Source organism: Pseudorasbora parva, chromosome 16, assembly GCF_024679245.1.
Source record: "Pseudorasbora parva isolate DD20220531a chromosome 16, ASM2467924v1, whole genome shotgun sequence".
Taxonomy (NCBI): domain Eukaryota; kingdom Metazoa; phylum Chordata; class Actinopteri; order Cypriniformes; family Gobionidae; genus Pseudorasbora; species Pseudorasbora parva.
The window spans coordinates 37,034,448-37,106,536 of NC_090187.1; the positions used below are offsets into that span (position 1 = coordinate 37,034,448).

The window sequence follows — 72,089 nt, forward strand, 5'->3', positions numbered from 1 at the left end:
GACACATTTGGCTGTTAACTTTTAAATGCATCATTATATTTAAACTGCAAACACGAAGAGATTCTCTGCATTAAAGACCCACACATGGCAAATCAATGTGCTACCACGTTTCTCTCCGATACGGTAGGAAATTAAACTGAATGTGGAGGATTTGAACTGTGTGATGATTGACAGAGCAGTTTAAATGGTGATGGGATGCATGTAACAAAGCGACAGGGTCCGTTAAAGATGACCAAGTAGTATGTCCCGAAGCTTGCATACTTTTCTGCTACACACTCAAAAGTATATACTTTTTCTTCACCAAAAGAGTACATACTTTTAGGACATAGTATAAGTAGGCAAATTGGGACGCAGCAAAAGAGTCGGAAGAGTGACAGTGAGTAAGTAGGTCAAGTGCATAATGATAAATACCTGTGTCTGATTGCAGTGATTGGCATGGAGAGACAGTGTTTAAGCCAGCAGTGAACAGGCAATGAAAGAGAGAGACAACCATTACCCTGGGACTCGGAGTGAGACAGAGACGCAGAAAGGACCTGCCCAAACCGTTGACTGAACTTTTGAGAGTGATATGATTTATGTTTTGTGCGATGTGCACACCGTTTTTGTATTGATTCAAGGAGAATGAACTGTACTTACGAATCCCAGAACACCGACCCCTTGCGTTCTTCCTCCTTACTAACAAGAACGCTTACTACAACCACCTACCCTGCTGAGGATGACATCATCACCTCACTCTGGACCCAGAGCCCAGCCAGCCGACAGCCACACACCGCACTGAGCCAACGCCAGATCCCACCGCAAACGGAGAGCTTGAGCATGCCGCAATGCCTCAGCCAGGTAAGAGAACACCATATTAACTCCACAGACTATAGATACTTTTAAGCGTGGTCTTAAAACCCACCTTTTTAGCAGAGCTTTTAATTGACTTGCTACTTGTTTAATTTATTTTATTTTATTTTTCGGTTTTATTTATTTATTGTTTTTGATTGTTTTTTTGTTTTTTTTAATTCTGTAGCACTTTGAGATTTTGTTTAATATAAAGTGCATTATAAATAAAATTTATTATTATTATTATTATATTAACTTATTTTTTAAAGGGGGGGTGAAACACTCAGTTTCAGTCAATCTCATGTCAATCTTGAGTACCTATAGAGTAGTATTGCATCCTTCATATCTCCGAAAAGTCTTTAGTTTTATTATGTTTATAAAAGAAATATAGACTGTACCGAGTCTTTCCGGAAAAAACAGAGCGCCTGGAGGCGTATCGTGTGGGCGGAGCTAAAGAATGACGAGCGCACACAAAGCGGTGACGTCCTCAAGCTTGGAGAAACCCATGGCTATCGATTCTCAGCTAATACAGATATGATCCAGAATCAAATTCGGAGGGTAAAATATAAATTGAACAGGAGAAACAGTAACAGCAGGACGTCCGTCTCTGTGGTATGTACTGTATTTAGTGACCTGTCAACATTTATGTGTGTTTACTCGCAGTTTATGAGGACATGATTCGGTTTATGGACTATTGTATGCGACTAAACATTAGCAGTAGCAAGCAAAACGGTTTTGCATGTCAGACTAGTGTAACGTTATACAAAGAACAACAATAGACTAACCGTTAGTGCATTTGAATGACGAAGCACACGATCGTGTCGTTTACTGATGGTTTACTCACGCGACGATAGCCAACAGCACAGACATTTGAAGCAGTTTTACTCACCGGCTGCTTCCAAAGCAGGACCGAACCTTTATCGCTGGGATCGCTCCGTCAAAAACACACTTCTTTGGTATGATTTGGTAAAGTCCTGTGACAGCAGTGGCCGTGGAAATCCACTTTGCGACGCGACTGAAGCGATGTTGTGAAGCTTCCCGTCATTTCTGCGTTCAAATCGGTTCAAATGCAGCGCTGCCTTCCCGGAATGCTGTGCTGAAGCGTTGAAGTCGCTTGATGTCACTCATATACTCATATTCATATAAGTGAATGAGCTATTTACTTATCCGAAGGACAAGAACATGAACATGCCTAATGTCGAGGTCTGTAATGAATGGTGTTACAAAAAGTTCCAATAATTATCAGTAGAATTTTCAAATAAAAACCAATTTCTGTTGAAAAAATGATTTTTTCCACAAAAATCTCTTTCCCCCCCCAAAAGTCTGGAAAATGAGGGCTCGTCTTATATTCGGGTATATACGGTAACTCTTTAGCACCCTCTCACTCCCATTAAGCATTGCAAATGACATAGTTTCCCTGCACTCTAAAAAATAAATACAATTTTATATATACTATATATGTATGTATGTATGCATACACTCACGTAAAGGATTATTAGGAACACCATACTAGTACTGTGTTTGACCCCCATTCACCTTCAGAACTGCCTTAATTCTGCGTGGCATTGATTCAACAAGGTGCTGAAAGCATTCTTTAGAAATGTTGGCCCATATTGATAGGATAGCATCTTGCAGTTGATGGAGATTTGTGGGATGCACATCCAGGGCACGAAGCTCCCATTCCTCCACATCCCAAAGATGCTCTATTGGGTTGAGATCTGGTGACTGTGGGGGCATTTTGGTACAGGGAACTCATCGTCATGTTCAAGAAACCAATTTGAAATTATTTGAGCTTTGTGACATGGTGCATTATCCTGCTGGAAGTAGCCATCAGAGCATGGGTACGTGGTGGTCATAAAGGGATGGACATGGTCAGAAACAATGCTCAGGTAGGCCGTGGCATTTAAACGATGCCCAGTTGGCACTAAGGGGCCTAAAGTGTGCCAATAAAACATCCCCCACACCATTACACCACCACCAGCCTGCACAGTGGTAACAAGGCATGATGGATCCATGCTCTCATTCTGTTTACGCCAAATTCTGACTCTACCATCTGAATGTCTCAACAGAAATCGAGACTCATCAGACCAGGCAACATTTTTCCAGTCTTCAACAGTCAAATTTTGGTGAGCTTGTGCAAATTGTAGCCTCTTTTTCCTATTTGTAGTGGAGATGAGTGGTACCCGGTTGGGTCTTCAGCTGTTGTACCTCCTCTGCCTCAAATTTTTTGCGTGTTGTGGCTTCACAAATGCTTTGCTGCATACCTAGGTTGTAACAAGTGGTTATTTTAGACAAAGTTGCTCTTCTATCAGCCTTAATCAGTCGGCCCATTCTCCTCTGATCTCTAGCATCAGCAAGGCATTTTTGCCCACATGACTGCCACATACTTGATGTTTTTCCCTTTTCACACCGTTCTTTGTAAACGCTAGAAATGGTTGTGCGTGACAATCCCAGTAAGTGATCAGATTGTGAAATACTCAGACCGGCCCGTCTGGCACCAACAACAATGCCATGCTCAAAATTGCTTAAATCACCTTTCTTTCCCATTCTGACATTCAGTTTAGAGTTCAGGAGATTGTCTTGACCAGGACCACACTCCTAAATGCATTGAAGCAACTGCTATGTGATTGGTTGATTAGATAATTGCATTAATGAGAACTTGAACAGGTGAACAGGCAGGGGATTCAAAAGCAAGTGAACAATTATCTTTATTGATAATGAAAGAGTAGTAATGAGTAGGGTTTGAATGGTATTACTACACTTACCGATACTGCTTATCGGTCCGGTGCTTTAACGGTATTCTTATCGGTACTTTTTGAGATATATATATATACACACAATTAACAAATATACACAGCCTACACAGTGCTTTCATTTCAGGAAGAGATTTCTAGTAATCAAATGTAAAATAACACTGCATAGTTTATCATAGATAGCATAAATTAATGCTTATTAAAGCTGAAGTTAATCATTCAAGAGCTATGAGTGATTTTTCTCTTTGCATTTGGTTGTTTAATTCGCAGTAATTCGTCAGCATGTTTATTTGCACTTCTGCCTCTTTAAGACAGACGTGCAGATCTATAGGCGACTGATAATAGGCATCGATGCACTACATTTTCTCCCAACTATATCCATAATAACTATGTCCATTTTAGACACAAACTGTGTTTAAGAGACTCTCCAAGCCGGTCATTTTGATATAGATGTTTGTGTACATTTGATCGTTTAGACGCGAGTGTGAAACCGAAAGTGTAATTTGCTCGTCTCGTTGCGGGCTGTTTTGGAGCGCGCGCCGACTTGGGAACGATCTCTTGTGAAGATCCATGCGTATTCCCTCAGATGAGATGTAACCTAGGAAAGGAACAGACTGTGCATGAAAATCGCATTTCTCCGCCTTGACAAAAACCCCATTCACTAGCAACCTCTGGAGCACTCATCTAACGTGCTGAAGGTGTTCCTGGAGAGATGACGGAAATATCAGTATGTAAATCTATAGCACAGTCGTAGGGAGGGTGCGGAGGTAAAAAGCAGCCGGGACTTACTGAACACTTCCTTCAGGTCAAGGTACTCGGCGGGCACGTTAGACAAATTCACCGGCTCCTCCTGTAAAACAACACTAGACACAGACGAACAGGCACAGACAAGACAAGAGGTATAACACTCATTACTCCATGCCAGGATCGCACTCTGTTCCCAGTCCACCTGTGGACAGTGCCTCACCAGCCAGGGGTGACCCAACACCATGGGAACCTGTGGAGAGTCCATGACAAAGAACGAGATAAGAAAAAGATACTGTGGGATTACCGGAGATGGTGAGTGATGCGGGGTAGTTCTTGGCCGTTGAGTGCGTTGACCGAAATCTGGCTATTGAGTGACGTGAGAGGTATCCCCAGCTGGTGAACGATCTCAGCGTCGATGAAGTTTCTCTCAGCCCCGGAGTCCAAAAGTGCCTGACAGTGGTGAGATTGGGTTGCCCACTGGAGTCTAACCGGAAGGAGAGTTGATGATGAGGACTTCTTCATGGAGATCCCACCCTATAGTAGCCTCATACTTACTACCGGGCTCGATCTTTTACTGGGCACTCATTCAGAAAATGATCATTTTCATAGCTGGACTGTTTTGCTCGTGTACTATCGAGTTGTCATGAGAACGGTTTGTGTTTTGTGAAGAGGTGACTTTTTCATTGAATATTCAACCTGGATTGGTAACACACAAATTCTGCCATTGTCATTGCCTGGGTTATGGAGATATATAGGCTCAAATAAAAAATAAAATAAAAAAAATATTAAGAATATATTTTTAAATGTATAAAAATATTATGTGAATATACAACTTATAACCACAGCTAAAGTGACGCCACAAGTGTGATCATGCTTCATTTCAAATCTGAGAAAAACTATAAATTTTATGAAACATTTTTTAAGACTATTTTATGGAAGTTTTTAGAGAAGGTGTTATCAGCAATCATAGCCTTTATTGTGGCATGATGCTTGCCCATTAACAGCACTTTACAGTAATCCACACATTATCAGAAGTTTTCTAAAAACAAACAAACAACCTAAAAACACATCAATAGATAAAGCTCCTGGTCCAACAGTAGCATTAGAGCTACAGTTAACATAAAGCTACATAACAATTTAAATTATTAAAATGAAACTTTCACTCAAAATATCACTTTAGATCACCATCAAGTGTTTGTATTAGCTTCCTGTCATGATATAATGGGGATTTCATTCATATGATGATGTTAAAACATGTTATATTTAGCATTTTATATGGAGCTAATGGCTACACCTGCTTAGTATTTATTATGTAAACATTCTTGGATATATCATGATATTATTGATATAAAAAAGCAAAAATCATTAAAAAAATCCCTCAAAACCTTCATGCCATAGTTATTGTGTGTTTATTAGCTTCTTAGTTCATGCATAGAAATTAAGAATCGGTTCATTCTTCATAGACAGAAAGAGGAAGTGTACACACAAAAGAGTGTCATGCAGAGAGCAGGACTGAGTCACGTAAGATGATTGCCAGCTCTAGAGGACTAATGAACGTGTGATAACTAATATCTGATGCAAATCTGGAAGCGGAGAGACAGCGAGAGCTTTCTACATTGTTTCAGCTGTAAAGATTGGATAATTCAGTGAGAAATGAATAGAAATGTTATTCTGTATGACAAAATATTATGCAAACGTGATAAATCAATATTTCTACAAATATGCACACGTTTGAACTAAGAGCTGAACTAAACACTGTTCATTGCAGCTGTATGGACACAACTGAACTGCAGAAAGAATTCATTTGCGTGTGATACTCAGTTCCTAATTCATGTTGATAAGTATAAAAGCATGTATGAAATGCAGTCGGATGAATATTAAAATTAGTTAAATATCCATCAATCAACAGTAAACCACACAAGAACAGCAACGAGGAAACGGGGAGACTTTAAAACATATTTTTGGCTGGAAGTAAATAATCCAATGATATTTTTTTACTTATTTCTTTCTGATACATTTTTGAAAATTTGCTGTGGATATTGCATAGAGAAAAGGATCCAGACAGCAGTTTAGCAAAGCCAGAGCCTTGCTTGTATCACCATAAACTCTACGGAAGGACTTGAGTTGGTCATGAACATCTGGATGAGAAGTTTTAGTCAGAGTTGTAACTATATCAATCACATTGATGATGTGCACAGGAGTCCAAAACAGAAAGAAAGCCACAACGATGCTGACCACAAGTCTCTTCTTATAAGTCTTAACGTTTGCCCCCTGATTTCTGGGTTTCTGGTCCTGTGGAGCTCTAGTCAAGCCTTTGTGCAACCACAGATAACATGTTAACATGATCAAAAATGGAATGACGAATGCCAACAGGATCTCAAGAAGCAAAACAGACACTTCTACAGACCGTGACTTCATTGTCCTCTGACATCTTTGGAATCCATCCTGGTTTTTGAGTCCTTGAGTGAAAATTATTGGCAGGGCAAAAACAAAGGCTAGAATCCAGATGCCAATCATCTGAAGGCGCCTGTGCCGTCTTTCCAGTCTGTGCAGTAGCTTCCTGTTAGTGACCCTTGACTTGATGACATTGTGATAGCGGTGCACACTCATGGAGGTGACCGTCAGGACACCAACATACAGACTCCAGTGACCCAAGAAGAACAGGATCCTACAAGACCAAATGTCAAGTTTCCATCCAAACAGTATTCCACACAGCACGACAGGAGCCAAGCAAAGGGTCAACGCATCAGAGACAGCAAGGTTTAGCATTAGACTTAAGGTAAAGCTCACATTTTTGTTCCAATCACGAGCAATGCTGATGATTACTGCGATGTTGCTTGGCAAACCCACCAAACAGCACAAACCCAAAACAACAGCAGGAGCAATCTGTTTTGAACCCACAGCAGTGCTGTTAGATGTAGAATTCAAGCTTGCGTTGAGCTCCATCATCAAGTGCTTTTGTCTTGAAAAGGCTGAGTCCTAGCTATGACTGTTGAAGAACACTGGCAATGTTGACTCCTCCCACTTCTTTAAAATAAAACCACAGCTTTGCTTTCATGTCAAACAAGCCAAAATAAATAAATAAAATAAATTTCCCCTTTAATTAAAATAAAAGATAGAGAGACAAAAATATGACTCTACACCTTCATAGGGTTTTTAGGGTCCATTCTGACCCCATTTGATGTTTCCCTCATTCCATTTTTCCTGCTTAATTTAAGTGGCATGAGATTTTGTGACTTTTGTTACATTATCTATCCAAACACAAAATATTTATACACAGAAATGAATGCCTGCTACTAGAGCACAAATGCAATGTGGAATACACATGCTCACTCACACACAGATAGGTGACTGCCACAGACAGAATTTATAGAGAAGTAGGCAAATAAAATCAGCCACAACAAATGCAAATATGAAGGGGTGAGACCTAACGCATATGCACGCACACACGCACACACACACACACACACACACACACACACACACACACACACACACACACACACACACACACACACACACACACACAGGGAGAGAGGTTTGTTACACTATATTAGTGAGGACATTACATAGACTTCCATTGATTTTTATATCAGGTTACATTTTCTATCCCCTAACTCAACCTCTATCCCTAAACCTACCCATCCCAAAAACATGTGCAAAACAACAGATTTAAATAAAAATATGTTTTGTCCGATTTATAAGCCTTTTTAACTAGTGAGGACCAGTCAAATGTCCTCACTAGTGAGTTATTTTCATATTTTACTATATAAGGCCCCGTCCACACGGAGATGCGTTTAGCTGTATACGTATACATTTTTTACCGTATCAGCGTTTCGTCCACACGGATCCGGCGTTTTAGAAGCATGCATCCGATATTTTTCGAAACCGGGTCCCAAAGCGGATAAATCTGAAAACGCTCATCTTCCGTCTTCGTGTGTACAGCGAATCCGTATATTTTCTGAAACGGTGATGTCATCACACTACGTCCAGCACGGTGAAGAGGTAAGGGATACAACTACGGGCACTGGGCATGCGCACATCAATATCGCGTCATTTAATTAACGTATCTGCATACCTGTAAGGGTATGTTTTGGGTTGGGGTAGGTGTAGGCATTAATAAAACACATCTGTTAAGTAGCAAATGTATTTATTGTTATTTTATTTCTCTTTTATTTTGCCTCACCTCCGACCACTGCCTAGCCACAACTCTTCTTCTCCGTTTTAGTGTATTTCTGTGGCAGAATTACAGCGCCACACACTGGCCTGGCATGAAAACTACATCGTTTTAGTCCGTTTTTGTAATCTCGTGTGGACGCAGATATTTCTTGAAACGAGGAAAAAAAAAGATCGGATTGGGAAAGCGCTGGCTTCGTGTGGACAGGGCCTAAGTGAGGACATTTGTGCCCTCACATCAGGGTGCGAACTACGGGGGAGCTAGGGGGAGCTCGGCTCCCCTAAATAAGACATGGGCTCCCCTGAAAACGTGATTTGTGAAATTTTGGGGGGTCTCAAAAATATTGACACTGTGTTATTTTGAGGTGCAATTTCAGTTTTCTGTAATGTGATCATCGTGGATTATTATATGTAAAATTTCTAAAAATATATAATTAATTCATGCATGACGGCAATTTAAATCTAATTGACTTCAATAAAGATAACTATGCATGCTGTTCTTGTCATGACCATCAAGGTGTGGTGGCACTGCGGTGCTAATTCCACTCATGTTAAGTGCATGTCAACGCAAAGATTCGTAGAAAAAACAAAAACGAACATCCACTTCTTGATCTTGGATTTCTGGAAGAACAGCAAATGAAGCTGACCCCAAGCCTCTGTGGTCGATTCTGCGATAAGGCATGTTATCCCCAATTATGTGTAGCGGCTGGGTTGATATAGGTCTGCGCGACTATCAATGTCCTAGTAAGACTAGCGTTAGTTAAATGGAGGAATTATGGTTTTCTTCTGTAGCCTGACGAGTAACTTCAACCGTTCATGTGAACTCAAAGACAGCCGGATGCTTTGTTTATAGACTATTTGTGGGCTTTTTGACCTATCAATTCTTGGTTTTTTTCTTCCTTCATTAAAATCAAAGATGTTCTTCAATAATTGTAAATTGTATATTAAGAGTCTCCGCAATGCATTAAGCAATAGATTGACCCGTTTGTCTGTGTGTGAAGGAATATACACGTCCTCTCTTCCACGCGCCCCCCCCCCCCCCACACACACACCCCGAAAAGTGGGCTCCCCCAAAGGCCACGGTATAGTTCGAACACTGCCTCACATGTATTGCTAAACAAGGAACACACACACACACACACACACACACACAAAAACAGATACTTTCGCACTTTCGCGGTGTTAAGATTTATAAAATATTCTACTCAAGTAAAAGTACTATTACTTTAAAACAATTTTACTTAAGAACAAGTAAAAAAATATACTCTATACCGGTCTAAAAAAATACTCAAATAAAAGTAAAAAGTAGTTAATTTAAAATGTACTTTCAAGTCAGAGTAAAAGTTACTGAAATACTTTTTTAACAATGTGGGTGGGGGACTCTCCCATGTAGGGTTGTTATAAAATGAGATTTTCACGATATGATAAACAACTCAAAAAAGTTTTACAGTATTAAACAATTATTTGATAAATAAACTGTATTTTTTAATTGTTATTATCATCCAGAGGTGGACAAAGTACACAACTCTATTACTTGAGTAAAAGTAAAAGTACTACTGGTCAAATATTACTCTGTTACAAGTGAAAGTTGTAAAAACAGATTTTTACTCAAGTAAAAGTAGAAACGACTTTAGACCTAGATGGAAATGTAGTGGAGTAAAAAGTTCGATATTTGTCTTTCAAATGTAGTGACGTAAAAGTCATAAGTTTCCAGAAAAAATAATACTCCAGTAAGTAAAGTACAGATACTCAAAAAGTGTACTTAAGTACAGTACTCAAGTAAATGTACTTAGTTACTGTCCACCTCTGTTATCATCAGCTAAAATGGCTATTAAATTAATAAAAATTATGATCAGCTCTGTAAATGTTCATCTCTTCATGTCTAAATTAATGTTTGTGAGACATTGAAAAAAACACCACGAGCATCACGCGTACTTGAGGGGTGGGCAACAGTTTTAGTCTGAGGGCCACAGTTACTTTGGCAAAGTAAACGGAGGGCCACACAGGACAATTGCAGTTAGACATAGCTACATGATTAAATCGTACAAAATTATTAAATGCAGATATGTATAAGGCTACAGTTACTTTGACTTTTGCCAGCCTAATTCAAGGCCTGATAAATATTTTTTGCTAGGTCTGTCTGACATAGACTACTTTAAGGTTACAATAACTGGATTTACTACACTACCCCCTGCATATTTTTCAACTCTCATTCAAACCAGCTGTTGCTATTCAAGATCGAAAACTATTAACAAAACTGCAAATGTATGTATGCAGATCACATTAACATACAGGCAATCTGGCTTGGAATTATCAAATTTAATTGGGGATACCTTCATCACTAAATGAAAAAAAACATATTCAGCTTATTTCACTTGTTATTATTCCTTTATTGTAATTTCTTTTTTTTTTTTAACAAATGTTGTTTAAAACTTTTATGAAATGGAACACAATTTAACTGCAGGTCAACTTCATCACACGTATGCTTGCTTAAGGTTTAAAGAACAACATGGAATGGTTCTATGCGTCTCACAAAATTTAAATTTGATTTAGCTGTATCATCATCCCCACGTGAAATTGTTAAGGGGGCTTAACTTTATACCATCAATGATCAATACACACTGATAACTATCTTAATAAAAAGATAAGCCAGCGTCCTTTATTATGCATTACTTTCACGCTTAATTTTATTATTCTAACTGACTCCCGAGTGAGTTTTTTCAAGGCAATTCCTAGTTTAGATTGTTCCTCCTTAATGTTTCCATGGCAATGTGTCATATTTGTCACATGACACCGCACCGACAATAACACTGTATTGCAGATGCATCGCATTTATTCCCAGAGAATCCGGGTCATCAGTTTCTCCTGAAATACATGCAAGAAAGTGGCCAATAAACTGTGACAAGAATAGAGTAAAATTCCACTATGTTTGTTTGATATAATATTACTTTCGGAAAAAATATATTTGAATAGATTCTTATTGCTGCTTCCACAGCCATCAGTGTGTATTTTACTCCAAATGTATTGTTTTACTCGTGCTTATGTGTATTGAAAACTGTCTGAAACCTAAAATAAATTTTTAGTGTGAAATTAGTCATTATGAGTGTGAAAAAAAAACTGCATAGTTGTGATTAGTCATTATGAGTGTGAAAAAAAAACTGCATAGTTGTGATATATGACAGCGCTGAGGCTAAGCTTGTCCGTCTCTGGCTCAGTGCCAACCAACGAGCAAAAGCACAGTTTGAATCCGGCATGCGACATCACTGAACATTCTAAATACCATGCGGGACCGTACTCTCAGGGGCACAGAAGTAAAAATCCCATATATGCGATAGCGATCAACAGCTTAAACGTTTAATTTGTAATCCTGAGTACAAAAATTAAACTTTCAACCAAATTGCCAGCACAGAGCACATCGCGGGGGCCGGATTGAAGCACTATGCGGGCCGGATCCGGCCCCCGGGCCGTATATTGCCCATGTATGTAGTAGACGAAACAGTGCTGCTCATTCACACAGAGACAGAACAAGCAGATAATATTTATATAGCAGTATTTTGCACTTTAATATTCACCATGTTGCGATTTGCTTTATTGTACAGCGATTGATTGTACTCTCGATGTATTAATTATTATTTTAATTTTCAGTAATTTTAATTTTCCTGACTGGATTCCCTCTGCAACACAGAAATCATTATAAACATACCTTTATCTGCACAGATGGATGTGTTCTCAACTTTGACTTTGCATTTACATTTTTTTGCAAAGTGGATATCCAGGACAACCACACATAACTTAGAGTTAGACAGTAGACATAGAGAGTATTTCCATACTAGCCATGGGTTCACAATGGTGTTTCGCTTTAAACTGGGTCTGCATCTTTAGCGTGTTGTCCGGGGAGGGCTCCGGGGTCAGAAATTTTGCCCGAACCCAGAGTTAGGTTTAATTATTTGAGCCTGCTCTACCTGTGTTTAATTAGATTTAATTGTCTGCACGTGCTTCTCCCGAAATGAGTTTATAAAACTTCAATTGTATGTATGTATTTATTTATTTGACAGGGACAATGCAGAAAAAAACATTGCTACAATTTCATGCTGCCAATGCTCCACATATAGGCTTATAGCCAAAGGCTAATTTGCAGCCCCAGTCCCTGGTTAGGCTTTTAAAACAACAAGAAAACATCACACACACACACACACAAAAGAAAATGAAAAAAAAAAAAAAAAAGAACAAAAAAAAAAAAAAAAAAAAAGAAAACTAAGACTGTGTATGACCATCAATGTTCACAAACCTGCTTTTGTTTGAACCACTTTTTTAGATTTATTTGAAAGAGTTTTAACTCTGTTTGCATTTTTAGTTCAACTGGCAGGCTGTTCCAAAGCAGTGTACCTTGAACTGAAAATGTGGATTGTGCAAATGTGGTTTTCCTTTTCGGTATTGTGCAATTCTGATTAGTTGTACCTCTTGTAGTCATTCCCTTACTGCGTTGTTTTGTTATTAATTGGCATATGATAGCTGGAGCAAGATTGTTTATACACCTAAAAACCATTTTAATAAGAGAAAAATTAATGAAATGTTCAAAGCTAAGCAAATTATACTTTTGTAAAATGCTACAATGATGCCATCTGACTGGTTTCTTGTCCAATATTTTTAATGTTCGTTTATATAAAGATCTAACAGGTTTAATAGTCGACTGAGAAACCTGACTCCAGACGGTCACACAATAAGATAAATGGGAGAATACCATTGCATGCATATATAACTTGGCTGCTTTTAGGGGTATATACGGCCTAATCATATAAAAACAATTCAGATTTGTTCTGATGGTTCTACACAACCTTTTTACATGCACATCAAATTTTAATTGAGAATCTAAAATAACACCTAAATATTTAAAATCATTAACTCTCTCTATTGCCTTTTGATTGATCTTAACTATAAAACCGTTCATTTCCTTCCTTCTAATTGAAAAACACATTGAAACAGTTTTTGAACAATTCAAGGTCAAACAGTTGTTTTGCAGCCACTGTGACACACCAGTCATTTCATTTGTTAATATATCTGCAGCTAAGCGAGGAGTCTGTGCTGATACACAAATGACTGTGTCATCTGCATATAACTGACATTTAGTTTCTGTACAACAATTTGGAAAATCATTAACATACAAGGAAAACAACAGCGGACCTAAAATTGACCCTTGAGGGAGACCCATCTCATTGTTTTGTAAAGATGATTTTAAATTATTTATCGTAACACACTGATCTCGAGATTCTAAATATGATCTAAACCAACTAATTGCCTGCTCAGAGAAACTAAACATATTTAATTTATGAATGAGTATTTCATGATTCACAGTATCAAATGCCTTTTTAAGGTCTAAAAATACTGCGCCAACCACATTACCAGTATCTAAAGCTCCCTTAATGAATTCCGTGAGATGGCAATTTGCCATTTCTGTTGAATATTTAGGCCTAAAACCAAACTGATTAGAGTGAAGTAGACCATTTTTTTCTAGATAGTTGGTAAGTTGTTCAGCTACCAACTTTTCCAGAATTTTAGAAATTACCGGGAGTATAGAAATTGGTCTATAATTCTGAACCTCATCCACCGATCCTGCCTTTAAAATTGGGGTTATAATAGAAGTTTTCCAGTCTGAGGGGAATTTACTTTCTCTAATAGATGAATTTATCAAATGGACCAATGGCTTTAGCAAACAAGCACTATATTTTTTAACAAGTTCTGTATCCATTCCAAATATATCCTTAGCTCTTGAATTGTTCAATTGATTAATAATTTGGAGAATCTTATCTTCATCAACCTCGGTGATACGAAAGGATGAAGGTGTATCTTTAATTGCATATTGAGGCAATTGTACAGGTTCAAAACATATAGCAAGTTCTTCCACAGACTGGATAAAATATCTATTAAATTCATTAGCAATTTCGGTGCTATCAGTACTACGTCTTCCATTTATATTCAGCTCCAACAATGGTTTTCTATTCATCCCTTCTCGTTTAGAAAGTTTGTTAATACACTTCCAAAGCGATGAGCTATTCCCCCCTGATTCTGCAATAAGTTGCTCAAAATATGCAGTTTTCGCCTTTCTCATTTCACTAACTACTTTATTTCTTAAAGATTTAAAGATTAGAATATCTGTCTGTGTTTTTGTAAGCAATGACTTTTTCAAAGCAGAATCTCTCTTTTTCATTAATTGATGGATGTCTGAATTTAGCCAAAGTAAGGATGCACTATTTTGTCTATATTTTAACGGTTGTGTATACTTTTGAATAATTTTTTCAATGGTTCTCATCACAATTTCGCAGTTTTTGTCCAGGTCACTAACTTGTAATGCATCATTCCAATTAATATTTTTTATATCATTTTCAAATTTTGTCATTTTACTCTTGGGGATGCCTACTGCTCCTGGTTTAAAAGTTTGACGAAAAGTATTTTGCAAACGTTTCTTTGTCAGTTTTCTAACAACCAGGATCATGTTATGATCGGACAAACCTGTCAGCAGATTATATATTTTTATTACCCGTTCAGGTTTATTTGTAAATGCAAGATCAATAAGAGTTTTACTTGTTTTTGTTATCCTTGTTGGGCCTTTTATTAACTGATTAAATTTATGTTTTGCTGTAATTGATTTCAACTTTTGCTTACTATGTTTGTCAGCCCAATTTATGTTAAAATCTCCAATTATAATCGTTTCAATACGACAATTTAAAAACTTTAACACTTCCTCTAACTTATAATAAAAAGAAGAATCATGTGAGGGTGGATTATACAAAATCACAACATTAAAATTCATTTTTGGGGACATTATGACATTTAACACCAAACATTCTAATCCAGCAATATGTAGTTCCACCTCAGCGCATTTAAAAATTTCCTTAATATAAATCAAAACTCCCCCCCTTCAAATTAAAGTTGAAGGCCTCTGAAATGAGAGTATAAAGTAACGAGTGTGAGGCTTCCACTTTGTCTTTTCTGACTGCACAACCTGCATGTCCGAATTTACCTTCTTGGCAAGAATAAAAGCATTTAAAGATACTTAGCTTGTGTTTTTCATTTCCAGCTTCACCATCATAACTATTAAAGTTTTTTTTTTTTCCACAACAGTTGTGGGGTGGGGCCTCCAAGGATTGAACTGGTTTGTTCAGTACATCCCACAGATGCTCAATTGGATTGAGATCTGGAGAATTTAGAGACCAAGTTAACACCTCAAACTCGTTGTTTTCCTCAAACCATTCCTGAACGATTTTTGCTTTGTGGCAGGGCTCATTATCCTGCTGAAAGAGACCACAGCCATCAGGGAATATCTTTGGTATTCACAATTTGTCCCTTGTTAAACTCACTCAAATCATTACGCTTGCCCATCAACTTCGAGGACAAAATGTTCACTTGCTGCCTAATATATCCCACCCACTGTCTGATTATGCTGGATAATGTTTAGTTGTTTTCAGCTGAGAGGAAGGTAAAACATGATACAATATTAAAGGCCATAACTGGTGTAACAAGTGACAGATACACTGCTGTCAAAATATCATCTTACATTAAAACCATTGAACCTTCTTAAAAGGATATGTGCTGTTGAGCCTTCTTACATTATTCACCTCCGGAGTAAAGGATAGATAGATGGTTGTCAATCTCTTTGCCCCCCCCCCTCCCCTTCCATTTGCATAGTTTTTATTTATTTATTATTCTTCTGGTTGTGGTTTTCACACACTTCTTTCTCTTCCGTTTTTATTGTATTTTACTTTGAATGTAGCTCCTTTTGAAAGCTGCAAACATTTACCCCATTTCCTTATTTTTTAAATAAAAATATTAAACATCTTATTAAGCCCATAATAATATACACTCACCTAAAGGATTATTAGGAACACCTGTTCAATTTCTCATTAATGCAATTATCTAATCAACCAATCACATGGCAGTTACTTCAATGCATTTCAATGCTTCAAGACAATCTCCTGAACTCCAAACTAAATGTCAGAATGGGAAAGAAAGGTGATTTAAGCAATTTTGATCATGTCATGGTTGTTGGTGCCAGACAGGCCGGTCTGAGTATTTCACAATCTGCTCAATTACTGAGATTTTCATGCACAGCCATTTCTAGGGTTTACAAAGAATGGTGTGAAAAGAGAAAAACATCCAGTATGCGGCAGTCCTGTGGGCGAAAATGCCTTGCTGATGCTAGAGGTCAGAGGAGAATGGGCTGACTGATTCAAGCTGATAGAAGAGCAACTTTGACTGAAATAACCAGTCATTACAACCGAGGTATGCAGCAAAGCATTTGTGAAGCCACAACACGCACAACCTTGAGGCGGATGGGGTACAACAGTAGAAGGCACCACCGGGTACCACTCATCTCCACTACAAATAGGAAAAAAATGCTAAAATGTGCACTATCTCAGCAAAATTGGACAGTTGAAGACTGGAAAAATATTGCATGGTCTGATGAGTCTCGATTTCTGTTGAGACGTTTAGATGGCAGTCAGAATTTGGCGTAAACAGAATGAGAGCATGGCTCCATCATGCCTTGTTACCACTGTGCAGGCTGGTGGTGGTGGTGTAATGGTGTGGGGGATATTTTCTTGGCACAGTTTAAGCCCCTTAGTGCCAATTGGGCATCGTTTAAATGCCACGGCCTACCTGAGCATTGGGGGCAGAGCGTTCCATAATTTAGGGGCAATTGCTTGAAACGACCAGTCTCCCCAAGTTTTGAGAAGAGTTTTGGGGACACTCCGGAAATTTAAGCCTGAGGAATGAAGAGTACAAGTGGAAGAGTACGGTGACAGCAGGTCTGTGATATATTGGGGGGTATGACCATGTAGTGTTTTGAAAGTTAGAACTAAAATTTTATAATCAATTCTTTATTTAACAGGAAGCCAACGTAATTTAAATAAAATTGCAAGATGCTATCCTATCAATATGGGCCAAGATTTCTAAAGCATGCTTTCAGCACCTTGTTGAATCAATGCCACATACAATTAAGGCAGTTCTGAAGACGAAAGGGGGTCAGACACAGTAATAGTATAGTGTTCCTAATAATCCTTTAGGTGAGTGTATAACGTCATGGTAATATATTTTAGGATGTTCTTAAAGGAGGGGTCTAATGCTATTTAATGCCACCCAACACACACGCACACGCACACACACACACGCACACTATTTATTCAGAAAGTACAAATATCTCAAGTGTTCCACAAACGATTGATTTGTGTGAAGAAAATCCCCAAAACCGATCAGTAACGTCGAGTCCATCCGTCAAAGATTAATAATACATTTCAAATATTGCCGCCAGTGTCATGAAAAATCGTGTGCGCTTATAGGACCCAACTTGGTAGTGGTTTTAAATGCCTGATCAAAAGCTGTTATACATCGTTCTGGACAAGCCATTGTTTAAAAATAAACTATGAATTCATTGCCATACTAAGTACACACACACACACACACACACACACAAAACATTTATTTGAAATATGTAATTGATTGCTATAATGGGAGCAAAAACATGTTCTGAATTATTTCAACTGATAAACTGTCAGTTGTACAACCAATACTACCAATACAAAATCATGACATAGTAATGTACCTAATAATGTAAATAATAAAGTATAATAAAAAAAAACAGTGATATACAGAACAGGTGCACAAAATAAATAGATTATATACGAGATATGCTTGTATATTTTTATATAAGTATACAAACGCATAAGGAGTAGTTTGCTCTACAACCGCGAGAACGATTTTAGAGCAAACTACTCCTTATGCTTTTGAATCTCTCTCGCGGTACTTTGTCATACACCGATCGGTCTGCGCAGAACCAATGGATCTCGAACAAGCCTTATCATTTGAATGAGAAATATGAACGAGTGCGTGTTCAACAAAGGGGCGCGATCATCATTTCAACGACTAAAACATTAAGATCAACTCTGTTCTTCACATGAAGATATCGTATGACTTCAGAAGACTTGGAATGCAACATGAGTAAATACTTTTATACGGTCGGTTTTTACAATAAATACATGTGACTGTACATTTATTTGCCTGTTACGTGTTTTATATTGTTGGGAGTTGGCAGGTTTAGGGTAGGAGTGGAGTTAGTTGCTCCCAAATAGACATGTGCCGATTTTCGATAATGCGATAATGAATATGCACAATATTGTTATTGTGGGCACTTTAAAATATCGTAAATAATAATTAATTAACAATTAATATTTTTTTATAATGCACTCAAGAATACTTTGCCCATCAACCGTATAAATGCTCAACACTGCTGTATTCTGCGTCAAAGGGAAGCGCTCAGGTGTAAATGAGAAGCACAAGAACGAGTGAAGGAGACACGCTAATGAAGTACCGCTCAGTGACAGCAGAGGGTGCTGATGAACTGCAGAATGCAGCGTTTACCCTGGAAACCCGCAAACAAAAGAAACCGCATGTAGTTTTTAAAACACTATACATTTAAGTACTGAATAATATTCATTAACATGTACCTACTGTAGGTTTAGGGTTTGATTTAGGGCTAGTTGCATGTAATTATGCATATTTATTTATAGTTATCAGTATAACAACATGTAGCATATGTAACAATGACACTGTAAAATAGTGTTACCAAATATTCTCAAAACAATTCTGATGTCAAACATTTAGATTCTTGTTCACGTCTTATTAAATTTAAGCAAATTGCATGTGTTTTGGCACATATATGCAAAAGAGTAAGCACATTTGTTTTTAAACTTTTCCAAGGGCCATATTACCAAAATGATGGTCTCTCATGATGAGATCAAATCAATTATTTTGGATCATGTATGAAATGCAGATGTTATGAAACATGTTCATACAGTAAACCACACAAAAACAGCAATGAGGAAACAGGGAGTATTTTGCCAGAAGTAAACAATCCAATTAAATTTTGAATTATTTCTTTCTGATACATTTTAGAATATTTGCTGAAGAGACAGCATAGAGAAAAGGATCCAGACAGCAGTTTAGCAAAGCCAGAGCCTTGCTTGTATCACCATAAACTCTACGGAAGGACTTGAGTTGGTCATGAACATCTGGATGAGAAGTTTTAGTCAGAGTTGTAACTATATCAATCACATTAATGATGTGCACAGGAGTCCAAAACAGAAAGAAAGCCACAACGATGCTGACCACAAGTCTCTTCTTGTAAGTCTTAACGTTTGCCCCCTGATTTCTGGGTTTCTGGTCCTGTGGAGCTCTAGTCAAGCCTTTGTGCAACCACAGATAACATGTTAACATGATCAAAAATGGAATGACGAACCCCAACAGGATCTCAAGAAGCAAAACAGACACTTCTACAGACCGTGACTTCATTGTCCTCTGACATCTTTGGAATCCATCCTGGTTTTTGAGTCCTTGAGTAAAAATTATTGGCAGGGCAAAAACAAAGGCTAGAATCCAGATGCCAATCATCTGAAGGCGCCTGTGCCGTCTTTCCAGTCTGTGCAGTAGCTTCCTGTTAGTGACCCTTGACTTGATGACATTGTGATAGCGGTGCACACTCATGGAGGTGACCGTCAGGACACCAACATACAGACTCCAGTGACCCAAGAAGAACAGGATCCTACAAGACCAAATGTCAAGTTTCCATCCAAACAGTATTCCACACAGCACGACAGGAGCCAAGCAAAGGGTCAACGCATCAGAGACAGCAAGGTTTAGCATTAGACATAAGGTAAAGCTCACATTTTTGTTCCAATCACGAGCAATGCTGATGATTACTGCGATGTTGCTTGGCAAACCTACCAAACAGCACAAACCCAAAACAACAGCTGGAGCAATCTGTTCTGAACCCACAGCAGTGCTGTTAGATGTGGAATTCAAGCTTACACTGAGCTCCATCATGATCAAATATTTTAAATCTCTAATGCTAGAAACAAAATATAGGCGTTATTGAGACAACACCTCCCACAAAACAACATATGCCAAATGGCATGCTCACCAACAGCTAAAAAAATAAATACAAAATTGCATATCATAGCCACAAGCAAAATATGTAGTAGCACTTTCATGAATAAGTTATAAGCAACATGACAGTATATCATTATATGATAGAAGATCAGTAGTTACTGTGCAAACAAATACATTTGAAAATGTGATACATTTAATGACAATTCCATGTAAATTGACATTCAATAATAATCTGTTTATGATTATAAATAAAATAAAAATATATACATTTATAAACTAAAAAAAATATGTTTAATAAAATACCTCCAAATTCATACAATAAAAATTTAAACCAGTAAAAAAGAAGAAGAACTAAGACAGTAGAAAACACACACAATGACATCGAAAATGTCAAAATATTGTGCAGTCTGTGGGGTAGCAAATGTGATTTAGCATATTTTTGGCTAAAGTATTTTCTGATTCATGTCAGTCATTTAACAGCCTGTTTAGTTCCTAAGGACAGAAATGCTCACTGATTATATGATTTTTTTTAAAAAATTATAATTGTTTGGGGTTAAATATACCTTAATGAGACATAGAGAAAAAACTCCATTAAAAGAGCTTAATGTATTTTTCGATATTATTTAACATAAAATATATAATATTTTACTGTGATCAGTGATTTTATTGATAATACTATACACTGTACCATAATTTGCCACACAGAATGATTTCATCAGTTTGTTAGTCAAATTCAAATATTTCCTTCAAACACATTAACAACAACAAATATAAAACAAAGGAAATCTGTAATCTCCAAGAGAACAATTTATTATAAAAAGCACTGTCAAATATACAAGGTTAAAAAAAATTCACTGAAACATTTTTTCTAAAGACATTGTATTCATCACTTATTCTAACATAAAAATGTAGTTACTGGATGACAAAGTTCAACAACAAAGACTTGCAATGTAAAGGAGAAAAAAAAATGCACACATTTGCACGCAATGTAATGCCTCACAATGTAAAACCTCGGCATCATCAAAACACCAGCACTTTTTCTGTCACCCGTTCCTTCCCATCAGACTGCGCTCACAGAGACAGCCCACAGTCAAGACAACACCTCATGCTTCTCAATTGTAGATGAAGTTAAACCTGTGAAGGGGAATGAATAGAGTAAGCAAGTTAGTGGAAAAAAAAGGATTTAAACATTAACTCTTTCCCCACCAGCACAAAAAAATTAATAATTGACAGCCACCGGCAGGATAAAATAATAATAAATAAAAAAATAAAATAAAAAAAAGTTCAGTGTTTTTCTACCACCACCCTTGTAAAAATCCCCGTCTGAATTACCTTCTGTTTTTTTTTTTTTTTTTTTTACAAACACCAAGTACGTGTGGTAATTTAATTGCCGTATGAATCAACATCACTGAGTTTACAAGAGGAGATCAATTAAAATTCATTGGTTAAATCCTTTTGACCACACACAGTTGTACTTCGCTGTAATTTGGATGCATTTTAAAATTTGTACACTTTTGCACTTGTAAAATGTGTACAAAATTTGTAATTATGCTATTTCACAGTTGCTTAAAGGAGAAAGAAGAAAAGCATGTACACTTTTGAAATAGGCCATTATGGCAGCAATTATATACATTAAAATATAAACCAATCAGCTTTGTGTTTCTCTCATGTAAATAAGAGGCTGTATTAAATTATTTCAACTCATGTTTAAAATGACCCAAAATTTTGAGAGAAAATACAAGAAAGAAAACTATTTTAACTATAGCGCATCCATCTTACTATTTTTAAGCAGATTTAAATAAATCAAATAATAGGATATTTTTCTATTATTTAAGCCACAATATGTAATTTTTCGGCAAGGTCACTTATTTGAAAACAAAGGCGTAGCTTGATGGAACCATGATTTCACAGAACTTTTATTATGTCTCTCCCAATTTTTCCAGTCATGCGTATGTGGGTTAACACTGGGGGTTGAAAGTTATGTTATGTTATAATGCTACTCTGTGCATTCGCTCCGCAGCTATTATGAGACACTTGTTGCACAGATAAGCTAGGTCGATATTAGGCATTAGTACTCATGGTAAAAAACAAGTGTTAAGCTATTTAACAGTGATTAGTTTTCTGTCGATAAATGTATCCAAACTAGGGCTGTCAAATTTGCTCAAAAATGACGTTCGAATATTTCCTCTAAAAAAAAAACACACATTCGAACATCTGGTTGTGCATTTTGTAAATGACACGCATTACGTCAATTACGTCAAACAGGACAACGTTTAACCCTATTTGACAACATATTACCTAACCAAAAACAAGTAAATCAATTAATGGCCAAGAACACAGACCTCACTCTCTCTCGCCCTCAGCTCACGCTCTCTGCGCATAACGGTTTAAATGAACAAACACAATTTGAGTGCTGATCAAGAGTTTTGTGCACGCAATTGAAGGACACGACTCGTCCCAAATATAGCAGTTTTACAGCAAATTGAACGCTCCAAGCGAGCCATGCAGTGGTAAACATGGAACTTTTCCTTGACGTGAAACGGTAAATAATTAGACCAGTGGAAGCAGGGCATTTATCCTCTATTCATGCATCATCTATTCAGTCAGTACAGTAGCCTAAACTTCAGTTATGTTTCTGTTTAATGTTAAATAAAATGAGGCATGGTATGCTCTTACATAGCTTGCATACAACTTTATCTCACGGCTCCAACAACTTTAGCGCCCACTCGCAAATTACACAACCCCCCCTTTACTGCCGCAGGCTTTTTTTCCCACTTATTTTTTTTTATTTGAATATTAATTTTCACCTTCGAAACCTTCGTTTTTTAAAAACTATTCGAATATATATCTTTGAATTTAGAATATTTGTTGACAGCCCTAATCCAAACAGTTGCTCACCTGTCTAATAAAACAAAATATTAAAGTGTCTCCTGTTTTCCCATGGTTTTAACAGAAAGCGAGGGTAACGTATGTAATTGATAGGTGACGCACAGACGCGGTCCGTGTCCTGATAATGATTAGATCTGGATACAGAACGCTGATCAAAACATAGATGAGTAGATCACTTCTGTCAACACCCCCAAAGCTTCACAGTCCAATAGTAGCTCGTCCTGAGTCGACATTTCATTCAGTAACGTTTGGCAATTTTCATTGACATGCCGTTTAATGTTTGATAAATCACAACATTTTACATATCCATCTGCTTATGTACGCTATCATTTTTTTCTGCTTCGCCAGCATTTTGTTCCAGATTCTGTAGTCTTTCAGAAGATTAATAATAGCCCTCTCTAATGCACAACAGAGAAAACACAAAAAGCTGGAAATTCTGTCAATGGCGGGGAAAGAGCTCATGTAATTAGACACCATTTATCAATATTGTTTAAATGACGTGAAACCCATTTACTAGATGCTTTCATAACCCATCCTATCAGTCTCGTATTAAAAGTAATATCTCACCTGCTCAGTAGCTGTGGAAGACTGGATATAATTGGGCCGTAGCCAGGAGCATTATCATAGAGCTCAAACAAGGGGGCGGCCACCAGCTTGTAGTTTTTTGGCACAGCAAACAATGCTAAAGACACACAACACACAAGTTAAGCTGTATAAGCATCTTACACAAGGTGCATTGAGTAAAAATATATATATTTCACCCTACCTTTCTCTTGCAGCTGTACTAGAAAAAGTTTCTTATGTTCTTTAGGTTTAGTGATGTGTGCTGGAATATAGGGGTACTGTGGAAAGAAACCAGACATGAAGCAAAATCTTAGTGTGTTTGAAAATTTAAAATATATATATTTATACTGTTGGTGATCCAGTGCGTGTTTGTCTGAGGAAAAAGAAACGGAGTAGTTACCACCTGAGGTGGCTCAAAGTTTGGTCTCCACCAGTTCCCAATACAGTCATCAATGACCCAGTCCTGTTTCACTCCATCCTGACGCCCCAAAATCTTGACAAGAAAATTACGAATTATTCGGCAGTGTCTTTTAAACCTATTTCTTTTATTACATATGGCATTTAATGTCATACAAGATGGTACGATACTCTGGCCATGTATACACCTGGTATTAAGATGTGTGATTCCAGAGGTAGTTGAAAACGAATTTGACCGGATTGCTTTTGTAGTGTAAAAGCTCACGTGGTTGTTGTTGAAAGTTTTCAGAGACACAAAACACCGCCTACTAACCTAATGCTTAAACATTATGGGATTATTGGCTGTGGAGGAAAAACACTAGTTTACGCCCAGAGATATGCTTGCGTTTGAGGTTGTAGTGTGTAACCCCGTCTGCGGTGCATAATGGCTGATCACGGCTACTCTAGTCAATGCTTCTGTTCATGCCAAACGCGACACAAGGACGAAGCAAAACCTTGACGGAACCCTGATGCACCACAGACGTGTGAGGTGTGAACTGGGGGTAGGCGTCCCAGCCCACATAGATGGAAAAGAAAGTGTGGCTACACTTCACCAGGCTCGATGCCAACATCGCACAATGCAATATTTGCGAAAAGATAATTGCTGCCAAGACTGGCAACACAACAAATCTGAAGCACTTGACAGTGCAGAGTCAACTTAACTTAAGAGCAGAAAGTTTCTCCGTATTTGGTCGTAAGAACAACTCCAGTGTCACATAAATGAACCGATACTCAGCATATAGGCTACTTGCCGCACGGACATGAGAAATAGGCCAATAGAAAGCTTGGAATGTCTAACGAATTTGAAACTAAAACAAATACTTTGATCCAATTAAAAGGTGCATTTCCTTACTGTAGAGATCAACTTCACAACTTCATCTTTGCAGCGAACACGGACTCAGAAATCAACACTAGTATATTAATAAACAATTAAATTGTCTTGTTATTTTTACATTCATATTCTCTAGGCTACTTTTGCCAGTGGATACTTAGGCTACATTAGGCTATATTAGGCTACTTTTAACAAAATCCAGCCCTACTAACCATTTCTGATTTCTATTGCTCGCTCAGAGCGTTCACTGTGGTCTTGCAGCTATCAGAGCAGAAACGAAAGCTGTTGTTCATGTGTTTTCTGTCATCTTCGGTCGTGTTCATATGTAAATTGTGTTAACTTTTTTTGTCCATTACATCAAAAAAATCTGCAAAAGCCCATACATTTAACCACCCCTTGAAGAAATCTGGACAGAAGTGGTTGAAAGTGGACAAAAGAGACAGATTTAACCATCAGGTGTAAATGGGAATGTTTTTCATTTGTCTACTTGTGATCTGATTGACCAAAACCGCATCTTAATACCAGGTGTAAACAAAGCCTCTAATAGTAAGTGTTTTTGTCTTGATTATCTTTTAGCTCTAAAGTGAGTACATTGTAGTTAATCCTGTAAATGTCATCAATTATTACCATATTATCATTACCATAAATACAGTCAGAAAAACAGTCATACCTCTGTCATCAGTCGTTTCAACCCCTCCACCTCATCTTCTCCAGGGTTCAACTCACCACCAGGACTGCAAAAATAATGTATAAACCGTCAGCCACAGGCAAAAATTACTAGACACATTATAAAATGCCCAATGGATGATAAAACAAAACAATGCAAAGAAAAGAAAAGAAAAGCAAAACATCATAGCGAAATAATGAACAAAAATGAATAAAGAAGGATACACTCCTTTTGACAAAGTTAACCACTGAAATGTTAATCGATTACATCCACACAAACTGAAGCAGTGGCACTTACAGTTTGAAGAAGGTGGTTCCAAGCTGCAGAAGCAGCACGTGAGGGAGTCTGTGCTCGTGCACGATCAGAACTCCCTCTACCGTCCGCCGCATTCCGATTTTCTCAAACTCCTCCCGCATCCGCTGAAAGCGTGCGGCCACCGAGCTGTCCTTCTCATAGAGCGGCTCCTTCGTGCCGAATGTGTAATTTGTTAGAGGGTATCTGTGAAAAACAAACATCATAACGTTCACATCATTTAAATGAGGATATGATAGAATGTTATTGATCCACTAGAGGATCAGCACACAGGACAGAAATACAAGATCATTATATAAAACATAAAATGTTTAGGCCTAACAAGCCATAACAATTGATCAGCCGATTTCTGCCATTTGAGATTATTTGCATTAGCTGCAGAATCTCAAAGTATACTTCGATTTTTACACGTACACTACAAAAAAAAAAAAAAAACAGTATGAAAATAGTGCTACTTCACATGGAATATAACAAAAACAGATGTTTTGAACGCCATTTATTTTATACTATTACTACATGCATGCATGCCAATATAAATGTACATAGATTTTGACTTAGTGAGGGTGTCTCAATCAGGTTCCTTGAGCATAAATCACTATACGGTGTATATTATATTCGGGCACTAGTAAGTACAGTGAAGATGACACTGGTGACTATTTCTGGCGACATGACAACATCCTCATTGTAACGTTACAACGTCACTGGTATTTATGAACAGCAGAGCCGAAATCTTTTGACATTTTACAGTACATTATAATAAATGTTTTGCTTTTACATATACAACATTTAGGCTATAAATAGATTATAAATGTTAGCTACTTTAGGTTAATTACCTGTCTAGCAGCGTAAGCTGAAATTTATATTAATTAAATAATGGTTTGTATTAAAAAAAAAATTATATATATATTATCGCGAGTCATAATGCAGGTGTAATTTAGTGAGTTGTCTCACGTGTATGTTTCGCGCTTCAGAACATAGTGGGCATGGATGATCCCTGGTTCACACTGTGCCTTGTGGGACTTTTTTAGGGAGCGAATGTTTCAGTGCCCTGGAAAGATTTTGCGATTGAGAAACCCCTTAAAATGGCCGATTCCCTTATCAGTGCTCCGACTACTGAACTAGGGAGCTGACTGAGACGCACCCAGAGTATTGTTACGCATCCAAACAGCAATAGGCAGGACGGAGCATTACCAAATGGTAAAGAAGCTATAATGCACCGCTGGGACGCCTTGCATTAGTTATGAAATAAAAGTAATTGCACGTCGATTTCAGTGAATTTTACTCACAGGTTGATTGTTCTCTCCAGGGTGAGCGGTTTAGCCGGCTGGCTAATGTATTTATTGCCGAACTGATTTACTCCACGAGGCCAACCGGTAGATGATCGATTCGGAGGTACAACTGACATCGTATGACGGATAATATAATCGCTTCTTAATCTTTACACTAATCACTTTTTTTTTACTGTTGATTGCGATATTAGTGAGATTGAATTGCACAGCCTTGGCGCTCGATGAAAACCATAATACGGCACTCTGTTGCGGAAGCACATCCGGGACATCGGTCTACTTCCTGTGTTACGACCATGCGATTTGCTTTACGGCATGTCTCTTGTCATGTCATACGTCAGCGAGGCAAAAAAATATGAAGGGTGCGTCTCAATCAGCTCCCTAGTTCAGTAGTAACATTATTTAACCCTTTTCAAAAAACTTTTTTTTTAAATTTTTATTAAAGTGTTATCACCCTTTTATAAAACAGTACAACTAATTTTTCAGTTTACATAGTTCTATAACTTTGATGTGATCTCTTCATTCATGTCTTTTAAGTAAAATGAGATATCCTGCATGCTTTTAAAATACCTTTATTGTTTTACCATATTTGTTTGTACATATTTTATAACATTATGATGATGGGAGTCAGGAACAGAATACATCCAGAATTAATATGCAACATTGGTTTCCTTTCTTGCTTTCGTGCTTTTGTGACTTGCTGTGTTGATCTACATTCATTTATTACCAGTGCAATTAACCACATTATGAAAAAAAGTATACAATGAAAGACTTGCAACCTGAAAGCACCCTTCTCAAAATAAACCATTTTATTATTGATCTTTAGTAGGGAGTAGTTGAAAAATTAGAGTATAAACTAACACTGAATAAAAGCTATATCTAATACAGTTATCACCCTTAGTGCAATTTCTTTTATTCCATCATAGTTTCCATCTAAGCCATTAGATGTTTCGTCCTTGAGAAATCATACAAATCAATGCAGCAAGATTGCTTTTTAGGGAAATCATATAAATCAATGCAACAGTATTGCACTTAAAAATTCAACACATTTGTAAGAGATCTAGGGTATTTTGCATTGCTTAATGGCTGCCCTGTAATTACAAAGTGCATTATGGCCTCTGAAATGTTATTGTATGTCGTGTGTTCATTTGCCCTCATTACATGAGGTTTGGCAGGAACAATAAACACAATCTTTCCTAAAGCCTAAGGCAGTCATTGTTAGATAGTCTCTAATTTTGTTGTTGGGTTTAAAAACAGTCAACTGAAAACGTCAAATTAGATTACATCGTATAATAATTAAAATATATATTTATATTACATATAGTGCTCATCTCAAAGGCATTAACAATTGCTGTTTCAGTCATCTTTTGCTGCTAAATCAAGAATTCAACCAATGTGGTCAATACATTTGTATCAAATGAGGGCAAATATCACACAATATATCATAAGCGAATCAAAGACAACTATATAAATTCTGCAAGGCTAGTCGATCGACTAAAAGATAAATTGAAACAAAGATACTTGATGTCTTAGGAATATGTTCCAGAATATTACTGAGAAAAATACACTGAATTGTGCAAAAAGCAGTGCATTCTTTCAGTTTTCGTTCTGTGAGGTCTGATTTTAACCCCTAGACCTCTCACATTAATACATACATAATATGATGAAACCAGTACTTTTTATATGCCTTTAAATATATATTGAAATACAAGTGCGTTGCATATATATTGAAATACAAGTATGTGCTTCATAATAATGTAAATTAGATTTTTTTTTTTTACAGTTAAGATTTAGGGTAAATAAAATCACAGCTCTACAAAGCAGAAACTCCAACACACAGACTAAAGTGCATTCAAACTCTGGCCACAATGATTTATGTTGTATTGCATACAGTTCATCTGTGTTCTAGTCGTTAGGGAAGGAAATGCTTATTATTGACTTTCCATGGCATTTCAAGTTTCCATAGCATTTTTATCATGGGGGAATATCTTCGGAATGATCTTGATGTAGCCTGAACTCCTTATAGGCTTTGAGAAAGGGTTATTGCAAATAATCCATCTTCAAAAAGTTGAATTGCTCCGAACGATTCGTAAAAATCCACCTTCCACCAATCTTCACGAAGGGCTGGTCAGCACAAGTTTACTTGATATATCACCTCTACATCTGCTAGTCAGATAAATTTGAGCCTTCTGTTCTGTTGTTGGAATAATATGCAATCCATGTGTCATGCTTTCAAAATGGATCCCTCTTAGAGAAACAATAAACAAGACAACCGTAAGTGTGCAGTAGATTTGAATAGCATAAAACTACTTGATATAAACATAGGGATCTTCAGGCTGTTAGTAACTTGATCATTACCTGTTCATCTCTCAGGAGGGATCTGTGCTGGCTGTTATATCAGGTCTTCACTGCTCCTCATAGCCAGCGGCTGGGTACGTCTCTCCCTCCTGACCCTGAAACATGTACTGGGACATAGCAGCGGGGATCAGGGCATTCGCCAGCTCCTGCAAATGCACAAATACAATTTTTAGAAAATAGAATTGTCATTTTGAATAATCACTTTGAGCCATTATGCAGCTAACTGTTTACAAATTAAACTCACTGATTTCAGGTTTGGGTCCATTTCTGTGAAGTTCCACTCATTCAAAGGCAGACTAAACGTGAAGGGCTGTGAGAAAGAGTTGAGGTTGTAGGTTAATTAGGGTATGTTAAAGGGATAGTTCACCCAAAAATGAAAATTACCCCATGATTTACTCACCCTCAAGCCATCCTAGGTGTATATGACTTTCTTTACTTTCATAATACAATCTGAGTTATATTAAATAATGTCCTGGCTCTTTCAAGATTAATGGCAGTGAATCGAGGATGATATTTTGAAGCCAAAAAAAGTGCATCCATCTATCACAAAAGTACTCTACATGGCTCCAGGGAGTTAATGAAGGCATTCTGAAGCGATGCCTTTGTGTGAGAAAAATATCCGTATTTAAAACTTCTTTAAATTTAATTTTTTTTTTAAAGTTTAAAAAGGTTATTTTTAAAGAGAAAAAGAGGATTTCGATAAAGAGAAGAGGCGCTTGTTGCCCAGCCCTATTTGAGAGAGGTGTCAAAGCGTACACTACTCTTACATCACTTCAGGGGTTACTCTTTTGGTGCAAGTCAACTTCTGTAGGCCGTCTGCTGGAAGCTAGTTATTTTAGTTTTTAAAGTTTTAAATATGGATATTTTTCTTACACAAATGCAACGCTTTGCTTCAGAAGGCCTTTATTAACCCCCTGGAGCTGTGTGGAGTACTTTAATGATAGATGGATGTACTTTTTTGGGGCTTCAAAATCTCGTCCTCCACTCACTGCTATTATAAAGCTAGGAATATTTTTTAATATATCTCTGATTGTATTCTTGAAAGAAGAAAGTCATATACACCTATGATGGCTTAAAGGTGAGTAAATTATGGGGTCATTTTCATTATTGGGTTAACTATCCCTTTAAGGTCAGGTCTTTTCACTTGTGTATAAACAGTGGATTCGCTCTCGCCCTGTATAGAGTCATACATACATCCATTGCTGCAGCATTGCTTTCCATGCTCTGCTGATGACTCCTCAGAAGCAGCTGTAAATCCTCCAGGCTCATGTCAACGTTCTCCACGCCATCAGGAATCTCTGGTCTTCAACATATGCACACAAGTTAAACTCAGATGTGAGGGGTGCTTGTCTATCTAAAACAAAAGTCTTAATTGTGCTAAGTTGTAGATATTTGTTACTCTGACATGGATGATATATTATACCTCTCCAGCATGGGTCTTTTAGCCCTTCTCTCTCCCAAATTAGATCCCCTGCCTTCTAGGACGGACTGTACCATGGCAACAGGGAGGACGGGGGGTTCAGCGCACACCTCACAGGAGCCGAGTACACCCTCTCCTCGTCCCTGCACCCCAGGACTCACAGGCTCTTCCTTTATCAGCATTAGACACTTTTCCCTAAACAAACAAATCACATATAAACTATATGTAATTATTCCCAGGAAATCTAGAGCAGCAGGGCCCAATGAAATCCCAGAAATTCTCGTCCGCTTTCATTTTTCTGGATTTTTATAATTTAATACAAAATGTATTTTCAAAACTGTTGGTAATCAAATGAAGGCATAAAACATTATAAATTTAATTAATCTTTTAAAATGTAATCAAATGAAATTTGAACAATTCTACCATTATAATTATTTTTTATGATTACTGTGAGAAGTACATTCTACTGTACAATAGTAGCCTAATATATTTGTTATAATTTCAAATTAAACAGAACTTTTATTTTGGCAGGTTTTAGTGAAGATCTTTAATCAAGAAGATCTTGTAGTGAAGAGTTTGTCAAGTTGTGTATTTGATGATAGTAGAGTATTTGAGATGTATTTGAGTTCGCCACCTATACCCTTTTTCACTATTCACTACATTAATCCCATAGACAGTAAAAGAAATGGACCGAGCGATCCCATTGACGTCAACGGCGAAATAATGAAGTCAACCTAGGGGCACTCACTTCCTGATGGCTGAGCGAACTGCACAGGCTCAGACTGAGCTTGAGGACGTAGATGTGACGTGAGCCTCCTGTCTGACAGTGGTAGGTCTTCTAGTAGTTGTGGAAAGTAAAAGCTGAATCACGTTGTTTAAATATTTTTTCCCGTTGCTTTTGGCTCACTATGGGCTTCTCCCCATTCTTCCCCCTTGACTTTATCAGACTTTATGTCTCCACGTCCCCCCGACTGTCTCATAGACAGTAAAAGATTGGCTGCAAGCGTCTCCTCAGGTCTATACGGTAATTTCTCAACTGTGCGACAGGGTCACGTTGGTTATGACGCAATCGTTAGCCTATTTTTACAAAAACAGCTTCTGCGGGGCGATAGTGTAAGATACAAGGTAATGGAGCCTTTTATACATTGTCGTGTTTCTTTAGAAATAAACAATGGACAAATGGAGTCTTTAAACGTCTCAGATGTAAAGTTATTCACTGTCAAAGTGACTCAAAAATGAATGGGAGTCAATGGGATGCTAACAGCAGGTGATGGCTTGGTTAGCAATGGCAGCCCCTAGGGGTGGAACGCTTTCCGAGCGCTAGATTACCCCCTTGATTAATCCTCTAATAGCGCCATCTTCTGGCGAGATGCGAGAATTCCTTCATCACAACCCTCACAGTGCATTGTGGGTATTCTCTAGTCGTTGAGTGTACATTGGTTGTTCACTCGCTATTGCAGTTCATTATGGTGTTGAACGAGTGCACTCTATAATATCCACTATGGTTTCGACACCACTACAAATGGCTGTCCCTTAAAATAGTGCCCTATTTAAGGGTATAGAGGCGATTTCGGACGCAGCCAGGGAGAAGCTTGTCAGAGCAGCTCCGGTAATGAAGTTCATTAGTCGGTATCGCGATTTGATTAAGTTTAACACCCTACTTCGTGAATCCATACACGTTTTCCGCATTGCAGAAATCAAGGCCCTACTAAACAAAGTTTTTTTTTTTACCCTATATACATTGTTCTAAACCTGTATGATGTACTTGTGTGGAGCACAAAAGAAGATATTTTGAAGAATGTTTGTGTGGCTGTGTCCATAGTAGTCCAAATCAATGGGGTATACGGTATCATTTTAATGTAATGTTTTCATTTTTGTTTGAACTATCGTTTAACCCCAACAGAACGGCCCACTCACCTTGATTCCTCTGCCTGCATTTGTAAAGCCATGCTGTTGGCCTGTGATATTTCAGTGACATCAGAAATGATCGGTCCTCCGGTCATCGCACTGCTAGTGGAACAGGATGCGCTTTCTGTGGATGGCTGGTAAAACAGGAAAGAGATTCTGTGTTTGTCATCTTTTATTGATTGAGAAAACCATCAAAACACCAGTTGTACGAGGGATGATACAGTGAGAAAAATCTTCTCTGTCAGATCTTCAATATTTAATTTGAAAGCTTTCTCACCGACTGGATATAGAACGATTCTTGCAAGGACTCCATGGAGTGGCTATGGCTGAATTTGGAGGCAGGAGGGGTGGAGCAGCCATCATCCAGCATTAGAGGACTGAGGAAGAGGGAATATGCAGCATATAAATGAAAGAAGCCACATTATCGTCAGTAAGTGTCAAATACAAAGAACTTATGACTAGTGTTGAGAACTAAAATCCTATTGCACCCTAGTGGTAAGTCTGTGAAAGGAACATTGGAATAATGTTGTTATTAGTAGTAAGCCACTTTAAAGGTACGGCGAGGTAACAAGCTCTGGCTCTTGCGGCCCCTCTTACCCAATTTGTTCTCATGCGTCACACTAGCTGACGGTGCACCTTTTAATAGAAGGTAGAGGGTCATGCGCTACAGTTCAGGTGTGTGCGTGTGTGAGGGCAAGAGCTCAGGAGGTCTGACTCAGCATTCAGGTCCATTCATCCCAACGAGGGCAGTGAATTGTATCAGCTGACTGTTTCCAGCTGAGTTGGCCGTTCCCTCTTCTGTTTGTTTTGGAGCATCAGGCTGTTGATTGCTTTTTTCTGTGTGCTCTTTTTTTGTTTGTGTGTAACTGAGTGTCGATCAAGTGCTTCAGATTAGTGTTTGTGTTGAAGTGTGCGCAACAGATGAATGGGTGCACTCACAGCTTTCTCTTCATTCCCACAGTGCTAGGAGGGTTGGACTGCATCTGGCTAAACAGGAACTGAATCAGCTATTAATAGAACAGAGAAACATGAAGTGATTAAGCATTACTCAGCCAGTAAATCAGCACAACAGCATCTATTCCAATAACAGACACTGTGGGCATGAGCTGTATTTCTTACCTTGTTCATGACCTTCTGCTGCTGTGTGTGATTCTGCCTCAGTGACACCACTTCCCTCCACAGAACATCATTCTGCCTACAAGATAGATAGATAGATAGATAGATAGATAGATAGATAGATAGATAGATAGATAGATAGATAGATAGATAGATAGATAGATAGATAGATAGATAGATAGATAGATAGATAGATAGATAGATAGGCCATAAACTAGGGATAATTTGTACACTACTGAAATGGTAGGTAAATGTTTTGTGGAAGTATTTGTTGATTTCACCCATATTTATGTGTAAGGTAGTCTGCAATTTATGATTTACCGTTGATTTGGTTCACCATCTAAAAATATCTACTATAATATCTACTAAAACTATAATAAAGAGGATTAATATTCATTCACTCTAACTGAATATGTACCTATGGGCATCTGATCAGACCGCTGGACTCCACCTGTCAATCAGAGTCCACTGTTTTTCTGGCGAGTAGTTTTTTTTGTCCGCGGGTTGACTTCCTCCCTGTATGTATTTCGCCGCTTCAACACCCCCAAAACAATCCCCAGACAGATTCAGCCGAGAATTCGGCTGCTCGATAGAGAAAATCGCATTGTTCTACTTTTGGGCTACTTTTGACTGGCTATTGTTCTACTTTTGGGCTACTGTTGAATGGCTATTGGGATACTTTTGGGCTACTTTTGACTGGCTATTGTTCTACTTTTGGGCAACTTTTGACTGGCCATTGTTCTACTTTTGGGCTACTGTTGACTGGCTATTGGGCTACTTTTGGGCTACTTTTGACTAGCCATTGGGTTATTTTTGGGCTACTTTTGACTAGCCATTGAGCTACTTTTAGGCTACTTTTGACTGGCCATTGGGTTATTTTTGGGCTACTTTTGACTGGCCATTAGACTACGTTTGGACTACTTTTGGGCTACTTTTGACTGGCCATTGGGTTATTTTTGGGCTACTTTTGACTGGCCATTAGGCTACGTTTGGGCTACTTTTGACTGGCCATTGGGTTATTTTTGGGCTACTTTTGACTGGCCATTAGGCTACGTTTGGGCTACTTTTGACTGGCCATTGGGTTATTTTTGGGCTACTTTTGACTGGCCATTGGGCTACTTTGGCTACTTTTCACTGGCCATTGGGCTACTTTTGGGCTACTTTTCACTGGCCATTGGGCTACTTTGGCTACTTTTCACTGGCCATTGGGCTACTTTTGGGCTACTTTTCACTGGCCATTGGGCTACTTTTGGGCTACTTTTCACTGGCCATTGGGCTACTTTTGGGCTACTTTTCACTGGCCATTGGGCTACTTTTGGGCTACTTTTCACTGGCCATTGGGCTACTTTGGCTACTTTTCACTGGCCATTGGGCTACTTTTGGGCTACTTTTCACTGGCCATTGGGCTACTTTTGGGCTACTTTTCACTGGCTACTTTTGTTGCACAAACCTGGCAACCCTGGGAGAGCTACTGAATGTTCTATTTAGGCAGTTTAAACAAAAACACTAAACCACTGAGATTCACAATGCAGAGGAGCCAATGAATGAGCCAACTACAGAAGTAGGTGAAAAGTTAGAAGTGTAATAGTCAAGTTGTTGTTTGGGGTTCCATTGTTTCGTTAGTAACAAAGAGGAAAGGCTGTAAATGATGCCAAGGGTTTAAATGTGTGCAAGATGGGTGGTAAAGTCTTACTGTTTCATATCCTGCATCTGCATCTCCATGTTCTCTTGTTGGCTGCGTAACACCTGCACCTCATACAACAGCTTACTCAAGTCCTCTTGCCGCACTTTGGTCTCCTCGCTTTTCACTATTGACACCTGTAAATACACAATCACAAACTATCATGCAGTAATGGGTAAACAAACCTCCAGCCTTCTCCTCTGTGTGTGTGTCAGAGCCTTTGAGTCAGAGGATGAGAGCGAATAAAACAAGAGTGAGAATCACTTAAAGATGAAACGTCTCACCTTGCGCTTAATGTGCTCAAGCAGATGCTCATGGCCCTGGAGGAAATAGAGGTGCTGGAACTCTGTGTCATCTCTCTCTGGCTTCACCAGCCCACTCTGCTCAATATTCACCACCTTCCTGAAGCCGTCTGAGAGAGAAGTGGGAGGTTAAGACAAACACTTGTTCAGTCTGGAGTGTCTGTGATAGTTTTGGGGATGTTTGTCAGCGCAGGCTGATACTTACACATGTTGAGCTGGCGTACAAAGCTTGCCATGTTGTTGTGTTTGAAGTATTTGGGCAAAACCTCCTTAGCAAATCTGCCTTGGTCAAAAACATGGAAGCTGGTGCCCGTCTAGAATGAGAGAAAACAAGGCAAAAAGGAAAGCGCATCTGCTTTTATTATAGTTTTAAAGCACATAAGGTTGCATGTTTTTTGAAGGGAAGTCTTTTAATGTTTTTCCTCAAGCTTTTTCTTAAAGACATTGTTTACATGCAAAAATGAGACAGGATTGTGGCAAATCAGAGAAAACCTCATTGAGTTTTTACTATCTGGTGTTATTCATTTTATTGCCATTTTTGCACACAAGCAGAATATAAATGATTTCTGATACACAGGATCTTTCTTTAGCAAATTAATTCATGTGTTCTGTACTGATGATTTATTGCCAAATGAAGGTCAATTAAACTGAAATATAGAGAGGGAAAAAAGGCATTTTCACCAGAAGAGTATGAACTTAACACAGTCTTGATGAAGTATTGATGCAAATCAATTATCTTAAAGAGTTTAGCAATGATTTTTGTGGTTTTGACTTCGGTCAATATTTTTTTTTACTGGCTTTTGATTGGACCTTGCATTGATGTTCATTTAAAATGAATTTGAAATATTCTCATTATGGATGCAATATGAGTAGCATGTATAAACAGAAGGAATATAGAGAATTTGATGTGTTTATTATTAATCATTCTAATGAGCTAAGTTAGATACACCATCAGTCTTATTTTAAAACTTCATCAACACATTTTCTCAAAGTATAGAAGAGTTAGAAGAATAATGCTATATGTACACAAGGCATTAATACAAACTGTTAAAATGCATATAGTAAATATACTTTATATTGAAAATTGATCTCAAATTTACAGCTAAAACAATTTGTGATTTTTTTTCTAACCTAAATTTCAATAGCAGACAAATATTTTCATACATTTAAATATTTCATATATAGTTGTTCTATCAAATTTCTTTTCAATTTTCCATTGAGCTCTTTTACAGTCCTCTTATATATGGGTCTTCAGAACATTTTGAATAATATGTCTCTGATATTGGAATTATTATTATTTTTAAAAAAAAGAAAAAAAAAAGATACCACTGTTAACTAAATACATTTATTCCAATATTCCACTTATTTCTTTTAGCTGTAGAAAATTATGAAGTCCAATTATTTAGTTAATAAACAACGTTTAAGCTTGCTATTTTTCACAAACAATATAAAAAGGTCTATACATGGCAATAAAGCAGAGCTTTGAATACATGGATACATAGCTGCTGTTTCATTGCAAGGAATCATCATATTTGGATGGTTTTAGCATTAAAATGTTTGAAAATCCCTGACTTACATTTGAATGTATAAATGTGTTGCTCTAAAAGGGCTCACAACAATCCATTCAAAAAAAAAAAACATAATTAAATGGCAACATTGGTTTTCTTCCGGATTTCCTTTCTATTTCAGATCTACACAATTTATTATCAAATATATCTCAATCAAATGGATGCTATTTAAGATGAACTCACAGTACTCCAGCAAATCAGATGATTGGTCTCTGGGTCCTCCACAAGAGTCCAGAGTTTGGTGAGGAAAGCAGGTACATTGCTAGCGTATCCTCCATCCACACCTATAGAGCCTGGGTTCTCCTGCATGACTACACTTGGACTTGAACAGATGAGTCTTTAATCCAGAAGTATTTTAGTCCATTTCCAAATCGATACTCTCTTGGGATGTGCGTTGCTGATGCTGTTCCTCTCTCCTTCTCCTCCTCTCTCGCTCTGTGGCCTAGTCATAAGGCCATATTGGTCCCTGCCATTCCCACAGGTCAGAGTCAGCATAAAGCAATGCCCTGCAGCATCACCACTATACCCTCTCGCTCAACAAAGGAGCCCACAGGAGAACAATACAGACCCACACAAAAGCCTAGAATAATGCCACACTGTCACGCCAAACAGCACAATGACCAAACACAACCTGCACAGGAGAGTGTGCTGGGCAGATGTGCGGGGTTTTGTGTGGATTTTTAAGTGTCATTCATGATGTTAAGGTTGTTGTTTAGAAAAAAAACTGCTTGTCTTCAAGAGGTGGAATAATTACAAATACATTACAGGCTCTGTACACCTGAACGAACACATGGTGGTCTGTCCGTATGTATGTATGTATGTACGTACGTACATAAGAATGTACACACACACACACACACACACACACACACACACACACGTCTGGTTCACTATCTTTGTGGGGACTCTCCATAGACGTAATGTTTTTTTAAACCGTACAAACCGTATTTTCTATCCCCCTACACTGCCCCTAAACCTACCCATCACAGAAAACATTCTGCATTTTTACTTTCTTAACAAAACTCATCCTGTATGATTTATAAGCCTTTTGAAAAGTGGGGACCGCTGGCTGGTTCCCACAATGTAGGTGATCTCAGGTTTTACTATCCTTATGGGGACATTTGGTCCCCAAAATGAATTATAAACAAGGGCACACATAAACACACAGACACACACACACACACACACACACACACACACACACACACACACACACACACACACACACACACACACACAAATATTTACGCATTTCAATGAATAATAAAATATTAGTAAAATGTTTTGAAAAAATCGCTATCTATCTATCTATCTATCTATCTATCTATCTATCTATCTATCTATCTATCTATCTATCTATCTATCTATCTATCTATCTATCTATCTATCTATCTATCTATCTATCTATCTATCTATCTATCTATCTATCTATCTATCTATCTATCTATCTATCTATCTATCTATCTATCTATCTATCTATCTATCTATCTATCTAATGTATGTACCATCCATCCGTAGCTTTATTGGCATGGTAAAAAAACTAAATTGCTCTACCTTTATCTAACCAGCAGGGGGACCTATAATCCACATCTTTCTTCAGTAATGTTTACCTCTGTCCTCTAGCTCTCGTTCATTATTGATGCAACAGTCATCGTTTCAACTGATTAGCTTCTCTCTTCTTTTTTTTTGTTTTGGTAATGAAACATCATAGAATCGTATTATGTAGTTCCTTATGATCCTTCTTTGTAAAGGTCAGCGTCGAGCAAAAAATAAATACAATTCAAATACAACTCAGCATTCAGCATACTAGCTACACATATACATTCATAATCCAAAAGCTAACTAGGTTGCTAAAAAGTTGGGGCGACGCATAGTTTACCACAGTCATTTCAAAATGAAAAAAGATGCATTTTATAGTATTGTTTCAATGTAACTTTCAATATACGTTTTATTGTGAAAGACTACTCTATAGACACTGAATCCATGGTGACATAAACATTACGCTCCCATAGTCATTTGGGTCAAAGCCCGATTCAGTTAAACATGATTAGTAGCTGACGCATGCAAAGTTAAAATCACTGGTCAGCATCTGTATGTTAAACAGGTCATAGGCCGTCATGACGACTTACTTCCTCAAGTTCAACTAGCATTGTCACCGCAAGTCATTTAAATGGGTTCGCGTTAAGAGACATCCCATGCACATCCCATCCTGTAGTTAATGTGTTAAGATTCAGCATTCATTTCAGGAGTCGATATCAGCAGCAGTAAGTAATTGTTCCAATGTATCACATTCCAGTAGACACTTTTTAATTAGTACTACTACAGGAAGAATGACGTGTTTGATTCGCATGAGGATGCACATCTGTCAGGTTTGTCGTCATGTGGGAGGTAGGTCGTTTTTGTGTACCCACGAGTGGATGGTAACTAGTTAAGAGACCATTTTATAGTCATTAAAGATAGGGAAGGCTTTTTAGTTGCTAGGCATTTGCAAATTAATATTTTCTGAGTAGATTAAAAAGACTCATTATGGATCAACCCGTATGTTGTTTTTCAACAATTTCCATCTCCTGGAGTAATCCTACAACTTCACAAGAGCCTTTATTGTACTCTCTTCTTCACAGTCAAGCTATTCACTGACTCACTGTAAAAAAAAAAAAAAAAAAAAAAAAGCAATATTGGCAGTAGGCTACTATCATTAGCGCTATAATATGGATTCATTTGACACTCTTGTTTTGCACGTTAACGTTTTTATTTATTTTATTTTTATTTTATTTTCAGGTGCCTAAAAGTCTTTATCCCATTAATCTGGTACACCACTTTAAAATTATTTATTTATTATACAGTGTATAATATTTACAAGAGCATATTGACATAAATGCAATAGAATATTCATAACTTTGTTTTCAGTGGAGTATAAAGACCTTACATAATGAACCGTTATGTCTTTTATTACCTTAGAATGAGCCATTTCTCTCTACATACATCGCGGGTCCCCTTACAGTGAAATTGTTGTTTTGTGTCGCCATGTTTCTACAGTAGTGCTCAAACTTCACTAGATACTCTCTCGTGTCTCAGACAAAAACATCTTTGTCCTGTGTCGGCCACCGTAATCTCTATGGGTGCTTTCACATCTCTAGTTCGGTTCATTTGGTCCGAACCAAGGGCAAACAATTATACATTGTTGCATTTTTCAGCTTTTTTGGTTCCTTTTCACACCACACTGATTGCTTTGGTCCGAACCAGTTGAAACGAACCAAAATGCAGGCACGTGACAACATCCACATCACTCATTGGCCATGGCGTATTTCCTAAACTGCTTTTCGATTGGTCAGAATTTACGTGTGGAAAAATTCCAACAGAAGAGGCAAAGCCAGCAAACTATAAAAACACTGTGGAGAGACGACTGCGCGGGCCAGTTTTGTCCCTGGCCATAATCTACTACACTGTGTGTATTTACCACAGTATGCAAACAATACATTTCTATAATGAAGCGCGGATGCGACTTGAAAACAACATTCTAATGCACTGCAGACTGCGAGCGCGCATCGCTCGTCACTTCAAGCGGAGGCATGCATTAATTATTCTAAACTGACATGCTCATCTTCCCGAAAATATTTCCAATGATCTATCAGGTAATAATGTCATGCACAATGTCAGCGCAGCTAACTACGGCAGCTGGTTTAGTCCAAAAATGATCAGTACTTTTGTAGTTGGTTCTGTTCGAGGTCGGATCAGGTTCTCACCGCAAACAAACCGCTCCAGAGTTCGTTTGAAAGCGTACTGAGACCACCTCTTCAAGGAGGTCTCGGTACGCTTGTTTGGTCCGCTTTTGGTGCGCACCCGAGTGCGATTGCTGCTTTCAGACCTGACCAAACGAACCTCACCAAAGAGGGAAACGAACGCTAGTACGATTTAACCGAACTAAATGAGGCAGGTGTGAAAGCACCCTATGTGCTTTGAAAGGGAGAGGTGAGCAGTTCGCAACCTCACTGCTAGATGCCGCTAAAATGTACATCATTGTCATAAGTCATAAGTCATTGGTCTTATGACTGTCATAAGTCATTGGTATTATCAATTTTAAAAATACAAAAGTTTGTGGAAAAGTACTTTCAAAGTCAAAGTTCCGAGTAGGAAGTAGCTTGTTTATATCTTAGCAGGGTGATTTTCCCATCATGTTATGAAAGTTATGAATATTTTTTTCCCCCTAAGTGGTTAATTTAAACACTATTGGTTTCACAAACCTAATATATGAAATAAAATAAAAAAGAACAACAGTCAAGCGGTCCTTTATGATTAGTTGTAATGTCAAGATATTAATAAATAAAATCTGAAATAAGTCTGAAATGTCAGAATCCCTTCATAATTTACAAATCACATAATAAAATGTTGATAAATATTTTCATCTTGTACTCAATTCCCTAATCTGCCACAGTGCATCATGTAAGCATCACAAGGCCATGACATCACTGGCCTGAGGGTCAAAAGCACATGATGTAGGATTTAAAACAGCCATCGGTGACTGCAGCTGCGAGGTCAGTCATGATCTTGTTATTAATAAAGTTGAGAGCAAGGATTAAACGAATGAACTGGTGGCCTCGGTTTAAACAGCCAAGGTAGCAACACAGCAGCGTTTATGCAGCTTTATGCTAATGCTAATCTGACCAAACGCATAATCCATTAGTGATTAAACACTATGAGGAATTTGTACCATGGACACACATGTCCATCCATAGACCTTTAGAATCTACTTGCACACATAAATAAGAAGGAAAATTAAATTATTTTAAAATGCAGTAGTGACCTTAAGGGTTTGTCAAAACAGATTATAGAAGGTGGTGAGAGAGAGAGAGCAAAAGAGAAGGTATCCAGTCACACACACTTCAGTTTGACTGGTGTGTTGGGACTGTGAAGTTTAAGTTCAGATGGAACTAAAGCCATAAGTGAGATCAAAGACACACTCTGAAAAAGAGAAACAAATTATTCATATCTAAAACGAGTCTGCATTTCAGTTTGTGAGGGATGAAAGAGGAGAATGATATTGATTAACTTAGCATCATTTTTTTAAATATATATATTTTTTCAAATATTTCAAAAATGTCAAAGTCAATATTGCTCAACAGGGCTGCATTAATTTGATAAAAAAAAAACAGTAAAGTTGTGAAATATTTAAAGGGGTGATGAATTGAGAAATCAACTTTCTCTTAAACTTTGATATATAAAAGGTCATGGTAATATAAGAATATCCTGTAAGTTTCAGAGCTGAAAACCTCCTTGTTATTCAAAGAAAAGCTTGTATAGACACCAGGCCCAGAAAACGATCGTGTTCGCAGCTTGACGTCATCGACTAACCAAACACCACCTGTACAGAATAATAAGCAAGTGTAGTTCAGTAGCCCCGCCTTTAGTATATAGCAAGATATTACGCTCCAGTTCCAGCTGATGTGGGGAAGATGGTGTTCACTTAATTTCACTGCGAAATCGTGTGCAAACAAATCTCAGGTGGCACTGGATTTGTAGACATTTTGAGATTAAAACACAATGCTGTTTCTTCTATATTGGATCCGACAGGAATGGTGCAACACACTTATGTGAGTAAAACATGTTTTTTTATATGTAATACTATTGCATTGTTATAGATCGTTTAGTTTTATTGTACGTGTCTAACAGAACATACCTTTAGCACGCTGGACTCAGACATGTATGGGCCAGGACTCGGAAAGCCCAATGTCCCGGTGCTGTGTGTTTTCCAGACGGGCAACCAAAACGTAAGGCTGTCAGCAGGCCGATGAATCTTGTAATATCCCTTTCTTGTTCTGCGCTATTCTCTCTCTCTCGGCTTGACATTTGAAGGGAGCGTGCGCATGTGTGTCTGCGTGCGCCTGGTAAGCTATGTAATACAAAACATAGCAAGTCCAACCAATCCTCATTGTGTTTGTTTGATAAAGATGCACTTGATTTATTTCGAATGCCGCTTTCAAAACAACCCCGCCCTCATGTGAACTGAACTGATAGGGGAGCTTAAGCTCATTAAATATGCAAATCTTATCCAATCCTAGCCGTGGGCGTTTACTTCCAAGTCTTCAGTGCGGCACGCCCATCAAAACCCAGCGTTCAGAAGACAGCCTCAAAACCAGTGTAGAAAATAGCATATTACTTATTAGTTATGATGTTTTTGAATGTAAAAACAACACATAAACGTCATTAGTTGACCTCAGACAACAGTATAAAAAAAATAAAAAAGCCAGTTCATGACATGTATCCCTGTGATAGTAAAGCTGAACTTTCAGCATAGTTACTCCATACTTCAGTGTCACATGCTGATTTGCTGTTTTTTACAGTGTGAAAAATAGTTGTGCCGCTTAATATTTGTGTGAAAACCAAATTTCCGTATTCTTCGGTAAGTAGAATGTTCTAAAGAACAGCATTTATTTTAAATAGAAACATTTACATTTTTAAATGTTTGTACCATTATGAATGCCTTTACCGTGACTTTTGATCATTTCCATATGCCCTTGCAAATTAAAAGTGTTAATTTCTAAAACTTTTACTGATTTCGACATTTTGAATAGTGGTGTATATACATAGATTTCAAAGGCCAGACATATACAGCTGGTTGAGAAGACACTGGATCGAGGTGCACTTCTCTTTTCAGAGTTTACTCCTGGCTGACTTGAAAACATGCAAAATAGCAGAGCGGTTCAGTGGCCCTATTCTGCTTTTTTGAATATTACTTTTAATGCTGTGTGTATATTATACACTAGTTGTTTGTGAATGTAACAGGTCTTCAAAGTTTTAAAGATCAAAGTGCACAACAAATACAGTTATTGTCTTCAAAAAGAAAGAACTGATTCTGAACTGTTCTATTCTCACTTCCTGTGGCGTCTGTTCATCAAAAGCCAAGGCATGGCGAACTCCGATGAGCTCAAAAAATCGAACTCCCTCAACGTGACAAGTGTGTGTATGTGGTGTGTCCAAAGATTAATCATATATACATTGTGTCTCTGCTGTTATAATGAGACGATTTGTGTGGGTGTAAAACATTTCCGTTTTGACAGATACTGAGCAGATTCTCACTACCGGTAACTTAAACACTTCTGATTGGTCATCATTTTTAAACAGAAATGTGATTGGCTACAATACTCAATGCTGCAAAAATCACGTTGTAAATAGACACATTTGCAGTGCCCTTGTTACCTTACACGGATATTACAACCAGATCGCTTTTATTTACTTGCTTTTCTCTCTTATTAAAGGGTACATTACACACAGTTTCTGCCAATCTCATGTTATTCTTGAGTACCTATTGAGTAGTGTTGCATCCTTTAAATCTCCGAAAAGTCTTTAGTTTTATCACATTTATAAAAGACATACGCTGTACCGATTCTTTCTGAAAACAGTCAAACTTGTGAAGGCGTACAGTGGGCGGAGCTAAAGAGTCACAAGCACACACACACTCATACAACCTCATCGCATTACCCTTGGATAACTTTTGATTTACTATATGTCCGTGTTGTTTACATTACATTTACATTTGATGCAGTTTCATAGCCTGCCGTGGTCATACTCAATTCTAGTCAGAATATGTGTCTATTATAGCCTGACAAGCCAGACCCACATCAAGATGTTTGGTCTGGAAACTCACCATTGACAGCTCAATCTGAGGGGCGGGATAAACGGTTGTCTTTCAAACTCCCTCTGCAAGCGATAGGATAGCGCTACAACCAACCAGAGCAATGAAGGTGAAACGGAGCTCGTTGACTGATTAAACATTCACCGTATCCGGTCGGGCTAAACTCAAAACACATCTTCCCTTTTTAAGAATGACTTTAGTGCCGTTCTTTTCTCAGAGAAAAGCTTAACTCCAAGTCTTCCAGAGTCGCGGTCAAAGCTGATTCGCCAGTTTCTGTGTTTCTGTTTACTAGTAGCACGCAAGCGCAACTCGGCTGTCATTATGTTAAGCCCCGCCCACCGACTCTATACACAACGTGATTGGCCCGACCAGAGTTTGGCTTTTACAGCTCAGAAGTGTATTGAGAGTTGCTAGACTATACTCGCAGAAGATTAGATTTGCTGTCGCTAGGGTGCGCCTAGATTTCTAGGCTATATCTACTGCTCCATTGGGCTGCGTTTCAACCGAACAATGAAAGATATCAATTGGATCGACCTAGATCCAATCAGAGCAACGACGCAACGCATTATGTTAGCTGTTAAATGTCAACAGAACTCAACAGCACTGTGTTGCCAAATCCGCGTTTTTTTTCTGCGGGTTGTTTTCCATGTCCGTGGGTTGAAGCGACTAGTATTGTGTGATATATGTAGACCCGTGAATTCGAATTTTAGCAAGCAACCTTGCCAAAATAACACATTTTACCCCCCAAACACCGTTTTTTCCTGGAGAACCCCACAGAGAAGCTATTGTTTTGGGCTAGTAGTTGGCGGGTTTTGTTATAAAACTTGGCAGCTCTGTCTGCATGCACGCTGAAATAAACGATCTTTGCCGGTATTGTAAAAAAATAATTTAACGATACACAGTTACTTACCAACATCATGATCATCATTTCTGAGAGAAATAGTGAAGGTGAATGCATACACAAACAAGCTCTCCGTTTAGGATTTGAAGAAAATATAATCCAAGCGCCTTTGATGACGTGCATGGTTACATTACTGTTTATCATCTGTCCGTCATCGTCTAAAGCCCGCCCTGATGATTTCATTGGTCCGAACAGTTTCTGTTCAGGCATAATCACTCCTCTATGGATCGAGTCCAGACCGAACTGCCCGAGCTCAAATGTTGTGGGCGGGGCTGAGTTTGGCTGGCATCCAGGGTAGCAGTTTCACTCACTACCTGCGGTTTTCGACTCATAACCAGAAACAAACACGCTTGCAGAACTCTGTTGCTGCTCAAGGAAAAATAAACTGTAAAAAAATATATATAAGGAAATTTAAATAAAATAAAATAAATAAATATTTAACAAGAAGAATGTCGATGAACACAAACTGGTTTAACAGATGGTGAAGACCCCAACAGCAAGACCGATTAGATGATCTGTGAAGGTGATGTTTACAAGTGTGCAAAGCCCTTTCGCATTCTCTACACTTGCAGGCTCAGAGAGCATGCGACCAGCTGTCACTCAAGACTACCATGTGTGTTCAGAGCAGAAGTGTGTAGAAACATCTACGTGATTGTTGGCTTGCCTTTCCACATGATTTCAGACACTTCCCTTGCCCTCACATGGCATGTTGCAAACAAAAACAATGCAGCCACTTTAGGTCAAAAGGACCTATGTGTTTGTAAGGTTAACAGTTGTTCTGTGTTTTCAACAAACCAACTCAATTTTAAAATGATGAAAAATGATCTTGATGAAAAAATTCAGATGGATGACAGGAGGAGGAATGAAGCAAATGCTGACCCTTGATTCTAGTTAGTACACATTGTACATAATAATTTAAACCTATTTTTGAATTACCTCTTGAAGTGACATGCACAATCTCAATATAATTCTGTCTGAAAAAGTCAATGCATGAAATTAGATCAATTTACTGTAATAGGCATCCATAATGTGCCTTTATCAAGTCTGCTGTGTTTGATTAACCAGGTTAATGCAGGTTTCTGTGTGCTGTGATTATTGATGAATCTCGCTGATGCTAAAGCTGAAGTGTGTCATTTCAAGTCTGCACCCTAGAATTACAAAATTTCAAAAAATAATTATGGTTTTAAAACAGGTTACCCAAACACTCAACTGTTGTGAATATGATTTTTTGTTAACTTCAAAGTTCATCGTTGACTGAAATTCTTGTGCTAATAATTCAATGGACCGCCACTATATCTTGTTGTTGTCTGTGTTTTTGTTCAGTTAGCTTTGTCCACTTTCTCACTCTCCCTTCTTTATTTCCTTGCTAGCTGCTTCTCACTGAAGTGGTGCTGGCTGTGTTTTATTCAGGAGGTAACTGAATGACAGAGGCTTTTTTGTGGCCTAAGCCTCCTGTCTGCTCTATCTCTTCTTCTCTCAAGGCCTGTGCATTATTCAGATTTCAGAGGCATTGCTGGTAAGAGCCAAGTCTCCCAAGTAACATTCCTTCTGCTCCAGAGAGCTGCTCCTGAACCACAGCTGCCTCTCAGACACCCGAATGCTCAGTGGCTGAAGTGGCTAATCTCGTTTTATTCATGGCAATGTAAAAGTTGGAGCAACACTTAATATCAGTGGCAGACAGCTGAACATGATGGTTCTTGACATGTTTTAAAAGTACCGTAGCACTTTTTTTTGGTTAATTTAAAAAAATAAACCTAATATTGTGTTGGTCACACTTTTGCTGCAAAAACAGTCCTGAGGCATTGACTCCGCTAGAGCCCTGAATGTGTGTTGTGGTATCTGGCACCAATATGTTAGCATCAGATCTTGTGCGTCTCCATGGATCGGACTCGTATGTTCAGCACATCCCACAGATGCTCGATTAGATTGAGATCAGGGAAATTTAGAGGCCAAGTCAACACCTCAAACTCGTTGTGCTCCTCAAACCATTCCTGAACCATTTTTGCTTTGTGGCAGGGCTCATTATTCTGCTAAAAGAGGCCACAGCCATCAGGGAATACCGTTTCCATAAAATGGTGTATATGGTCACCAACAATGCTTAGGTAGGTACATGTCACAGTAACATCCACACGGATGGCAGTACCCAAGGTTTCCCAGCAGAGCATTGCCCAAAGCATCACACTGCCTCTGCCGGCTTGACTTCTTTCCTTAGTGCATCCTGGTCACCAATGATGTTCATTCTTGCGTTTCGCAGTTTGTTTGAGGTTCCGAAAGAAGTGGGGTTCATTCTCATGTGTTACACAGCATGATTAAGCTTACGCAAGAGGTTTGTTCTCAAGCAGGTTAAGTTGAGCTTCTGTATATGTTCAGTGGTCAATGTTTATATGTGAATAAAAGCCTAAATAAATTAATAAAGCGATCCAGTCTCTTCAGAAAATTTTGAGTAAACCTGTCGATTCATATGGATTAGTTTAAAAATCTTTTTATTAACTTTTTGAGGCGGGCAAAGTGGTGGCAATCCTCTATGCAATTTTCATGTTCCAATTTAGGCAAAACATGCACAACCCATTTCTCTGCTGCCCTATAGAGGAAGTGGTTACATTCATGACATACATAAAAAAATAGCATCTTTAAACATCTTTGACGGTCATTGATTGCCATCCTTTTAAAGAAGTATTGAATTAGGTGTGTACAGACCTGAAGTCTTCAGCATCAGTCTAGTTTTCAGCAGCATTTCGTTAAACTATACATGGTTTATATATATATATATATATATATATATATATATATATATATATATATATATATATATATATATATATAAGCTAAATAACAATAATAAACTAATTAAACTGCAATGACATTTATATCTAAATGAAATTGTGCACTTTTTGTTCCTATCTTTATGTCTAAAGAGCGTAGTTGCCCAGCAAGGACTAAATTGTGACAACGTGTTCCTGGAAACACAGAGGATTGAGATAAGCCATCCCATGTAAGCCAGATCACTAAAGCAACCAGAGCCCATGACAACACTTGTTTCAACACCTTGTCTCCAGATCTGGCCTGATCAAAGGCCTTCAGTGGGCCTTCTCTAAAGAGAAGTGCAATTTACTGTCAGTTTTTTCAATTAAAGCTTTTGGAAGCTTTTTTAGCTGAGAGATTGGCCATTACTGTGGCATCTTCATGTGAGGGGTTTTGAACATGTAGAATCAGCCAATATGAAAAAGGGTGTTTTGATCAAAATAAACTGCGTTATGAACTGCAGTATGTTGTATAGAATCCTTTCTTTGAAGTGAATAAGCGGAAGGGACACATACTGTATGCCATCATGAGTTAATGCTGAACGTCCAATCATATGCTTCCAGTGTTTCATGGGATTAGTGTGGATTTAGTGTAAATGCCTGTAATTTCTAAAAGATTTGAGAGATTATACAAGAAAGTATGATGATTTTGTTTGATCATCAATCTAACAGAAAAAAGGGCTAAACGCATAATATTCTCATATACTATTAGTCTGGACATTCTGTCTACATTCAAAATGTAAGTTTTAAAGAGCAACACCTCTGATCACTTTGAATGCAAAATCATGGGTCCAAATATACACCATATGTTTACAGTGTTGGGTGTAATGCATTACGAAGTAACTACTCTAGAACAAGTAAACTAAGGCATTGCTCTGAATTTTTCTGTAATTACCTTCTTATGTTAAAAGAGCATGTCTATCCCTGTACTGTTGAATTGCAGAGGTATGAGATTTAGAATTAATTAATTACTAATAGATAACTAGTAATACGTAATGCAATACTTTTAGACATTAGTAATTAGTACAGTAATCTAATTATTACACTCTTGAAGATGTAATTAGTGCCTAATTAATTACTTTTTAGACTAGCATACCCACTGATTTTATAGGGAGAATTCAGATTTTTTAGGGTGTTTGACATGTAAAAAGTTTTCCTTTCGCGTTTTTTTTTTTTTTGCACACGGGTGACAATGTTGTTGAAATGATTCCCGTAAAAACTATTAAAACGTTGTATTTGTCAGGGTTCTGCCATGGCAGCCTTGTCTTCTGTCTTTCTTTAATGCTTCCATGTTTGTTTTGTGCGTGAGCACATGGCTTTGGCTGCATTTGAAATCGCATACAACCATACTATTTATAGGCGAAAAACAGAATGTGACTAAAGATGTTCAAATTCACAGTATTAATAAAAGAGGGCAAAAAGTACCCATATGACCTAATTCTTCTGGCAAGATTCTGAAGCGTACATACGATGGACACTTGACTATATCCCATGGCATGTGGTCACAAGAGAGTATTTGTGAATGGCAGTGACGTGACCAAATGATGCTGGTATGGTTACAGCATAAGAGCAACACGGTGTCCATAGTACATTCATACTACACACACTCATGTGTATAAAATTCAGATTCCCTTTGCACTCGATATGCGCCCTCAATGTCTACTTTTGCAGACTTCTTCCAGACAGTCAAAGCGGCTTTACGTCATGAAAGTGCGGACTCGTATTGTGCTTCCTTGCTTCATGTCTTTGCTGGATTGTGTTGTATTTGCGACCTTTCTCGAGGATTGTGTTCATACCCAGGTGTGATTGTCAAAAGTTTTCTTTGTAGCTTCTTGTGTCCTTAACTCAGCAGGTATTGCTCAATGGGGTTTTCAGTCACATGACGCTAGTGTTTGCACTGCCCCTTCCTTGTACTGAAGTGATTTTGTTGTGTCTTGTTTTTCCCTGGTTGTGTTTTGTGTTTGAGCCCTGTCCTGCTCAGCTTGTGACTTTATTGACTGCTGGTTCCTGAGCTGCTCAATCCTGTGTCCAAGACTGTCTAGACTTCTGTTGAGGGACTGTTTTTTAACTGTCACACACTTTATTGTTAATAAAACACCATTCACTGCTCTAAGCTTGGGTCCTGTTTTTCCAGTGAATACTGATAGTATTGTGCATGCCAGGCCAGTAGTTGGCGATGTCACTCTGTAAAGAAACACTACATCTATAGACTGAATACACAATATGCATGGCGTCCCTGTCACTCTCGTTTATGTAGTTTACATGGAGACGAAAACGGTATCAATATATGCACTTTCAGGTCCCCAAAACTCAGTTGTCTTGTAAAATGGATGACCAAAACGCATAAAGTCTTCAGCTGGAAACTAGTGTAGCACACAAAAGGCATTTTTTAAGTAATACATTTGTGCTTGACACAAATATTTTTTTTGTTTTTTGTTTATTGATAAGCGGAATAGCCTACTTTGAATACACTTTGAACTACTTTCATCTAATGCATGTGAATGTGGAAATATTATATTGAAGTCTGAGACCCAAATCACCAAAAAAAAAAAACAGTTAGTTACAGATGTTTAAACAAAATGTTACACAACACTCTCTAGTCCAATGCATTCAAACAGGGCTTTTTAGTCTTGTAGATGACACAGACCCCCAGCTATGATCATCAGTCTTGCGAAGAACCCATCCTAAAATCTAAAAGGCATCTTTGCATCGTCTTTGAAGCCCTACTTTGAAAAACCCTGCTTTAGAAGACCAAACATTTAAAAAACAACAACAAATGAAATACTGTACTGACCTTGAGAAAACTGTTCAACAATATTTCTTTCAGGCCTTGATTGAACAGCTTGAAAAGTGGTTTATTTGTGTCTGAGCCCAAGTTTTTACTCAATATATTTTAAGAAAGAACAAACACTGCGATAGTGCTCTTGTCATTTTCATGTTATTCCAATGCTTTTGCTTACCATCTACCTTCTTGATGAAATGAAATAATGTTTAGTGACAAAGTCTCTTAATATGGCCTGTCAGTCGCTGTGTGACTGAGTCTGGCTAGTGTGAATTAAATCCTTTCACATCTTTCGATGTGTTGCTGTACACCTTTTTGGTCTCTCTCCCTATTTCATGTGCTTTTTTATACCATAAGCTCATTTTCCACCCCCACCCTTCTGGATGAGGTATCCTGTGCATGAAAGAAGTTATATATTTCTGTGTAAAATCTGAAATAGTTGCTAAAGTCCTAACCGTCATGACATTTGTACTGAAATCTTTGCTACACAGGAAGATGGAATGTCCTCTGATGGAATTACACTGAAGGAACTGAAAGCCAACAGAAAGAGGATGTCATTACAGTCTGAAGTGTAAAATAAATGCTATAAGGCTCACAAAAAAAATAATAATAAAATTCAGTTTCACTTTCATACATACATCACAAAACAATAGTAAAACTGTACTTCATCTTCATGTTATGTCCAATGTACTGCTATAAGCAATTTGATATATGGATATTTTATATGCCAATATGTTTATTATACATGCATAACCATATTATGTGTGTGTGTCAAAATATGTGTTATGCATACATAAACATATAAACAGCATTTATGTCAATATAAAGAATCATTCGAAGTTCTTATAGTTATTATATATGTTTTTATTTTATATGAGCATAATATTCCATACATTGATATTTTAAACATACATATATTACATTTCCGTGTGGGCAACTGTAACTGAAAGTTTGCGCATTAAAGTAACTTTAATCTACTTCATTTCATCAGTCAATTTCAAAGGCCAAAAATGAATCTTTGAACATTTAAAGGGATACTCCACCGCTTTTTCATATTAAACTGTTATTCCCTTAACGGTACCTCTCTGGTCTCAGTGCGCCACCTTATATTTTGTGTCACCATACTTGATCATTTAACTATTTGTATAACTGTATTTAAATATGGTAAACGTGGAGTTGTTTGGTCGCTTCTCACTTGATCTCTGTTTGGCACCTAATGAATAAACTGGGCTTATAGTGGGCTATTTTTTCATTTTATTTTTATTTTTTCTTTCTCTGGAGAACTTTCTGGCTATACATCAGCTTTTATTTGAAGTATCCATTCTTGACAATTGACAATCCTCAGTACTAATCTGAAAGGCAAATCGGTGGGAGACAGAGACATATCTCACACTGGGTTGCCTTTCAGATTAGACCATTTCATTTATCTGTCGGTGTATGTGTTATGTATGGAATTTTGAGTGCTAGAGCATGGTGAAATCTCATAAAGCAGTCCATCTCCAGAGAATTGCTAAGACAACCAGTTAAACTGCCACCTGGTGCTCATCACTGTCAAGGGCACCTGGTGGATGGAGCTCTGTTAAAAAAAAAGAAACCGCTATAGCTTATTCATGAAATACTTCTGGGAATTCAGTCATTCTAAGTTTCGGTTGTGAAACATTTTTTGTTCCCTTGACAAAATAAACATTTTAATAACTGAAAAGATATTGCATCGTACATAACAGGGTGCTATTCTTTTGGAATTTCAGGAGGTTTGTTAAACATAAGTTATACATATATAATTTCAGTCAAGTGCTACAGAGAGAGAATAGGAGAAAGAAAAACTGACTGCTTTGACATATTGAATTCAATATCAAATCTCTCTCTCTCACACACACACACACACACACACACACACACACACACACACACACACACACACACACACACACACACACACACACACACACACACACACACACACACACACACACAGCAGATATAATAAACGAAAAGGTGTCAGTAAAAGTCAGTAAAATAATTTATCAAATGCTGATCAGCACAAAAGCCACTGCAAACAATACAGTTTAAAAAGTCAGTAAGATTTTTGTTTAGCATATCATAAATGTTTAATGTTTTGCTTTACAGTAATTTTAGATGTTCACAGCTGATGGAAAAGGGGAAATATAAGAGCTCGATAGATAAACTATGAGTTTGGTGGAAGCAAAATGTCCATGATTTCTCATTTGTCATCAATGGCTTACAGAGCCAAACGTATTATTATTATTATTATTTAGCGTATCAGCGTTTCATTTTTTTTTTTTCAACTGAAATCTGTATTTTTTGGACTTTGAACTTGGTCCCAGAGTGGATAAATCTGAAACCGACACCCTTGCGTTTTTTTGTGTACAGCCAATTCATATATTTTTTTTAAATGTGATGTCATTACACCATGTTCGACGGTAAAGACTAAAGGGATACAGCTACGGCCACTGGGCATGCACACGTCAATATTGCGTCTTTAATTACTGTATTTGCATTATTGTAAGGGTAGGTTTAGGGTGTGTGTAGGTGTAGGCATTAATAAAGCACAATCTGGTAAGTAGCAAATGGAGTTTATTTATGTTTAAGATTACTGTTACTGTTACTGAACCCATTTAGCCACAAGTCTTCTTCTCTGTTTTTAGTGTGTTTCTGTGGCAGAATTACAGCAACACATACTGGTCTGGCATGTATACTACATCGTTATGAGTCGGTTTTAGGGGTTTCGAGTGTACGCAGATATTTCTTGAGACAAGGGAAAAAAGATATGATGGGGAAAGCTCTGGCTTTGTGTGGATGTGGCCAGAGTGTCACTGTTTTGTTCAGTTTGTTTTTAGTCACGTCTTGCTTTGTTTGATTTTCCCGCCACTATTTTGTTACCATGGTCACGTAATTATGAGTTTGTTCTGTTGTGTTTGATTAATTACGTCATTTGAGTTCCTATTCATGTATCGTCTCATTCACTCTTTGTCCGGTCACAATCCCATGTTGTGGGTTTTGATTCTGCCTTGCCTAGTGGAATATTGTATTAAACTTTGAGTTTTGGAGTTGTTCTCTTCGTCTTCATCTGCCTTCCTGCAAACTCACGTGACACAGAGCAAGAGTGAACAATGTTGAAGCATTTAATTGCTACCTGCAGGGCAATGAGAACTCGCAAGCACTTGAAAACAGATGCTGGCTACATCTGAGATTGCATATTTTTCCTACTATATAGTAGCTATAATATATAATAGCTTAAGAGAGGGACAGAAAAGAGAAGAGATGAATAAAGTTATTTTTGTTCGTTTTGTTTGCGCAAAGTATTCTCATCGCCTCATAACATTAAGGTTCATAACATTACCGGTACTACCTTTCTGTACCTTGAAAGTTTAAATTGTGTCACTGTTTATGGGGGGGGGGGGGGGGGGGGGGTGTTGGGGGGTCGAGAGCTCTCGGATTTCATCAAAAATATCTTCATTTGTGTTCTGGAGATGAAGGTCTTACAGGTTTGGAACGACATGAGGGTATTGTAATTAAATACAGATTTTTTAGGGGGGTGAACTAACCCTTTAATGCTCATCAGCTGGAAAAATAATGGAAAGATATTGTTTCTCTATATTTTTATAATTATAATTTTAGTGATCATATTGTCCACTCCTTGGTGTAAATGGGCCTGATTTGGGTCAAGTTTAGTGAAAGATCTAGGCTAACATCAGTTGACCATCACAAATTAAACATGTAGTGTTTTAAACATGTACAATGGCTACAAAAATGTGAAGGCCTACTCTTAAATCACACTTTAAATGTATGAATATAATTTTTTACAGCAAATGTCAAACTGAGCTGCATTTATTTTCCACAAACAAACTTTAGTGTAAAACATTTCACATACAGATTAGGTTTTTATGAAGCAACCTACTAACTTACCGCCATATGTTCAAGCATCTTTCATTTCATCAACCAAACAGTTAACTGGAGCCGTATTTTTTAGTCTTAATGGTGTGTAAGAAAACAGGCTGAATCCAAAAGATGGAAACATATTTGCATACAGACAGGATGCTAAATGGTAAGTCTTCTTGGTTCAGTCACACCAAATCAAAGCTGGTGCTTTAAAGACTGTAGAGATGATTGTGAACTTCAGTTTGAGCTCCAAAGCATTTGCTTCTGCCAGTCACTTGACTGTGTCTAAAACTGACTCCTTCAAGGTCTTGCAAACCATAATCTTACAGGGCCTTAAATGGAAGCCGAACCCTGACTCTGTTGTAGAAAAGTCTCAACGGAGGATTTACTTTCGTCTACAACTGAGCAAATTCAATTTGGTGCAGGATTTGATGGTCCAGTTCTAGAAGGCAATCATCAAGTTCATCACCTCCTGAAAGGGGTCAGTCAGTGCAAGGGAGTCACAGGACTTCAATGCATTATTTGTTCAGACGTTTTTGAGCACTGCTCTGAAGAAGAAAAAAAAAACAGTTTCTCCCTTTCCATTCCTGTTTAATGTTCATTCAGAGCACATGGGGCACTAAAACATTTCTGATGACCTCTAGCCTTTTGCTCTTACCCTTACCTAGGTCATTTACCTGCATAAACCAGAGAGTCTAACTGTTTGCATTGTGGTCATGTAGCACATATAGTTATTCATATTGAGCTTAAATGCAATTCTCACAAAATCAATACACAAAGAACACTTCATCTTACCATTCAGTACACTTTCATCTTTTTGGGTCTCTACAATTAGTATCTTTATATGGTTACTGAAATTTCACTTTTATGTTTGGGAACAACATACCAAGTAAATTGCCTCATTAATGTAAATGTCACAAGTGAACTCAGTTCTGACTTTTACGCCGGTGAGAATATTGTGTTAGTTTGTAGCCTTAGAGATTACCTTCTCCCTTCTCTTCTCTCTCCACCACATCCCGACAGTCATAATGGCATGAAAACCTCAAGCAAACCCTATTACAGCTAACCGCATACATCACTCACTATAAAACTATGACAGAAACAGAAAATGATAATATGAGCACTGAAGTTATTGCAATCCCAATTCTGTTCCACATTGTGGAATTTCTCTGGTTTTCACACTCTTCCCATTTTCACAGTTTATTCTTTCTTTCCTGAATGTAGCTTTTTAGAGCCATAACAACATTAATAATTTTATAGTTGGTTCTATTTTTGATCAATTTATATTTTGTGTTATTTTTATATCATGTGATTTTGAAAAGTTGATGTATTACAAATGCGTAATAATTCTGAAGAAGACAAAAGGATGAAGGAAGGGTTGGTGAGACACAGCCTTTAGCCTTTTAATTTGTTTTTGGATTTGAATACATTAATAGTTTTTGAGTTTGATTTCTTGTCACCTGACCCAAGAAAAAGTAAAGCTTTACAAAAAAAGTTATGTATTCACTTATCAAATTCTTTGTACTACACCCTTGTGGAAATGGCGAACAATGAAAAACAGCTCAGATCACCATTAAATAGTCTCTTTGCAAGAACAAAACAGTTTATAAGCCTACTAATGTCTTTAGTTTTATTATATTTATAAAAGAAAGATAGGCTGTACCGAGTCTTTCCGGAAAAAACTCAGCGGCTGGAGGCGTATCGTGTGGGCGGAGCTAAAGAATGACGAGCGCGCAGCTACTGCACGAGAGATTGCTGAAAGCTGTCATCCTCAAGCGTGGAAAAGAAAACGTTACTCTAATAAATCATGGCTATCAATCAGATTCAACTAATACAGATATGATCCAGAATCAGATCCGGAAGATGAAATAAATTAAACAGGAGAAACAGCAACAGCAGGACGTCCGTCTCTGTGGTATGTACTGTATTTAGTGGTCTGTCAACATTTGTGTGTGTTTACTCGCAGTTTATGAGGACATGATTCGGTTTATGGACTATTGTATGCGACTAAACCTTAGCAGTAGCAAGCAAAACAGTTTTGCACGTCAGACTAGTGTAACGTTATACAAAGAACAACAATGGAGTAACAGTTTGCCATTTGAATGACGAAGCACGCTTTGTGAGAACGTCCCCTAGCCTAGCTTTATGTTTGGGTGGTTTTACAATAAACAAACGGACAAATTAGTCAGCTAAACAAATGTATTTAAACACACACCATAGATCGCATGCTCCATTGATAAATTAACTAACATTATACACGATCGTGTTGTTCACTGATGTTTACTCACGTGACGATAGCCAACAACAGACATTTGAAGCAGTTTTTCTCACAGCCTGCTTCCAAAGCAGGACCAAACCTTTATCGCTGGGACCGCTCCGTCAAAAACACACTTCTTGTTGATTTGGTAAAGTCCTGTGACAGCAGTGACTGTGGAGATCCACTTTTGCGACGCGACCGAAGCGTGATGTGACGCTTCTCGTCTTTTCTGCGTTCAAATCGGTTTAAATGCAGCGCTGCCTTCCCAGAATGCTGTGCTGAAGCGTTGAAGTCGCTTGATGTCACTCATCGGAATAAAGTGGAGCGCGGCGCCACAGAAGTGTTGCACGGACGACTGGATCTGCACCTGAGAGAGTGTTTATGGGCGTGCATTTGCTCTTTCGCCTCTAGTTACGCGTGCGCACACCCTTCTGGGAGAAGAACCCGTATGGCCCATACAAGGACCTTCCGCTCTGTCGACGTCAAGCGGACCCATACTCGAAAAAAACTCTCTGAAACTCATGAGAAACCGGAAGGAGTATTTTTGACACAGAAATACTCCATCAAACGTCCAACATTAGTTTTTGAAACTGTCTATGTTTAGGATGGGAATCCAAGTCTTTAACAGTGTAAAAAGCTCAGTATGCATGAAACAGCATTTCACCCCCCCCCCCCCCCCCCCCTTTAAGAAATAATGTTAATTTCAAATACTTATATCACTGACAACAGTAGTCCGGACAGAATATTGTCATTTAAAAGTTGTTGTTGTACCCCTCAATTGATGTTGATGTTTTGACCTAAAGCTCCACCCTCCACCTATCTACCAATCACAAAGTCAGTAGTGTTTCGGCCAGGGATGGAAATTAGCACCCGCCACCAGCCAAATGCGGGTGATTTTGAGTTGTGGCGGGTAAACTCGCTTCACCTACCGGCCACCGTGGCGGGTAAATAAAAATAGCATACTGTTTCCCCTCTTTATAAACTGTGTTCAGTGCATGCGAGTGCGGCCGTATGTCCGAATATGACCAGTCGTTTTCGCCGTCATTACCCGGATGTAGAGCCAGAAGACGCGAATAATAACTCGAGCGCGCTGAGAGAATATCCGTCACTTTCATCCGGAAGCGCGCACCCGTCTCACAGCGCACAAATATTGAGTTCTCTTTCAAGTCTTGTGCTTAAATGGACAAACTCACACAAAAAGTATGCCAACATGTTCATCTTGATGAGTATTCTAGCAGACATAGTCTGAATATGCCTTAAGTGAATTTTATACAGTCGTGAAAGATGACACATATCCCTCTATTAGGTCTTAAAGGGGCAGTAGCTTTTACTGCTATGTTTAATGTCAAATAAACGATAAGGACATCACTCACTGCTCTTGATTGAATAGCTTTTGTAAATTTAATAAGGAATAATCTTTCATTTAAACAGTTAAATATGCAGTTATTTTACATTTGATTACTTTATTACATTTCTGTACCTTTCTGCAGGCTAGTAGACCTGTACATTATTATTTAATGTACACATGAGTGAGGTCAAGTTAAACATTTTACTTTGAATTTTTTTTTATACTGTTTGATGTTGCAATGTGCTAAATAAATATTTGCATAATTTGTAATTGATTTATTATTTGAAACTTTAATATTAATTAATGCAATTGCAATGCCTTGATTTTTAGTAAAGTTACACAGTCATAGCATTAGCCATAAATGCAATGGATAATTGGCATAATTTCTTTTAGTGCTTCGGTTTCAGCCAATAATTTTTATTTTGGTGCATCCCTGACAATGTTCTGCTCGGTATGTCGTCAACACGCTTCAGGAGATGCCAAAAACTAAGTTTCATTGTTGGTACTAAAAATCTAAAACTGGAAGCCATAAAAGACCACGAATCATCCAAATGCCACATCCAGGTAAAAAAAAAAAAAAAAGAGAGAGAGAACACAGAGCCCTACTCATTTAATGAAATGTATATCAGTTCATGGTTTGTGTGTGTATAAGAGTGAAAAAATGTCAGTATTTCATTGAGATTTGAGATTAAATAAACAGCTTAAGTATTGTAGAGCTTGTAGTATTAATTTTTACGTGCAGTTACACATTGTCGGTTAAAAACAAGAAAGTGGCTGGTAAAAACATGGAGTGGCTGGTAGATTTTGAAATCCACCAGCCACAGTGGCCGGTGGACAAAAAAGTTAATTTCCATCCCTGGTTTCGGCATCGGGGGAGGGAGATACACCACTCTGCAGTCATTTGAAAGTGATTGCAGTACCAGTTTTAGCCACAATCTTACATACACTTCCTTTAACTTCAGTGTGTATATTGTTGCTGTTTGAGCATAAACATTATGATGCTTAAAGTTCAAAACAAAGGGAGAATTTTCTTTTAAAGAAAATGCTTTTTAAGACAACATTAATGGCTGGTGGGGACTACAACTAGCTTATTCAGGGGTTAGTGACATCACAAACCCTAAAATGTACATAAACTCTGCCACATGCAACATGCAACAAAGGGGGTGAGACCATGTTGGGCTGCTTTAGAGAAGAGGAAGAGTTGTTAAAGTACATTTGCATAAGCTGTCGTGTCTATCATTTGACATTTATTGCAATACAGTACGTAACTTGCAATGGCATTTCATAAAAGATGACAACATAAGTTATAAATTAAACAGTACTTGTTTTATCTTCATGCAGCATATATTCTTTGGCTCTGAAGGCATCTTACAACAGTTCCTCACACAAGCGATTTATAGATTATCATGACAGAAAGTGCTAATCAATGGCTTGAAGATAGTGAACTCCACATCAGCTACATAAATTAATCAATTATTCATTTGGAAATGTCCTGTTGCATGTATGTCACTTTTTCACTGAGTCTCTCCATCATTGTCTGACATTGTCCAGTTTTAACATAAAAGGAACAGTTTCTGACATTTTCAGTGCGTATCTGCTTGAGGTGATTGGACCTGCTAACTTGAGCTTTTGAAACCTTGCCTTCTTCCTGAAAGATGTCTTTATGTCCTGTGACCATGTTTGTAGGGTTGTAGTTTTCCTTGTTGAGTAGTTTTCCCCAGGTGTGTCTTGTTAACATGTTAAGCTTGTTTGCCGCCTTCACGTGCTATCGGCATTTTAATAATTCCCACTTCTGAAGTCGTGATTGGTAGCTCATTGCATTAACATTTTGAAATGGGAGGGCATTCATGTGCAATTTTTACCTGTGTTTCCTGTGTTCTTTGTCAGGTCTTGTCCTACACGGATGTATGTTTGGTTCTGCTCATTCTGTTATCTGTTCCTTGGTTCTCTAAATCGTGTTGTTTTATGTTTATTTTGTTATTAAACTATTGTGCGTTTGGATCCAGCTCTCTTTGTTTTTGAGTTCACCCTGCAAAACAGATGCATTGATTTAGTAAGGTTGTGATGTTCACTGTGTCATTCCTTCCAATCAGTGTTTCTGATGATGGATTTGAGCTTAATTATAATGAAAGCCATGTCTCCATGACTCCAATTATCATTTTCCAATGGCAGTGATAGTAACACCCTAAAATACTGATGTTATTTCTGGTGCATTGCCACTGTAAGATCATACAAATGTTGTCAGGAAATAAATGGCAGTGTGGTGAATGCATGTTTGCTTCAAATAGCCACAAAAAGACATCACAGTTCATTGTTAATGTAAAAAGGTATTTGACTGCTATAAAACTCAATATATAACTCATGAAGTGTGAAATGCAGCTGAAGGAGCTTTTTTTCAGATTTAGAGCTGGTGTGTGAATACATCACACTATTGCACATTTGTTAGCAAACTACATGTAGTTTCATTTCAGGCTTAGTACAGGTTTTACTTTCAGCTAATGGATTATAGGAAATAAGAAGAACTGAATCTAGTCAGTTGTCTCACTTCTGTCTCTTCATATTTTCTCATGACTTGTTTAGGCACAAAAACATTATAACAGGTCATTTTCTTGTACATTAACACATCTCAGACTACAACTATGTCGTATGACATGAATGTGTAGTGAAGTTGAGCATGTCAGCAGAATGTGCATTCTTACGATAGCTGAAAACAAGCCTGGGCGAACTGCTTTGTAAGGGTGCGTGGGTGGATATCCACCGCCAGATTCACAGATTCAATCACTCCTACCACAGTCTCTCTTGCCTCTTCGTTGTCTTGTAGGGGAATAACAGTTAGACCGCATAAAGAAACCAGCTAAATCAAGAACAGGAGTCAAATCTGAAGTCCAATCAGTTGACAGAGTTTACCGAAGACAAAGTTCTCCACACTTCCATAGGCCATAGAAAAATTTGTTAGAGGATCCAGCTTCCACTTAGGATACAGAAATGCAAATACTTAATCATATGGGTAATCAATTTAATTTCAAGTTTAATATGGAGATTATTAGGAGGCCATGATGGATAGGGGCCAATGGGCAGATTTGGCCTGGATGCCGGGGTTACACCCCTACTCTTTATTGAAGGACATCCTGGGATTTTTAATGACCACACAGTGTCGGGACCTCGGTTTAACGTCTCATCTGAAGGACGGTGCTCTTTGTCAGTATAGTGTCCCCATCATTATACTGGGGTGTTAGGACCCACACAGACCACAGGGTGAGCACCTCCTGCTGGCCTCACTAACACCTCTACCAGCAGCTACCTGGTTTTCCCAGTTGGTCTCCCATCCAGTTACTGTCGGGGCTCAGCCCTGCTAAGCTTCAGTGGGAAACCAGTCTTGGGCTACAGGCTGATATGCTTGCTTTACACAAACGAGGCCATTTAAAGACATTAGATATTGTTAGACGTGAGAAAAACTGGGGGTCTTCTTTCTGGAGACTATTCCTTTCCTGTTTTGTCTCTGTTTAATGTTTCTTTGTTTGTCTTGAGAATATGCCGTTGTCTTTGTTTGTCCATGTGCTCCTCTTGTTCTGCCTCCTTGTTTCCTCATTAGCAAACCTTGTCTAGTCCCTGTTTGCTTGATTGTGTTCCCCTGAACCTCATGTGTTCTGCTCTCTTTATAGAGGGTATGCGCTTTCCTGCCAGAACATGCCCCCTCAGCCGGACTGAGTTGTTGCATGACTGGATTTAATAGGGGAAACTGCAAAGACATGAGTAAAATGAACAATTATCAGTTTAAACTAAAGGTTGGACTTAATATAGTGTTCCTTACAACTTACCAAAAAATCCAGTGATCTGTGGATATTGACACGAAATACATTTTCAAATTTGTCTAAATCTGGGTGATCACTTTAATGTTATATGTATATTCAGCTCTAAAACGTATATAGTTTTTGTCAGTGTTTAATTAAGAATATGAGAGCAAATATTTATTTGATGACTTGACTTGTCAATACAATATATAACAGTAGGGTCTGATTTTACCTTAAAAGTCAAGATATTGACACAAAATGAACAAATCCACATTTTTGCTTCCTGTATTCCAGTTGTTTCTGTGAATTTTAGTGATCCGTTTGCTTCTCTTTTCTGTTGCTTTCAGCAGTCTGTAAAAATATACCTCAAATTTCTTGTCAAATCTTATTCAGTCAATCTCAAAGCTCTTGCCCATTTTGTATGTGTTTGTATCAGTCACTCTGGCTGATGGTAATGTCAGACACTGCTACGTTTGGTCTTTTCTGTCAGTTTTTTCTGTCAGTATATTCTTGTATTTATTTTCTTTTGGTTTTTCTAGTATTTCTTTGTTCCTTCTTTTAAACAAGCCAAGATCCAGTCTTTATTTTGGATCTTGTTCTCCCAAGCCTTATTTTGGGTTCTCTTTTGATTTTGGTTTTGTTGCTATCTGGACATTTTTTCCCCTCTCATTTATCTCTTGATGTCTTGTCATGTCGCTGCCCTGCTTCCTATTCCTTCCTATTCTCTGATTTCTCCCGGCCTGGCAGCTAGTCTGGTGCTACGTCAAGTCTCATCACCAAGTATTCAGCCTCTGGTTCCCTCAGCCCCTGCCTTGTCTCCATCATTGGCCATCATGTCTGGTGCGGTCTCACCCCCAACCAGCCTGTTTCCCTGTTGTGTTTTCCCTACTGTTTGGAGTGTTTCACTCCTCAATTACCTTATTGTGCCTTGTCTACTTTCCTGCCAATAAATCTCGTCATTACTCATCTCTAACTCAGAACCCTGACACCTTGGCATTGTCACATGCTTCTAATAATAAACAACCCTTGCAAGCAAAATTTTATAAAACATTGGGTGATTTATTTGATCTTCAATGCTGTGTTTTGTCAGGACTTCACTGCAACAGAACATGAAACATCCACAGAGCAATGCAAGCTCATGATTAACTGTCATAGTTTAACATATAGTGACAAATGGTGCTATAAATCCTAAAAATAATGACATATGTTAAGTATGCATATGTGCTAGTAGACACATTATTGACCTTTATGACATTAGATACAAATGTTGCATACAGCTATGATGAGCAGAGCAAAATAAAGATTCTCTTTATGCAAAATATAACTATTGATTAATTTGGTTGTATGGGCAAATTAATTAATTAATTACAAAACAAGAACTTATTTATTCTCTGGAAGCAAGGCTAAATTAATAAACACTGTTACACTGTAAACCCAAATAAGTAGGTCATACCCAAATAACAAATAATTTGAGGTAATTTCTTGACATTTTTTGAGTTATGATATTCCCAATTTCAAGTAAGTAGAACTGTAAAGTTTTACATTTTGATATAAATTAACATAAAATATTTAGTCGATTAACTTTTTTATTTTGAGTTCTTGACGTGAGTGCAACTGGCTTTTAAAGGGAATGGGAGATGAGATTCTGATTGGTTATTGCATGTTATGCCCCAAACACATCCATTACTCATTAAGAGAATAGGGACAACCCTTTTAGACCATGTGCAGGGTGCCCCGACCGTTTTCCCTGTTGTTAAACTAGCAAAAGACCATGCTCTTAGATCATTAAAATAGGGCCCTCAAAGTTTAGTTAGGATTTTCATTTTGTACTCATACATTTTTATTGTTCTTAACTTGAAATATTTGATTACAATAGTATATATTTATCAGATCATATCATAGCTATAACAAACAAATTCAAAAAATGCCAACTTGATAATTTGCTAAGATGTCAAGAATAGCATGGTATAGCACTTACTGAATGAGTACAGCAGCTTCAAACATGATGGTAACTCCAAAAACGCACATTAACAAAAACTCTGTTGTGGTCATACTCAATTCTAGTCAGAATATGAGTCTGAAACTGCTCCATTGGGCTGTGATTATGGGGCGTGTTTCAACCGAACCAGGAAAGACCTCAATTGGATAGACCTACAACCAATCAGAGCAACGAAGCGACGCATTGTCAAATGTCAACAGAGCTCAACTTCACTGTGTTGCCAAGTCTGCGTTTTTTTCTGCGGGTTGTTTTCTATGTCCGCAGGTTGAAGTGACTATTATGTGATATATAGACCCATGAGTGCGAATTTTAGCAGGCAACCTTGCCAAAATAACACACATTTTACCCCCCAAACACCATTTTTGTCCCGGAGAACCCCCCGAGAAGCTATTGTTTTGGGCTAGTAGTTGGCAGGTTTTGTTGTAAAAACTTGGCAACCCTGTCTGCACGCGCGCTGGAATAAACGATCTTTGCAGGTGTTGTAAGAAAATAAAAGAATTTAATGATACACAGAGTACTTACCCAACATGATCATCTTTTTTAAAAGAAATAGTGAAGGTGAATGCATATACAAACAAGCTCTCCGTTTAGGATTTGAACAAATATAATCCAAGCGCCTTTGATGACGTTACTGTTTATCATCTGTCCGTCATCGTCTAAAGCCCGCCCTGATGATTTCATTGGTCCGAACAGTTTCTGTTCGGGGATAATTACTCCTCTATGGATCGAGTCCAGACCGAACCGCCCGACCTAAAAAATTTCTGGGCGGGGCTAAGTTCGGCTGGCATCCAGGCTAGCATAAAACATTAATCACTACTAAATTTCCCTTGCCTGCACAAAAAAACAAACCGTATTTAACACTTAACTTTAGCATTTACTGTCTCTTTAGAGAAACAATGAAACAATTCAGTTCAACAAAGCTTCATTCACCTAATTGTCAATAATAGGATATAATTGCAAAGCATTGAATGGTTGCAGTAGTGGCAGGGAAATGTATTAAGAAGATCCTTTAGAATTATTTCAAGGGCAGATTTTTTTTTTAGCAGTGCAACAGCACCAAGGCAGAATGGCAAATTGCTGTCAATACCAACAATATCACACCACTGAGTTTGTGTGTAATGTGTGAATAGACACTCCTCTACAGTTCAGTGGGTCGATTCAAGCCAATTTAAAGGATTATAATTGAGACTGGTGTGTTTATATTCTGCTTTTTAAATGATTCCGTTTTAATAATAATAATCATAATTCCTGGGACCTATAATGAAAATACTTTATTTAGTATTGATCAACCAGACAATTATAAATAAGCTTATATCCATAACAGTGTCCTGGAAAGTGCTGACAGAGGCAGTTGAATTGAAATATGCAGGCAATAATATTGGAATAGGACTTCCAGTTCCATGCTAATTAGATTATACAGACCATTTCTAGACCATACTCATAGTTTTAGAATAGGATTTTGGAACAGGAATTGAATGTCATAAATCTTTCAAACCTCATTTTACATTTTCCAAATTTGTCACATTTTCCCATCATGCATCGGCATGTTTGAGTTGCACACCTCATAAACCAGCCACTGCTTCACCATAGCCTAGTTATCTGTGTACATCTAAAAAAAATGTTCATAAATGCCTTTAACAAATGTTTATTTCTGTTACTCTAACAGGAGGATCCAAAAGGCTGCCACACACCCAGTTTGGCTGGCTGTCCAACTCACAGATCCAGTTTCTTTAATTCATCTTTCCTGTCTTCTTTTTTTCACCTGGTAAAGTTTAAATCACGTTTTGACATGCTTCTCACAACACACCCCACAAAGGTTATGTCCAGATGCGGACAGAGTGCAGCTTCATTACTTGAGGAAAAGTACAGATATCCCTTGCTAAATTTTACAAGTAAAAGAGCTACAGTCAGATGACTACTTAAGTAAAAGTACTGCTTGTTTTAAAAAGGACTTGAGTATCAAGAGTACAAAAGTACATTTTCTTAATATTGCACTACTGCCACCCTGCTTACATTTATGTACAGAAACATCCTACATGGAATTATGAAAAATGTTAATGTTAATATGTTGGAAAATGTAAAAGGAATTGAAAGTAAAATCAAGTCATTTTCATCTTTTTACTATGTTGCTTTATTTAACATTTCTTACTTGCCCACAAGGCAATAGCAAAATGGCAACGCTCTGACAAACCTCTGCTAGTTTTAATGGATTTTTTTGCAACCTGACTGTGTTAAACACACCGCATACTCAAGAACATCACGGGTTGGCACACTCCCGGGAGGGACCTGCTGTGTCTTCATCCATTGTTTCCTCCTTGGTTTCGTCTCTTATCTAAATCTGACCATGGAGTTGACTTTAGCGTAAACCTGAAGGTGATTGCTGATAGGCTGTCCCATTCAGTGGTGCCTGCACAATCCAATCACGTTTGAGAGCAAAACAACAAATTGAGGGTTTCCGAGTGTTTTTTGTTTTTGTTTTTGTTTTTTAGAAGTAGTAAAGGTTACTTACGGTTATGAATAAAAAATGCAGTGGAGTAAAGAGTACAATATTTGCTCAAATTCACTTGAGTAAAGTCATGAGTACTCCCCAAAAATTATATTCGAGTAATGTACAGATCCCTCAAAATTGTACTTAAAGGGGTACTTCAGCGCTGGGAAGATGAATCTGTATTAAAACTGGGTCATCAATGTAGTAGAAATGTGAAATTAATTTTTAATTTGGCGCCTTCTAGACTGAGAAAAGACAAAAAATGTATTTTTGTCTCATGGGGATGAAAGACTACAATTCCCAGAATGCTTCGCTGCCCTGTGAGGCCGCTCCTAACATGATTCCCAAAGCCACCAACTTGATTACAGTGACTGAATTAGAGAAGACACTACAATTAAAAACTGAACGTGTCTGTTCAATATAATGAGTGAGTCACCGCGCGAGTGTCACAGCACTGAGCACTAACTGCAGGAGTCAGATAAATGAGCTGATGAGCTCTCGTGATGAGAGCTGAGGTAATCGCCACTACACTCACAACGCGAGTTCAGTCTGGTGCGTTTCAGTTCATGCCTTTGCAAGCTTAACTTTCATAGAAATTAATTTGAGAAGTTAGAAGACTTATATTGCTCACCATAGCTCTGTTTAAATGAGTGCCTGTAGCTGCACGCTGAGCTCTCCCTGCGAGCTGAGTGTGATCTACATCCCTCATGCGCGGATTCAAAACATGCAGAAATGGCTCCCTCTGCTGGCTGTAGTCTTTAGCCTTTGGCCAAACATTCCTCCTATGATGCAAATATTGTCAATTTGCATCATAGGAGGAATTTTTCCAGAAATAAAATGCATAAATCTCTTGTCTCAGGGGGATATGAGGGGGGAAAGCACAATCATTTGAATATACTCCAGGGTTTCTACTGATACAAAGCCATATGCTAATCGCTGAAGTAACCCTTTAAGTAAGAAAATTTACTCTGTTACCGTTCGGCTCTGATTATGTCTCACAATGGTCCTTCAAAGCTATTTGACATATATGCCCTGTTGACACCTGTATCTAGCGTTCTCCAATTAGGATATCTGATGCAGCAAAATTAATTTTAATATTTGGTGTAAACAGGGCACTAAATATAGGTTATTAAGTTTATATAGGTTTCAACATAGTTGTCAAATGTTTTAGTAACGACAAATGTAAAATTAGCAGTAGGTTAGTAGGCCAAATAGAGGCTAAAAAACAACATTTTAACAAACCTACATTTTTCAAAACTCCAAAAACATATTTATAGATGTCATTAACTAAATTTGAAACACTAGAGGCAGTAAAACACCAATAAGCTTTAGGCCTAATCTTTTTTTTCTCTTTTTTTGGCATGGTCTCTTGCACAATGTTATAACCTCTAAACATTAGGCCTATACCATAGTGCATTTTATCTTGCCGTTTGCATCACATATGGATTTTCTAACGTAGTTAATGTGCTCATTGATCTCCTGGTATACCACTGCACTTACGACGCACACTCAGATATGTATTCTCAAATGTGGGACGGGACTTGATTTTTCTCCATCTAGAATTGATTGGATTGCTATTGTTTGCTAATTGCTGAGATCTCCTGTAAGTGACAAGTTGCTGGAGAGGCCCTTGTGGCGGTGCACACGTCATCAGAGATGTTTTAAGAGAGGAGGAAAAGTTCATGTTTTTGATTAGAGATATAGGAATGCACATTAATAGAAAAGAAAATGATGTGCACAAATAAAAAATTAAATAATAATAATAAAACAATAATTGCCCATTTTGGTTTCATAGTAACTTTAAAGCATGATAAGAATACGTCGCTTTATTATAGTTTAACGTATCACAAATATAGCTTTTTGATGTGTTAATTGGGTAATAGACAACACTAGCTGTGCAAGTGTGGCGCTAAATGACTGTTTTCATGGACTTTCAGTGCGATTATTTGTCACATGGTTCCTTTGTCCAGTTTTCCCGCTCCTCATTTGTGTCATTGATTTTCAGCTGTGTGTAATCAGTTAGTCTCGTTTGTGTTCGCTTTATATATTAAACCCCCACATTCATTCTGTTTGGTCACGTTTACATTAAGTGTGTTTTGCCATGCCTGTCTGTCTATTTTGTACTATTAAACTTCGTGTTGGAATTATCTAATCTTTGTCAACTTTCCTGCAACCACCTGTGCCATATCAGGCATAACATTATGACCTAATATCATGTCTGTCCCTCTTTTGCTGCCAACAGCCCTGACCCATCAAGGCATGGACTCTGCTAGACCCCTGAAGGTGTGCTGTGGTATCTGGCACCAAGATGTTAGCAGCAGATCCTTTAAGTCCTGTAAATTTAGGTGGGGCCTCCATGGATCGGACTTGTTTGTTCAGCACATCCCACAAATGCTCAATTGGATTGAGATCAGGGGAATTTGGAGGCAAAGTCAACCCTTGTTGTGCTACTCAAACCATTCCTGAACCATTTTCGATTTGATTTGTGGCAGGGCTCATTATTCTGCTGAAAGTGACCACAACCCAAAGGAATACCGTTTGCATGAAAGGGTATACATGGTCACCAACAATGCTTAGTGGTATGTGTCAAAGTAACATCCACATGGATGGAAGGACTCAAGGTTTCCCAGCAGAACATTGTCCAAAGCATGACATTGCCTCCGCCGCCTGTTTCCCCTATGTGTTCCCCAGGTAAGTGACTCGTGTGAATCCCGTTTATCCACGTGATGTAAAAGAAAACATTTGTCAGATCAGGCCACCTTTTCCATTACTCGGTGGTCCAGTTTTGATGCTCACGTGCCCATTGTTGGTGGTGGACAGGGCTCAGCATAGGCACCCTGACTGGTCTGTGGCTATGCAGCCTCATATGCAAAAAAAAAAAAAAAAAACTGCGCTCCGCTGTGTATTCATGACACCTTTCTATCAGTAGCTCGTCTATTTGATCGGACCACACGGGTCACCCTTCGTTCCCCACGTGCATAAATGTGCCTTGGTCGCCCATGACCCTATGGCCAGTTCACCACTGTTCCTTCCTTGGACAACTTTTGATAGATACTGACACTGCAGACCCGGAACACTGCACAAGAGCTGCAGTTTTGGAGATGCTCTGACCTATGTATATGTGCATATGCAGGGCTTATTATAGATGTGGACAAAATAGTTGATAAATATAAACAAATATAAATAAATATTGATAATCACAAAAATCAAACCATTCATTTTACACTGTAAAAAAATTATTTAGAAAAAACCTGGTTGCCTTAAAATTTTGAGTTCATTGAAATTAAAATTTTTAATGTTAATACAATGAACATTTTTTGAGATTCGACAACCTTTAATGAAATATTATTAAAAGATTTTGTAAGCATATTGGGTACTTGTGTGTGTTTTATGTCTGATGACGCAGTGAAACATGCCAAATAGTGCTATTTTCATGATTTATCAAAATTTTTATGTGGTTCAAATACAATACGATTTTGAGTTTCTATTTATTAAACAAATTTCCTTCATTGTATCAACTCAAATTTTTTATTTCAATAAACTCAACATTTTAAGGCAACCAGGTTACTTACTTTTCTAAGTTAAACCAACAAAAACCAACCAATTGTTTTTTTTTGTTTGTTTTACAGTGTAGAGTATGCAAATGTAAAATTTTATTTGGATTATTTTTGGATCATCCTGTTGAAAGATCCTACCATGGCCCATTATAATATTTATAGAAGGGGCTGTCTGGATTCGTTTTTTTAATCTGTTGGTATTTGATAGAATCCATGATGTCCAACAAGAAGTCCAGGAACCTCCAGTAAAAAAGGCCCTCAACATTAAAGACACAGTAGTATATTTAACTGTGGACATTTTCTATGCCAGTGTTCACCAAACCAATGGTGGGTTTGCTGCCGATTTTTCATTTGACCATAGAACCCTGTTTATCATGTCTGACAAATGAATATGCTGGAGTTTTTTGCATGAGCAAGGAGGATTTCTCTTGAAACCCTCCCTAACAACCTAAAGTGATGTAGGTGTAGCTTTCTTTCTTTCTTTCTTTCTTTAAGACTTTCTGTCCCAGAGTCTCAATCTCTGCAATTCTTCAGCTGTGATCCTTGAGAGTCTTTGGCCACTCAAACTCTCCTCACTACACATTAAGACAATAGACATGGGTCCTCTTCCAGGCAGATTCCTAACACTTCCTGTTGATAAGAAGTTCTTAATATTGTGGCAATGTGGATTTTGGGTACCAACAATTCTGTTCACGTCTGTACACACATTTAGCCTACATTTAATGTTTCTTTATTGTAACTATATTTGACTATCCTGAAATTCATTGTATAATTTGCATTGGCCTACTGGCTTTGTTAAACAATCTTGCCAATAAAGTCTACTTTGAAAAAGACC

General features: G+C 37.9%; 4 protein-coding genes across 6 annotated transcripts; all 4 read right to left on the reverse strand.

Annotated features, from left to right (window-relative positions):
* Window positions 1-6,304: 6,304 nt before the first annotated feature.
* Window positions 6,305-7,274, reverse strand: LOC137043757 (leukotriene B4 receptor 1-like). The gene has a single exon (XM_067420172.1). It carries the CDS (start codon window positions 7,272-7,274, stop codon window positions 6,327-6,329), a length of 948 nt encoding a protein of 315 aa, XP_067276273.1. The 3' UTR covers window positions 6,305-6,326.
* An 11,759-nt stretch (window positions 7,275-19,033) lies between these two features.
* Window positions 19,034-21,079, reverse strand: LOC137042949 (leukotriene B4 receptor 1-like). Its single transcript, XM_067418885.1, has one exon. The coding sequence runs from the start codon at window positions 20,373-20,375 to the stop codon at window positions 19,425-19,427; it is 951 nt and encodes a 316-aa protein (XP_067274986.1). The 5' UTR covers window positions 20,376-21,079; the 3' UTR covers window positions 19,034-19,424.
* A 156-nt stretch (window positions 21,080-21,235) lies between these two features.
* nudt21 (nudix hydrolase 21) lies at window positions 21,236-27,743 on the reverse strand. Of its 2 annotated transcripts, none has more exons than XM_067418887.1 (7): window positions 27,448-27,743; window positions 26,147-26,347; window positions 25,853-25,916; window positions 24,298-24,387; window positions 24,097-24,172; window positions 23,898-24,012; window positions 21,236-21,575 (listed from the first exon to the last, which is right to left on the reverse strand). In XM_067418887.1, the coding sequence occupies exons 1-7, from the start codon at window positions 27,564-27,566 to the stop codon at window positions 21,554-21,556; spliced, it is 687 nt and encodes a 228-aa protein (XP_067274988.1). In that variant the 5' UTR covers window positions 27,567-27,743; the 3' UTR covers window positions 21,236-21,553. The 2 variants fall into 2 exon arrangements, with proteins under 2 accessions (XP_067274988.1, XP_067274987.1); XM_067418886.1 differs by having other exon boundaries at window positions 24,295-24,387.
* A 347-nt stretch (window positions 27,744-28,090) lies between these two features.
* hsf4 (heat shock transcription factor 4) lies at window positions 28,091-40,055 on the reverse strand. Of its 2 annotated transcripts, none has more exons than XM_067419814.1 (14): window positions 39,930-40,055; window positions 37,984-38,266; window positions 36,438-36,546; window positions 36,215-36,342; window positions 35,943-36,067; window positions 34,253-34,328; window positions 34,073-34,140; window positions 33,411-33,510; window positions 33,143-33,267; window positions 31,229-31,420; window positions 31,000-31,108; window positions 30,050-30,115; window positions 29,806-29,951; window positions 28,091-29,694 (listed from the first exon to the last, which is right to left on the reverse strand). In XM_067419814.1, exons 2-13 carry the CDS (start codon window positions 38,107-38,109, stop codon window positions 29,853-29,855), a joined length of 1,323 nt encoding a protein of 440 aa, XP_067275915.1. In that variant the 5' UTR covers window positions 38,110-38,266; window positions 39,930-40,055; the 3' UTR covers window positions 28,091-29,694; window positions 29,806-29,852. The 2 variants fall into 2 exon arrangements, with proteins under 2 accessions (XP_067275915.1, XP_067275914.1); XM_067419813.1 differs by lacking the exon at window positions 39,930-40,055 and adding an exon at window positions 39,411-39,439.
* Window positions 40,056-72,089: the final 32,034 nt, after the last annotated feature.

Coding starts and splice junctions, on each gene's coding strand:
- hsf4 (XM_067419814.1), bottom strand. CDS start 38,109: ATGCAGGAGAACCCAGGCTCTATAGGTGTGGATGGAGGATACGCTAGC. Junction 34,329..35,942: donor CAGATGCAGGATATGAAACA/GTAAGACTTTAC, acceptor TCTATCTTGTAG/GCAGAATGATGTTCTGTGGA. Junction 33,268..33,410: donor AATCGTTCTATATCCAGTCG/GTGAGAAAGCTT, acceptor CTGTTTTACCAG/CCATCCACAGAAAGCGCATC.
- nudt21 (XM_067418886.1), bottom strand. CDS start 27,566: ATGTCAGTTGTACCTCCGAATCGATCATCTACCGGTTGGCCTCGTGGA. Junction 24,173..24,294: donor ACTTTGAGCCACCTCAGGTG/GTAACTACTCCG, acceptor TTCTTTCCACAG/TACCCCTATATTCCAGCACA. Junction 21,576..23,897: donor CTTCCACAGCTACTGAGCAG/GTGAGATATTAC, acceptor TCCCCTTCACAG/GTTTAACTTCATCTACAATT.
- LOC137043757 (XM_067420172.1), bottom strand. CDS start 7,274: ATGGAGCTCAACGCAAGCTTGAATTCTACATCTAACAGCACTGCTGTG.
- LOC137042949 (XM_067418885.1), bottom strand. CDS start 20,375: ATGATGGAGCTCAGTGTAAGCTTGAATTCCACATCTAACAGCACTGCT.